At 36.4% G+C, this 62,815-nt stretch overlaps 2 protein-coding genes across 4 annotated transcripts; one reads left to right on the top strand and one right to left on the bottom strand.

Moving 5' to 3' along the window:
- Positions 1 to 19,302: 19,302 nt before the first annotated feature.
- On the bottom strand, positions 19,303 to 29,163 carry THNSL1 (threonine synthase like 1). Of its 2 annotated transcripts, XM_039233049.1 has the most exons (4): positions 29,026 to 29,163; positions 25,104 to 25,203; positions 22,899 to 23,071; positions 19,303 to 21,656 (listed from the first exon to the last, which is right to left on the bottom strand). In XM_039233049.1, exon 4 carries the CDS (start codon positions 21,606 to 21,608, stop codon positions 19,377 to 19,379), a length of 2,232 nt encoding a protein of 743 aa, XP_039088980.1. In that variant the 5' UTR covers positions 21,609 to 21,656; positions 22,899 to 23,071; positions 25,104 to 25,203; positions 29,026 to 29,163; the 3' UTR covers positions 19,303 to 19,376. The 2 variants fall into 2 exon arrangements, with proteins under 2 accessions (XP_039088980.1, XP_039088981.1); XM_039233050.1 differs by lacking the exon at positions 25,104 to 25,203.
- Positions 28,685 to 55,135, top strand: ENKUR (enkurin, TRPC channel interacting protein). Of its 2 annotated transcripts, none has more exons than XM_039233053.1 (5): positions 28,685 to 28,784; positions 38,846 to 38,991; positions 43,424 to 43,647; positions 46,745 to 46,891; positions 54,885 to 55,135. In XM_039233053.1, the coding sequence occupies exons 2-5, from the start codon at positions 38,883 to 38,885 to the stop codon at positions 55,056 to 55,058; spliced, it is 654 nt and encodes a 217-aa protein (XP_039088984.1). In that variant the 5' UTR covers positions 28,685 to 28,784; positions 38,846 to 38,882; the 3' UTR covers positions 55,059 to 55,135. The 2 variants fall into 2 exon arrangements, with proteins under 2 accessions (XP_039088984.1, XP_039088983.1); XM_039233052.1 differs by lacking the exon at positions 28,685 to 28,784 and adding an exon at positions 29,496 to 29,979.
- Positions 55,136 to 62,815: the final 7,680 nt, after the last annotated feature.

A 62,815-nucleotide genomic window follows, 5' to 3' on the forward strand; every position in this document is an offset into this window, starting at 1 on the left:
TAAGCAGCCTCCACGCTCAGCCAGATATGGCTGAGATCAGCCAGATATGCCTGAGATCAGCCAGATCTCAGACCCTGAGATCATGACCCAAGCCTGAATCAAGAGTTGGAGGCTTAACCAACTGAGCCACCCAAGGGTCCGAAGGGAAGCCAGGCTTCTTAATTTCCTTTCTCAATATATGACCTCTTAGAAAGCGTTGGAATTCTTCTCTGTGGTCCTCCCTTCCTATATTCATTTCTGTTTCCTCCCTTTCTTATATAACACTGGATATTTCCATGTCAGTATGTATTGAAGTTTTACCCTTACCGAAATCACAGGGGACACCAAGACCACAGGCAGTCCAGTGGCTGAGGATGGCTTTGTGAGAATCCCTTGCCGCTTCTAGGTCCCTAGCATGTCGCACAACCCCAGCCTGCTCGCACCCCCTGAGGAGTTATAAAAGCAAGGCTGAGAACAGCTGTCTCAGACCTTCACTCCTGGATCTCATTCGGTTATGCTGCTGACCCGGGCCAGGGCCTGTGCAGACTCTGCTTCTCATCAACATCTCCCGCTCGCTGTGAATTCCCTGACTGGGGCCGGGGCGTGGTTTTCCTTCTGCCTGATTGTTCTTCCCCATGCAGGCCTTAGCCTGGTGACCCGCTGCTTGTCCCTGCTTGCCTTGGAATGCTCAGATTCAGAACTTGGCCTTGCTTTCTATAATAAGACTATGTGCCCTATTTATGTTTGTGAACATCCTGGCCTTGAACCCATGTGTCACCTCCAGGCCATATGGACAAGTTAGGCTCTATACCTCTGGGGCTTCCCTACAACCTGAGGCTAACTTGTTTACTCTCAGTTTTTCTCTTTTTCCCACTTATCAACGAACAACCCTTAGTGTATTCCCTCAACTCTTTCCTTTCTTCCTCTTCTTGCTCACATTCCTCAGCTTACCTGCACCCAGTGATTGCTGGTTTCATGGAGAACTAGACGCATATGTGAGAAACCTTCATTTTTCCCCGAGAACCTCTGCAGAGGGGCTGTGGTGAAGCCATTTATACTAACTGTATGATGTGGTGCAGAGAGGATAATGGAGGCTTACAGGGTCTGACCTTGAAGAATACTCCAGAAAACTCCAGAAACTGTATGTAAGAGGCCACAGAGGTAAAAGGCAGAAACAAACAAACAAACAAACAAATTGTGACCAGAAATTATTCTGTGGGAAATAACATAAATTAAACTAAGATCTAATCGACTCCATTATGTATGCTTTTCTGTTGTACCGTGTGTGTGTGTGTGTGTGTGTGTGTGTGTGTGTGTGTCCGGGAAACTGCCGGGACCATCTGTTAAATGTTTATTTCCATTGTTACTTCTGAGGTGCCAGAAAAGCCTGTGAAGGAAAGAAAGAGGAAAATAGCTTTTTAAGATCACTGGAAGATGATCAAGAGAAGGAAAAGCCAGGAGCCAAATCCAGCCTCAAGTTCTGTCTTTTTATAACCAGAAAGTTCTAGAATAGGCAAATCAACCTTTTCAGGGAATTATTACCTAGATCTCTGCTTGCTTCCTCATTGTGGATACCACTTTTTCATGACAGAGGAAGTGGAGTACTTCGGAGGGAGACATTTTGTCATTTGTCAATACCTCTTTGCAAGGACAGAGGAAATGGAGCAAAGACAGGAAAGAAACCGTTTTACTTTACTTGTTAGCTCTTCTGGAAAATAGTTTGAGAATAAGGATAAAGTCTTCAGCCAAAATAAGGTACAAGAGCCTGTCTGTACAATTTAATTATTCATGCTTTCCCTTCCTACAATTAGTCTGGATAATCAAATACTGAGTGACCCAGAAAGACTGAAAGACAATGAAGCATTTTCGAGTGGCCTCCCATGCTCCTGAGGTTTAATCCTTCTTGCTGACATCCAAGAATAGCTTCATCATGGAAAAATTGAAGAAGAAAGTAATTAGCATCCCTGGACAAACCTTGAAAGTTTGTGTTTATGTTGGATTAAATTCATAATAGGAAAAATTCGGTTTTTCTGTTCTCTGAACCGTAAAACTTTGGACAGGCAATACTTAAAGTGCCAGCAGCTTCAGAGTCAATTACCTTAAATCTTGTTGCCAAAAACTAATTTTATTTGGTGAAAAGCAAAGTGAGGGTCTACTGGTTTGGCCCAAACCTCAAAATAGCTTGCAAATGACAAATTCTCATTTTTTTCCCCATAGAAATAAAATAGCGCCACTTAAACATTATGTATTTCTAGGAGATTGAAACCAACATACAGAACTTAATTTTAAGTACTGTAACCACCTAACAAAGGCCTGGGGTGGGGGTGGGGCACTTCAGTAAATAAATCTTTGGGCTAGAATGCAACAGAGCAGAGTTTGGTAAAAAGGGAATCTGTTTAAGGAAAGTTATAGCGGGATTTCAGTATTTTATGGGACAAATTACTTTAGGTTCATCCTATGGAAGATTGATGAAAGTAAAGGATTGTAGTGCTTTACACGAGCTCACATTTCATCCTCACAGCCCAGTAAGTCAGTGTTATTATTATAACAGTATATTATATATTAATATACGTTGTATATTATACAGTAACTGTATGTAATACAGTATATTATAATATGTTATAGAAGGTAGATATAGGAACTTTCCCAGAGTCTTTTTTTTATTTAAAAATTTTAAATGTTCACTTAGTTTTGAGCGAGAGAGAGACAAACAGAGCATGCACAGGGGAGGGGCAGAGAGGGAGGGAGACATAGAATCTGAAGCAGGCTCCAAGCTGTCAGCACAGAGCCCAATGGAGGGCTCGAACCCACGAACCATGAGATCAAGAGCTGAGCCAAAGTCAGATGCTTAACTGACCAAGTCACCCAGGAGCCCCTATTTTCCCAGAGTCTTAAAGCTGGTGATGGGGCCAGGACCTGCCTACGGGTGACTTAGTCCCAGAACTGTCTCTATTAAGCATAAGGGAAAAGTTTTTCACATCTAACATATAGAGATTGCAAGGTACAAGGAAACATTTAAATTACAAAACTAGAGCTTACCACCCACATAAGAAAATGAAGGTGATCGTTCTAATAATGATTGACATAATGCTCTCATCAAAAGCTCATAGGAACTACTGATCATGAATTCCTCTTTTTGATCAGAGAGATTGATTCTGGACTTGATACAATATACTTAAGCTTTCTGTGGATCATTTGCAAAGACATGGCTGATAGTGTCATTTTGATTGTTCCACCAGGAGATAATCCATTTCCCTGTGGAAGAGAAAATGGCCAGGTTGAATTATAATAATTAATAAACATCCCTTACCTAGCATTTGTTGAGCATTGCCTCCACATCCTCTTACAGTTTTTTCTTCTGATCCTTCAGATGCTCATGAAAAAAGTATTGAGAAAATGACCAAAGCTTTAATAAATGCTAAATCAAACCGAAGACCGATTTAAACAATTCCTGGAAATATGGATTGATTTATAAAATCATGTTCCTTGATAAGAATTCTACTCTTATCAAGTATAGTTTTATACTTTTTATGCTAACATACTATATTTTAGAAATATTTGAAGCTGTTTGATTACTGAATGAAACTCATACTATTTTCCTCACAACTACAACTTATATTTTCAACATCATTATGTTAATACCTTATTCTCATCTTATTTTCTCTCAAAATGAGAAGGAATAAAAATCCAGCTCTCAAAAGAAATGCTCCAGAGGCACCTGGCTGGCTCAGTCAGAGGAGCATGAGACTCTTGGTCTTAGGGTTATGGGTTCGAGCCCCATGCTGGGTGTGGAGATTACTAAAAAATAAATAAACTTAAAAAAGAAAAGAAAAGAAAGTAAAGCTCCAAGGCCAGAAATACACTGGAGGAAACCAATAGGTCCTAGTCTCATGCTTCTGATATGGCTAAGTGGCTAATATCAGAACAACTCACCTAAGAATATGAATTATAAATTTAGATAACGTACAAATACAACAGCCATTTTAAGACAGTGAAGAGTGAATAAATGTAGGCACAAACTCAAAGGGATTAAATTCTTGAAATAAGGGAATTGTATGGGATATAATCCATATTTATTCAACTTTTCCCTGAGAGCATTCTTCCGACTGTAGGCATGAAGGGACACAGCTCAATCAGGAAGTAGCCATTTTATTAGCCTAGGAAGTCGGAGATGGAATTAGAAGCTATAGCGTGGTTGGAAGTTGAGGAAGCAGATTCCAGGAAAAAGGGTAACCTATGATAGAGATAAGCCCTCAAATTGGAGCATACACTATCTTGAAATATTTGGTTGACCCCGGAATGGAGCATGCGCGAGACATGAGTCCAAGGATGCCTGAGGAAAAACAGTGACAGGCCACTGCAAAGAGCAGAGATTTTAACAGCTGTCTGCTACAAAGAAGACAAAGGGGATTAAAGACCAGAAACGTTAAAGGAACTTGATAAACACTTAGAACATTTCATTGAAAATCCAGAAGAGCCACCCTTTCAATGTGAAATTCAAATCCCAGTTCTAAAGGATTTGCCTTGGAACTCAGAGAAAAAAACTAAAATAGACCTACACTAAGAAAGCCTAAAACCAAACTTCTACGAGTTCAAAATGACTGGCAAGCAATTTACCTGCCTGCTACAATAAAACTTGACAGTCTTCAAAGGAAGATAATAGAATTCAGTATCTTTACAGTCATCTATCCAATATATCTGGTATGTAATAAAGACTTACTAGACAGGAGAAGAAACGGGAAAATGTGACCCATAATTAAGAGAAATATCAATCAATACAAACAGTCCCACAGATGACCCAAATGTTGAAATTAGCCAAGACTTTAAAATAACTCTGATAAACATGTCTTAAAATTTACTGAAAAATATAATTATAATGCAAAGAGAGATGGGGACTTTTAGGAGAAAACTGGGAAGTATGAAAAAGGATCAAATAATACCCCAAAATATAACATCTGAAATTAAAAATATATTAGATGTCATTAACAGCAGATTAGACACAATGGAAATGAAGGATTGATGACCCTAAAAACCAATGCAGCCAATATGAAAAGATACCATATGCAGGCAAAAAGATGTTACATACAGAGGAACAGGATGGGAAAATGTATGAATGGTAACTGATTTTAATTACAAATTGTACAAATGAAAAATTTATTTTAATTACAACATAAATAGGCTTTCACACAATTCTATTGATATGAAAATATAACTGATGACATTTTAGCCTAATTCCACTACATGTATGATTCTTTAATTTCAGTGGCTTTGAGAAATTCTGGAGCGAAAAGTTTTATAATTGACTAAAAGTGACTGGAAGTAGTGCTGCTTCTTTTTTTTAGTATCAAAGAGGAACATATAAAGTCAAAATGATACAAAATGGGGTAAAAAAATATTGTGACATGTAACATATACTTTAAGTTATTTTGAAATACACAGAAAAGTAAAGGTGGTAATGATCACTACATTAAAGTGGTGGGATTATAAGTGATTATTTTTCTTTTTTCAAATGTCCAAGTTTTATACTGATGGCCTATTATTCCTTAATATTTCAGTATGTATTTCTGGAAATCAGTGACACTCTCATGCATAGGAATAGCACAACCATCAAAATCAGGAACTTAATACTGATATGCTACCACCATATAATCCAAGCATTTCCCTCAAATTTTGCTGATTGTTCTAATAATGCCATTTATAGATCTACAATTAAGTCCAGATCCTGCACTGCATTTTTATCTCTCTTGCATTCTTCAATCTTGAACAGTTTTTAGTCATTCTTTAATTTTCATGACGTTGAAGTTTTTTAATACTTTGTGTGCTGGACTAATTTTAGACTGACAGAAAACTTTCAAAGAGTGCATGAATTTCTGTATGCTTTGCATCCATATTTTCCAAATCTTAACCATTTTAACATGTTTTTCTTATTTCTTTTTTCCAAAACATTGCAGAGAAAAATGCAACTATGATGCCTCTTTACTTCTAAAAACATCAGTATGAATTTCCTCTTAACAAGGACTTTTTCTTATATTAATATGGCACAATTATTAAACTCAGAAAATTAACATTGATATAATACTTTTATCTAACCCACGGACATTCAAATTTTGTTAACCAAGCCACAAATGTTCTTTTTATCAAAAGAAAAAATAATGCCTGGTCCAGGATCCAACCCAGGATCACAGGTTGCATTTAGCTCTCACATTTGTTTAGTGTCCTTTAATCTGGGACGGTTCTACAGTCTTTTTATCTTTCACAATCTTCAAATTTGTATTTATTTATTTACTTCTTAATTTATTTTGAGAGACAGAAAGAGAGAGCATGCATGAGCTGGGAAGGGGCAGAGAGAGAGGGAGAGAGAGGAACTCCAGCAGGAGCCAGACTCCGGGCTTAAACTCAGGAACCATGAGATCAAGACCTGAGCTAAAACCAAGAGTCAGATACTTAACCAACTGAGCCACCCAGGGGCCCCTGGGAATTTTTGAATAGTGCAGAAGTTATCTTGTAGACTTCCCTCAAAGCATGAGAAATAACAGCAGAGAAATGAAAACAATGCAAAGAACCAAATGGAAGGCTTGGGATACAAGAATTGATTTAAGAAAATACCTGGAGGAACTCATAAAAATAATGGAGGTGCAGTGGACAATGTCAGTGAACTTGATGGCAGATCAATCAAATGATCAAATGTGAAGAATAGAGAAAAAACACTGCAGAGAAGAACAGAGAAAATAGGGACAGAGCTTCAGGAACCTATCTGACATCATGAAAATGTCTAATATACATGACAATGGAATTCTAGACAGAGACGAGTGTGGTTGGGACATAAAAAAAATATTTGAAGAAATAATGGCCAAATGCTTCCCTTATCTGGTGAAATATATAGGTTTATCAATTCAAGAAGTTTAATGAACTCCAAACAGGATAAATTCAAAGAAATCTTTGGCTAGACCCACCATAAACTGCTAGAAATAAAAAATACAGAAAAACCCTAAAAACAGCTAGAGGAAATAGATTACATCAGGAGAAACAACGATCCAAATTACTGCAGTTTCTCATGAAAACCATGGAAATCATCGGACAGTGGAATAGCTTCTTTTCTGAAGGGCTGCATCAGAATTTTAAGTGTTTATAACCCTTATCTCAAAGTTACACCTCTAGGAATTTGGCATAAATAAATGATCAAAAACCACCTAAAATGCTCATTCCAGTATTGCTTAAAGCAGCAAAAACTATAAATAAACAAATAAATACATACATACATACTTCAGCAGAAGAGGGATTAAATATATAATTGTCCATCTGTATAAATTTCTATTCAGTCATTTAAAATTCTGTTCATATACTTATCGTATGGGCAGATATCCACTATCTTATCAAATTTGAAAATCAAACTATTTAAAAGGTATGCATGGCATATTTTCTGAACTTACACACGCAAGTTCTCACCCAAGTAAGGAAGACGGTATCACAACTTTGTCTAAGGAAGAAAGAACAAGTGATTAAACTGCCATTAGTTTCAAATATTATTATTTTTCACAACATTTTATCTTAGTGTTAAAATTCTCAAATCATGACCGAGTAGCTATGTCTTCTTGATTTAAGTGAATTCCTCTTAAAAAGAGGAATTTCCATTTAATTTTAGGAGGAACATTTAATATAATCATGGTAGATGGTTTAAATGGTTCCCAATGCCTTCCTGGGTCCACACCCCTTTGCCATGTCACGTCGCTACTTTTCGTGTTGAGAGGTGGGATATACTTCTGAATTTAACTGGCTGTGTGGCTTGCTTTGACCAACAGAATGTAGTGGAAGTGATGTTCTTAGATTTTTGAGCCTGTATCTTAGGTACCCTGCTAGCTTCTGCTTCTGCTTTTGGAACGCAGCAGCTAGGTAAAGGCTATCCTACTGGGAAGAGGAATCACATGAGGAGGGAGGCCCAGAGAGACAGAAGACAGAGGAGAATGGAGACACCACATCTAACAGCCAGCACCAACGCCAGAATAGGAAGTGAAGCTGTTTGGGATCCTGCAGGTCTAGTGAGGTTGTCCCAGCTAATACCACATGAATCAGGGATAAGTCATTTCCACTGAGTGCTGCCCGAGTTCCTAATCCACAGAGTAGGGAACAAATGGTGGTTGCTGCACTCCCTTGTCATGCATTGGTAATTGAAACAATACCACTCAGTTAAAAATCTCGATATCAATTTAGGAGTACCTGGGTGGCTCAGTTGGCTAAGGTACAGACTCTTGATTTAGGCTCAGGTCATGATCTCCCTGTTCCTGAGATGGAGCCCTGTGTTGGGTTCTGTGCTGACAGCGCAAAGCCTGCTTGGGATTCTCTCTCTCTCTGCCCCTTCCTCACTCATGCTCTATCTCTCTCAAAATAAATAAATAAAAACATTTTTAAAAATCTCGACACTGACTTAAATATTGCTTATAGCTAGAGAGTAAGAAAATGTCAGGAACACAAGATGGTGACCATTTTGAGTGAACGTGCCAGAGCAAAACAGTCCTTATTAGAAAGACCAAACTTGGGTATTCAAGCAAAGCTTGGTGACTTTCCTTTCTAAATAGGCATCAGTCACCAAGGTCCTATTATAAAAAACATTCTTTTAAGCGTTAGATTCTGCCACTTAGACTTGTTATGTAGCATGAAATTTGAATATACACAAAGGTATATTTGAAAATTCAGAGTAACAGGGTAAATAATTTAAAGCTATGTTCTGCTAAAAGACGATCAAACTTCCTGGCGGTGAAAATTTGGAATTCATTGTAGAGACACTTGCTATGCAAATTGCCAAAGTGATATCAGTGATTCTGTGTACACATTCTTACTTAAATAAGTCATTCTACCTTTGACAACTATTGAATCTTTCTCATTCCAAATACTAAGCAAGCAGCATAGGTCTAGATCATTCCACATAGTTGACATTTGAGAAATACATACGATTCAAAAGCTATTTTAGAAAACACAATTTGAAACAAAAGTGTGCATTTGCAATCATATTCATCCATTCTATTCCAGTATCAATAATTGGCAATCATTTCAAAAATCAACCTAATAACAGTATTAGTAAGATTTTTCTTGGATATGTTAAAATCATTCCCAAAAGGAAACTACTACTAAAGAAATTGCTGATTTTCTAAGATGACTTCTTTCAAAATATAAGGCAATAATAAGTAACAGCACCCATAAGAATAATGTCATGTATTCTTTTAAAAATCTCCTCATCCACATTATTTTATGAGATCCCCATAACAGATATGTATCAATTTTATAGATTAAGAAACAGGGGCCTGTACAGATGAGAAAGGTGATCACTGTAGCTGTAAGAAGAGTATCTTTAAAGTCATGCACCTAATTTCCCTAAGAGTTAACTGCCTAACTCATGTATTATAATCAGTGAATATCATAAAATCTATATGCAGGTGGCACCATAACTCAGATAGGGAAATGGGGACTCTACCCCGCTCCATGTCTATTGAAAGCATAAATTTCATGAGAATCTTTCAGACAGCTATCAAACTTCTGTCATTTTTCCAGATAACCAAAAAAAGTAAAAAACTGCTCTTTTTAAAGGAAAGCTATCATTTTTTATGATACCTTACCCTTGATTAAATAAATAAATAAACAAAGATAGATATTGAACAAAATGGCAGCCAGAGAGAATCTGAAATGTTTCATCATATTCTGTACCTTGGAAATGGCTGCAAGTTAAAATGTTCCATTACATAAAGAAAGTTGCCCAATAACTGAGTGTGGATTACATTTTATTGCCAGTTATCAGAATGAGGTCAATTATATATACAAGAAGTCAATTAACTAAGAATTTATCCTTTAGATATATACTGATACTGTGGCAGCTACCAAGGAATTTAGACTTCAAAAAAGAGTTCTAATTAAATTGTGAAAATGTAAATATTTATAAGGAAGATATCTGGGATATTAACAAGTTAACTCTAGAAATTATTATAAATAGCATATTCTAATAAAGCTAAATGTAGCAGGAATGGTGGATGCTCAGGGAACAATGAAATGAAGTAAATTGTGAAAATGTTGATAAATAGATGGGCAGGGTTTATGAAGTCATTTTTACTGAAACAAGATAAGGAGGAAAAGAAGAGCAAGAAAGGTTTGGAAGATAGGGGAAAAGTAGAAATTGCGTTTATTTGCAGGTAAAAATTTGAAAATCTCCGTATGCTTTTTCTCCATCCAGGATTCTCCATCCCTTATATGAAAGTAGGAAATAGGCAGTCAGTAGTTTACTTGGTAAAGATGAGATCAAACCAAAGAAAGTATAGTTTTAAGGGTACTTCCCTCACAATCTTCTGTGACTATCCCATGATAAAGAATGTTCCCTTAGTGAACATAGTATTCTTTTTTGTTTGTTTGTTTGTTTTTTACAAATAGTTTATTGTCAAGTTGGTTTCCATATAACAACCAGTGCTCATCCCCACAAGTGCCCTCCTCCATGCCCATCTCCCCCCTGCCCCCCACACCCATCAGTCCTCAGTTTGTTCTCAGCATTCAAGAGTCTCTCATGGTTTGCCTCTCTCCCTCTCTCCCACTATTTCCCCCCTTCTTCTCTCCCATGGTCTTCCGTTAAGTGAACATAGTATTCTTATCTGCTTGACTGAAGGTCATTCTTCTCTGGACAGTGCTGTTGTCTGGACCCATAGAAAACCAAATCTATGGTCCCTAGAAAAACCTATCTACCATTATAAATCAATAAATATGCATTCTAGTTTATACATTATTCTCCTAAAAGTGTGATTAGTAGAATATGATCTCTAAATCTGATCAACTGTGTGTATGTGGACAAATCATAATTTGTGTAGCTCTCATTCTGCTGACCATATCAACCTATCTGAGGTTTTGGGTAAATCAAATCAAATAAAATATGTGTAACCATTTTGAAAATGTATTTTTTTCCTCTTTGACAAGAATGGCCTACATATTTCAAAGGACATCTTGACTTTGGCTATTTTTCCCCTAAAATTTTATTTCATTTTGGTACTACTTTAGACCAGTAGAAATTTTATGCTCTTGACCTGATTTAAGCTAATATTTTCCTTCTTTCCACTGCCAGCAAAATATTGTTATATTCAAGTTTTCTCAGGAGAAAGATGATCCGTATTTCTTCATAGTAGACTACCACATTGAAAAGAAAAAGGGGTACCTCTTGACCTGATGACTCTTCATCTGGAAAATATATAAGATACTATGAAGAAATAAGCTATTAGGATCTTTTAGGATTAAGTTACATTCCTTTAATAGAGAAGATATCTCACAGATGTGGAATTTACAAGAAATGATATATTTTCTGGTAATGACCCCTATTGATTTGGCAGTTGTTTAAATATTATGTCAACTGATTATATTTAAAATCTTAAGCAGATTGGAGACATAATCTGCTTGGAGATTGGAGAGGAAAAAAGTACTATCGAGAGCAAGTAAAACTATTTTTTGAAAACTGCTACTTGACTTGAGCCTTGCGAAATTCAAAACAAATATGAATAATTTTAAAATTTTGTCAAATCGAATATTAAATCATTTTTTTAAGCCACCCGGCCCAGCAGGAATGCTATTTTCTTACACATATTTTCTGCTTTATTAATAGGAAAACTGTGTTGTAATAAAGTGAGCAAGTTTATAACCCCTTATCCAAAACCCTTAGGGTAAATGTGTTTTGGAATTAAAACTTCTTCAGATTTTAAAAAGTAATATTATATGTTTGTCATATATTCAGTGCAGTAGCAGTAAAAGGCTCTCTGGGAAAAAAAAGTGGATATTTGTATGTGTTTCTTATGCCTTTTACTGAGTAAATGATGCATAGCCAAATTATAAATAATAATAAGATATATAATACTCTTTTCTGTAATTCTATATAACCATTTTCACTGAACGCTTCAGTTAATTTTTGTCTCATATCCATAACCAATCTACTACGGCTATGATTAATGAAGGCATGTAATTCAGTCATGAGTGTTGGTTGATATTATCCTTAATTCTTAAATCTTTTTGGGGGTTATAAGTTCCTTTTCTAGCATATATATACATATCCACACATATATGCATACATGTACATACATATTAAATGCATGGCAAGCCTTACACGTCTGACTTCCACTGTAACTGCATCCCTATAAATTTCATGTTGTACTCATTATTGTCTAGTTTTCATTTCATTTTCAAATAGGTTGGATTAAATTGGTTCCTTACCAAAAAAAAAGGTATAGAGGCACTACGTTAAGGTCCATGAAATGTCTTCAAAGTCCTTAGCCTATATTTACCTATTGTAACACTTTTTGAAGTTATGTCCTGCAAAATATTTATAATTTTTCTTTCAATTCACAAATAAATTTGAGAAGAAAGGGTTAAACATAGTTGAAACAAGTTTCCTTAGAACAGGATTAATGTGCCAATATGTGTACCAGGGAGGCATATAACATGTCTGACTCCATGTTGCTTCTATTTCCCTTGCTGCTGCGATTTATACCTCGGAAACTTTTGCTTAGCCCTGCAAGTAGGCATGTTATAGCTAGGATTTGCAAAAAGTGCTTTTTACCCAAAATCTACTTCACCTGAGCAGAGAAATACATACAGAAATGACTATGCTATGTTTAAGATTTACAATAATAATATGACCAGATTCCTGCATGCAAAGATCGATTGACCAAGGACAAAGAAGTTACTCAAACTTCTTCAAAGTCTACAGACATCAGTTTTGACTTCAGCTCCCTCCTCCTTCCTTTTCTTCCTAACATAAAAGAAGCTTGGGGCATCTGGGTGGCTCAGTAGGTTGGGTGTCTGATTTGATTCCATTCAGGTCATGATCTCTTAGTTCCGGTTCCGTAGGATTCAGCCCTGTGAGAGTGCAGACTGCTTGGATTCTCTCTCTCTTTCTACCCCTCCCCTGATCATTCTCCCTCTCTCTCAAAATAAATTAATAGACATTTTTTAAAAAGCTCAAATCTCAGGACACTGGAGATGTTTTTTGGGGAGAATATTCTGCCATTTCCTCAGCTTTTTAAAACTGTTTGGCCTTTAAAACTAAGTATATGTATAACTCTGTTTTTAAAAGCACAGTTTAATACAAGCTCCCACTGGTGGGAATAGGAAATGATGTAGCTGCTATGAAAAACAGTATGGCAGCTCCTCAAAAAAATGATATAAATAGAATTATACCATTAAGCAACTCCATTTCGGGAAATACATTCAAGAAAATTCAGAGTGGTGTTTTGGAGAGATATTTGTACCCGTGTTAATAGCAGCCATACCTACAATAGCCAAAATGTACGGGCAATGTACGTGGCCATCAGTAGATGGATAGATAGATAAAACATGGTACAACATGGATGGAAACTAGAGGACATTGTCCTAAGTGAAGTAAATGGAAACTAGAGGACATTGTCCTAAGTGAAGTAAGCCAGTCACAAAAGGGCAAGTACTATATGATTCCATTTATATGAGATAACTAGAGTGGTCAAACTCATAGGAAGAGAAAGTAGAATGGTGGTTGCCAGGGCCTGGAAGGAGAGGGAAATGGGGAGCTGTTTTACAAGTATAGAGTTTTGGTTTTGCAAGATGACAAGAGTTCTGGAGATTGGTTGCCCAAGTGAATATACCTTCCAGTACTGAGCTGTACACTAAAAAATGGCTAACATGGTAAGTTTGTTATGTGCATTTTGCCATAATTGTAAATAATTTTTTAAAATACGAGTTTCTAGGTCCTACTCCTGACTTAATGGGCCAGAACCTAAGGCTGAATCTAAGGAATCAGTATTCCTAACAAGGACCCAAGTTCATTCTTTTTTTAAAATTACATATTTATTATTTCCTTATTTATTTTTAATTTACATCCAAGTTAGTTAGCATATAGTGCAATAATCATTTCAGGAGTAGATTCCAGTGATTCAGTCCCTATGTATAACACCCAGTGCTCATCTTAACAAGTGTATTTCAGACCCAAGTTCATTCTGATGTGCATTATAGTTTGAAATCTACTGCCCTGGGAATAAACCACCTACCTTCCGAATATATTAGATCATCGTTTTCATTAATTCATTTTAGCATTCCTGATCAAGGGCATATACTCCCAGTTGAGAAATTAATTCCCCAGTCACTAAAGAACAGTTCGATTTATATAGAAATTATTTATAGAGCTATTTAATTCCAGAGAGGGTGTGCTTAGTTATTTACTAATCCCAGTGACATTGTTCTTCAAAGAGTAGGACAAATTATAAGTATTATCCATCTATAACACGTAGAGAAACTGAGGCAAAAGGAGATCAATTGTCCAAAAAAGACCAAATGTAAGGAAGACACAGTATCTTTCAGTAAACATTTAGAAATCACTACATTGTGTTTACTACCGTAGCAATTTAAAGATGAATTCCCCTCCCCCCAAAGAGTTCATCTATTGCTATGGACACTCCCCTAACCTATGGAGATCAGACACTTCCTCTTGGCAGCTAATCTCACCCAGCAACACACCTCCACTTCTGAGTCCAAGGCCAGCTTATATAGCCCTCTCTTTCCACAATTCCTAATTTATAAACCCAATTTTAAAATATTTTGCAATTTATCAATGTTTATAATCAATATTATTTTAACAGAGACTGGCAGTAATTAAAAATAGGTTAAAGAAATGTCAATCCAATTTTGAGACCCAAGAAGGAAAAACAGATATCCTTGACAAATTAGTTTTTTGGAACCCAAATCAAAATAAAACCTTATATTAACTTCAGGTCCTACCAGATGAATCTCCATTTTATTTGGCCAAAGAGCAGGGGAGAATATTCAAGTTCTTTCTTCAAAGAACTAAAATAAAACTTTAAATCTTACCCAAGAATTTTTTTCCAAAATACTATTTATTCAATAACAACATGAGACGATGAGTGCTATACACAAAACATTTTGAAACACAGATGTCCTCTAATTGTAAAGAGAAAGATGGATCCCAATCCAGGGCACATTCTGCCAAGTGTGCCCAAAACAATATTTTTTACATGGCTTTGAAAGAAAACCTATTGTTGAGCACATAATGAAATTAAAATTTGATATTACTATGAATACAAAGAAGCCTAGTTTAATCTGAAATAAAATTAAGTAATTAAAAACTAACATGTGTTAATATTTGTGTTGTAGAATGCCAAGAAGATACCTTTTGTCAAAAACATTAACTTCTAACTGTTCAAATGGCTCCTGAAGGTTTCTCTCTTATTTTAGCATTTCTCATGAACTCTGGAGAATGGATCTCAAAGCCCATTTTGAAAAAACAATAACAAAGCATTTGTTCAGAAAGCCTTGTAAGGATACCATTAAACTTACTAGGAGATGATATTAAATTGACTAATTTTAGGACTCATTCAGCAAATATGAAAATTTATTTAAAACAGTACATTGTGGATTTAAGTAATTCAAATTATAAACTCTCCTAATATTTATAAATGAAATTTAATCTTCCATTAGCAACTCTGTATTTTATAGGCCACTAAACTCTCAATATATTAAATGTTATGATAACCTAATTAATGTCACATTGGCACATGTAACTTCAGTGCTGTGACTCAAGACAATTGTTATCACCACTTGGAAGAAGAAAGTCATAACTCAGAAATAAAAGATTTTAAAAAAATAGCTAGTGATTGACTAATGCAGCCTTCTATAGGTAGCAAATTCAACTTTTTGACATAGAGCTCCGGTGAAAATATTGCCAATGGATCAGAGTATAGTTAGACATTAATTACACTGAGGTGGTTTCCTGTCTTTGACATGCCACTTCTGTATGACACTGGCAACTTTCTTGGCTCTGCTTTCTTGAATCAGAGGAGCTTATGCTAACTTTGATTTTAAAAGAGACTATTTGTTTTAAAGTTTGAAGAGATAAAACTACTGATTTTAATGGCTGGAGCACACACTCAGTGCCCACACAAAGAATCATATGTAAATTTTATTCATGTTCCTGGACAGGGTCAAAAACTGTAGTATTCATGTTTTCATGGGTTTGAGGTTCACATGAAAACAGCCTTTAAAAAAAAAAACTAACATTAAGTAGTTTGAATTACATAAGGTTTATCAATTATTTAATGGAGTGAAACAGTATTTGCATAAGTGATTCTCTTTAAAAGTGATTTGCTCTTCTAATCTGACAGAAACCTCATACAAAACAAGTTATTGCCTTCTAAACTCTATTTTGATGGAAACATATCTTATGATTTTCTACTAATATGTAATTTTAAAATCTAATTTTTCCTCATGAATCTTATTTTCACTATATATGTGACATGATAAAATAATTTCAAAGATAAAGCGAGAAATTATAATCATAGCCAGAAGTTTGATAACACATTTCCATTTCATAAAGCATAATTATTTTAACAATACCAAGATGTGAAATCAATTTTTACATGTTATTAGAAAGCACAAATGTTTGAAAGTCCATATTCACTGGCCTTCAACATAAATTTTACAAAAGTGCACCTATTGCATCTAAGAACAGAAAAAACTTATACAATCTAGATGTCCACTAACTGGTAAATGTGTAGACTGTGGTACTCATACAATGGGTTATTATATCATAATAAAAATTAATGAACTGTGGATTCACTCATTTGTAGGATGAATTTTAAAGTTTTCGAGCAAAGGAAAGTCATGGAAAAATACACACAGTGTGACTTATATTTACCTAAAATTCAAAAAGAGGCAAAACTACGTGGTTACAAACTATAAAATCAAACAAGGGAATGATGAATAGAAAATTTAGGATAGTTACCTCTGAGGGAGAGAAGTGCATTATAATCAAAGAGGAGACAGTGTGACTATCAGAGATGTAATGTTCTATTTTTAAAGCAAGGTGGTGAGTACATGGGTATTTGTTTTATTACTCATCCTTAAACTGCATATACTTTACAAACTGGAGAAAATGAGAGACAAGAAAATGATGACTATACATGTAGACACTCTTTCTGAAGAGCACTGCTCTTGAGTATTAAGAACTTAAAGAGTAGATAGGAAGAAATGTGAATGTTTACAGAGATTTTGTTTTGCTTTTGTGTTTTTTAAGATGTGGAGAGTATCTCAACGAGACAGAACGTTTCCATCAGAGGGGAGAGGTTGGAGAAACAGCAAGAATGACCAATTAGACAAGGCACATTTGAAGAGGTTTGCCTCTGAACTGAGGGGGACTATGGCCAATTCAAAGGGCAGTAGAAAAGGATAGAAACAGGCACAGATTCATACAGCTGATGTAAATGGAGGTCCATCAGGTATGGTGGCTTGCTCCTCTTGAATGAGGCAAGGTTATCAGCTAAGAGGGAAAGGATAGAGCTGGCTTTGAGAAGTGCAGGCATGGGTAACAGTTTGGGGCAGTGAGAGAACACATTGACTGTAAGAGATAAATAAATGAAAGTGTTCTCTTGGGCATTTCACCTTAACTCGTTTCTCTTTCCTCTGCCTAGAATGTATTTCCTCTTTCTTTCCACCTAGAAAATCTTCCCACCCTTTGAGGCTCACCTCAGATTCTGTGTCCTGTGTGAAACCTTGTAGGACTATTCCGTGGCAATCCTTTCCTCTTCTTTTTAATCCTTACAACACTTAACAGTATTATTCATTTTTTCCTTATTATTAAACTATCTTGTAGTAACTCCTCTGTGTCCCACATAATTTTTTGTGTTGTTTCCCTAACTATGGTGCTCAAGGATGGAAATCATGTCTTTTTTTTTTTTAACTGTTGCTCCTCCTTTCAGAAATAGTGCTTTTCTATTTCTGCATTTAGCTGCATTTTCTAAATATGTCATCTACTTAAACAGATATTCTTAAAAAATAAGACACACAAAAACATAAATGAGTAAACAAAATAAGAATACATGAATAAGTGAACTTTGAATCCTCCATTATTTTGTCACACTGCTTCTGATTTTGTGTTTGGTTTTAGAACTTTGTAGAAACCAAGCCAAAGATCTAATGTTAACACAAAAGTCCTTTGAATTTTTATATTTTTAAACAAATTGTTTCCGCTCATTGAACTATTTTTTTTTTAACAATTTTTAATGTTTCTTCATGGAGGTAGTTCTCTTAGAAAATGCAGCAGAACGTTATCAGCAAAGACAAATTATGTTAGGAATGCCATCTTGTGGCTGAGACTAGTTCATTACACTATAGATCCTTCCAGTGACAATCTTTAATTCAGAAATAAAATATCCAGGAAACTCACAAATGTAAATCATGGTTAAAATTATAGTTACTACACAGAAAGGAAAGCTAAATATGTGTGTATAATTGTGTGTGATTTCAGTTGCCAAAAATGACAATGTTCATTGAAAAGAGAGAAAATAGACAAATTAGACAGGAATGGATTCCAATATGGAAAAAGCACCAACTATAACTATCAATATACTTCTATTAAGACTATTCAAATATTCTGAATTTGGGGAAATTTTTTTTCATGAAAGAGAGAAGTAATTTTACCTCTATATCCACTACTACGTAGTTCCATTGATAATGACATACTGGATTTTAATCATGTGTCTTGATTTTCAAACTGCATCACCCTAACTGTAACTATCCAAAGGGGTGTGAAGGACAGAGCACTTATCTAATTTGGACCATGTACAATACATATCATTAACTGTAGTCCAAAATGGAGCTTGAGGAGAATTAAAAACACTGGCCCTTTCTTTCTTTTTTTTTTTTTTTAATGTTTTATTTATTTCTGAGAGAGAGAGAGACAGTGTGAGCAGGGGAGGGTCAGAGAGAGAGGGAGACACAGAATCCGAAACAGACTCCAGGCTCTGAGCTGTCAGCACAGAGCCTGACACGGGGCTCAAACCCACAAACCGTGAGATCATGACCTGAGCTGAAGTTGGATGCTTAACTGAGTGAACCACCCAGGCGCCCCAACACTGGCCCTTTCTTAAGAGATAGGCTTTACTACTTCTTCCATACAAGTTTGCCATTTGAATGATAATTTATCTTTCTAGTCAACAGAAAACTAGTAATGGTTACAGATGTATTACAAAACAACTATGTCTAAATATTTTAATTGCCAAAGTGAATAGGAGACATTTTGATCAACTTAAAAGTGGGGATGATGCAGTGGAAATTGATATATCCCTCATGAGTGCAAAGCACAGCACAACGGCACAAAGGTCCATGCACTAGGCTACCCTTTTGTCACTTCTAGATTATAAGGTTCCAAGCAGCATGTTCAGGTACAATGTTAAGTCATCGAGATTAGGTTATTGAAATTCCAAAAGATAACAGGCCTACATACAGATGTATTTACCAAAAAAAAATAAGTAAAAAGAAAGAAAATACTACTGTACTCCAAATCAATATTTGTGATTTATTATTGCATGCTTACCACCAGAAAAAAAATTTTACTCAAAACATTTTTATATGAATTGATTTTGTATTAGTTTTTCCACTTGATTCTTTAGGACATTCACATCAGCTGCACAGACCTGGTACTCCATCTTCTCTTGCTGTTTCATTCTTTCTAATAAAGCTTCATGTGGTGGAGGTAATGCGTTGTATGAACTCAGTAAATAAAGCTGACTTGATGAAGTATGGTTGATTTCTTTAATCTTTAGAGCCTGCATGATAGCAGGTGCAAATTTTGAGTAATGAGCTGTGGATGAGACAATCACTGGGCAAGTTTTGTCTTGCATTCTGTCTGCAACCACTTTTGCGACGGCAGTGTGTGGATCCAGAATATACCCTGAAGTATTGTAGGTGGAATGAATAGCTGCGAGGCACTCTCTCTCAGAGCACCAGTCAGCTACAAAGTCCTGCTGAAGTTTCTCAACTAGCATCTTCTCTATCTGGAAGTGATGCTGCTTTTCCAGTTGATTAAATAATTTTGTCATTAATCCTCCATCTTTATTAGCCATCATGTGCAAATGTCGTTCCAGGTTTGAAGCTTTAAGAATATCTATTGCTGGTGAAAAGGTCTGAGTTATTTTTCTTTCCCTTAGATCATAATGTCCTGTTTTTATAAAATCAGTCAGAACATGGTTCTGATTAGAGGCACAAATAAATTTTCGAATAGGGATTCCCATCATTTTGGCATACACTGCTGCTAAAATGTTACCAAAGTTTCCTGTGGGAATACAGACATCCACTGGGCTTCCAAAAGAAATAAATCCTTGGCTAACAAGATCAAGATATGCAGAGGCATGATAAACTACTTGGGGAAGCAGTCGGCCCCAGTTGATAGAATTAGCTGAACTTAAGATTGTTCCGTATTCCATAATAAGAAAGCCAGTAAAATCAGAATCTTTAAAAAGTCTTTTTATAGCTGTCTGGCAAAAATCAAAATCTGACTTGACACCCACTGCCCACCCATTTTCTTTCTGACTGCCAATTATTTGTGCTTTTTGAAAATCACTTACTCCATTTTCAGGGAAAAACGTGGCCACAGCTATTCTTTGCTTGTCATTCTTATTAATCCGACTAAAACCATTTAAGACTGCGCTGCCCGTGTCTCCTGAGGTAGCTACAAGTATCATATAATTGCAGCCTGGTGGAATACAGTGTGCGAAAAGATGAGGCAGAAGCTGTAAAGACAAATCTTTAAATGATCCTGTTGGTCCATGAAACAGCTCCAGGATGAACTGGTTGCCTGTGAGGTGCCTGACGGGGGCGATTTTTGAGCAGGCAAAGTTCTCCCCGTAAGCAGTTTCAATCATTGCTCCCAATCTGGCAGCAGGCACGTCAGCAGGATGTATACACTTCTCCAATAGTATTTGCGCTCTTTCTACGTAGGTTGCTCCTACTAGGCTTTTCCACTCCCTACAGCTTAATTTTGGAAACTCCTTCTGAGGAACGAAGAGTCCACCGTCAGAAGCTAACCCCTCAATCACCGCTTCACTAAAGAATTTTGCTGAAACCTTCTGTTCGCAGTCTTTAGGCCAAATGTGTCTGGTTGAAATGAACGTTTCTGAGTCCACATCTTGGTATCTTTTAACTGCATTAAGCACTTTGTCAGCTACCTCCTCTGGGGAAGCTCCGCTTTCACAAAAAACACGGGTATCGTACCATTTCTTATAATACTGTCTTCTAAATTTAAGCATGTCTTTCATAGTTGTTGCAGCATTCTGACCTACGATCCTGTCTATTTTCATGAATTTTAAACGACTGATTATATCTACTAGAGGTACGTCCAGGTATACAATTATTCCATTTTTCTTCAGATGCCACATGCTAGCATCATGCATTGGATTGGACCCAGTAAGGGAAATCACACTTCCAGATGCAGAGAAGTTTAACACAGCTTTTCCTTCCTCTTCTAAAAATTGCTCATTACCAACATCCTGTAATTTTTCAGACACACTCATATTCCAGGTTTTTTCAAGGATATCATCATCCACATCTATGACACAACAACCTAGTTTCTGACCTATTATTCTGCCTACTGTTGTTTTCCCAGCACCGGGAGGTCCCATCAGGATAATATTTTTGTCTCCAACAAGAGAGTGGGTTGAGTGCCATGACTTCCTGAATTCTGCAAGTGCAAAGGTTCTTGCAAGAAACAGCTGCACACGTTTATCCGTTCTAACATGTACACTAGCAAAACATTTCTGGGCTATTTGTTTCAGATGCGGACATCGGTTAAAGTGGAGCATTCTCTTGTCACTTTTCTGCCCAAGTCAACCTAAACACTGGCTTTAGCCCTTTTCAAAACATAAAAACAAGAAAGACATTTGGTTACTAATTTCAACAAACTTAAAGTCCCAACAGGACTAAAAATAACCGTGTCCACCATACATAAACTGTTTAGAAATCTTTCAAATGTATGGGACATTTAAAAAGTATTTAAACCCAAATTCTTATATTACAGATTATCCTTTTAATACTCTTTTCAATCTCAAGACTGAATCATCAAAACTTTAGAAATTTGTAACTACAAGCAACACTTTATTCAGAAAATGTCTTTTATCATAGAGGCTTTATAACACACACACACACACACACACACACACACACACACACACACTAAATCAGAGTAGTAGTTCTTTTCCTGTGATGAAAATTGTTTCTTGGTTTATAACTCATGTAAACAAGGATTATTTGGAATGCTATTTGCTTGCAAGTCACAAAAGCTGAGTAATATTCTTTATTGCTTCATATATAGTTATATGAACATGTGGATAGACTTGCAAATTTCTTATAAAATTCACAACAGGAAAGCAGGATAAAATATTTGCTTACAAAATGCTTAAATAACTTTTCAAATGATATGGCAAAGCTATGAAATTTTTTCTCTTATGTGTTTCTTATGCATATTGTAAAGGATGATTCTTATATATTTTTCATATTGAAGGCCTTTTTAAAAAACGCTAAAATGAAAGGTGTAATATTATGCAACTAGTTAAGAGAAATTGATAATTAAAAGGAAAGTCAAAGGCTACGTATCTATAACCTTATCCACACGAAACCATCACTTTTGTTTCTGTCCTCTAAACATGATCAGTGGAGAGACTTAACTCAAATTCCAGACTCTACAGTGATAGCAAAAGAAAAAAAAAAGCCTCAGGAATGCTTCCCGTGATGAGAGGAAAGAATTATTCTGGCATGCAGAGCAGCTCTGCAATTCCCCACGCTAGTCAGATCCCTGTCTTTGGAATTATACTCACCATTAAAACACGAATGTAGGCCATACAAGTCACATTCTTAGTTATGTGCAAATGCAATTTAGGAACTGCTGCAGTGCTCATTTACATGGACTACAGGAGCTCCGCAGACATGCAGTGGGGCTTTGCGCATGTTCCGCAACTAAGCCGTAGTAAATATTGGGTGGTATGTTCAAAAACGTTCTGAAAAGTTCCGAACATTTACTGCTCTGATTGTGGGTGCTACTGTGTTCTGTAATTAAACATTTAAACCACTTTAAACTAACACTGAATTTAACTTACGAGTTAAATTAGAACTGTCAAGAGAAGGATTACATTTCCTTATTTGGCTTTTCAGCTTGTATGTGCTGACTTGTAATTTCCACTGACTTGTAAACATATGACACACAGGAACCAATCTTAGATGAAGAGTTTGTTGACGCTGAGGCAAAGTCAATCTTAGAAAAAAATGGAGTCTATAACAGAAAAATTTTCAAGTTAATCATCACTGCATACAATATTATAATATCCCACACATGGACCAGTCTATTATTAAAATATCCACCTGAAAATTTTAAAGTATAGAAAAATAATGAATTGACAGTTTTCATGTTTTTTCCCAAATCTATTATTAAAAGATTAAGATATCGATTTTTTCAATATCTGTATCTTACAAAAGAAATTTTATTAAACAATACTGAAAGAATTTCTTCCACCAAGCAATATGAAAGAGTATTATCAAATAAAAACTAATGTACAATCTTCCAAATGACACATAAAATTTTAATTTAACTGGATGTTTAGTGATGACAGAAAAATTTAAATCTGTGGACTAAAGCTATAAAATGAGTGTCTGAATTTCTCTTGTAGGTTGTTTTATCCATCTGAATCACTACATGATTTGTATGTAACAATAACTAACTATAAAAAGCACAAATAAAGTGTCCGCTATGTACAGGTACCTCTTGGCTACTTAACTGAGCTTATAATAAATTCAAAGCATGTATCATAGTGGCTGGCACATAAGAATATTCTCATGTATGGTAATATTAATTACTGTCACTCAGAAACAATGGACTAAAATCATATAAATTGAATCAGAATATTGAGACTCAAGGCCAGATATGTGTGTGTGTGTGTGTGTGTGTGTATGTATATATATTATGATTTGGTTGGTTTATAAACCTTCAGAGAAAATAATGGTACTTATCCATGAATCAAGAACTGTTTTGCTATGCAGTCTAATTCTCTTCCTGTAGTAAACCAAGGATCAGACAACTGTACACTTAAGCCATATCAGCAATTTCTTTTATTAAACTGTATTCTAGTATAGTACTTTAACACTAGTTATTTTTCTTGGAGGAGGGAACACTGGGTATTTTGAAGGTACTTTATAAAATAACCTGATTAACCTCCTATTCAGGAGGCTTTGGCTTATAACATCACAGTGTGTGCTCTTTTTCGGTTCCCAGTGTGTAACCTTCTGAAGTCTGTATTAGCAACAATTGTAATATTACCTGAGTAGCTGGTTTGCTTTTATGGATGTTAAATCTTTTAACTGATCTTTTCCACTTGGTGTTGGTTACTACGGTGCTTACCATCAACTCTACTAAAAGTAGAAGATCATAACACAAACATTATGCATCATTCACCTTATCCCTTGTAACCTGAGTTTTCCTTTAGTTTATATGAATTAAAAATAAAAAATTATGACAGTTCAATTTAATTCTGTATCAGTACTATTTAACAATAAAAAGTCTCCTGAAAAATAGCAGAAGGCAGTTGTTAAGGGCTATAATACGTAAACAAATAGTATTACTGTCAAAGAAAAATAAAGAAGATGAATTCTATTTTAAGTAACAATACTAAATTTTGTTTTGTAACATTTTAGCCACAGCTTAATTTAAGGGTTCAACATCCATTGTGAGCAAACCAAAAGACAAGATGGAATAACACCCACACTATGTAACTTCCATCTGGAAGTCAAGTTTACTCAAGAGGTAACATAGTCAATTCTTGTTACTCATGGTAGTTATGTTCTATAAAGTCATCATGAGTACTAAATTAGAGAATATTGAATATTCTCATTGCTTCTAGGGGAAATATAGGGTTAGGTTCCTGTGAGCCTCTAGTCACATTTTTGCCAATTGACCGATATATAACCTTATTTAAAGACAACTTATATATTTTTAATATTTTAATATGCAATTTGTACATATATACACATATACATATACATACATGCATATATATAGTTGATTCAATCCCATTGAACAGCCAATAGTACTCTAACTTATGTCTGCATGAAGCTTATCTAACATACATTTTATCTGCTAGGTACATCACAGCCTCATTGCCTTAGGAACGCCAGGCAGCACGTTAGCCCTCTGGGGGCCATTGTAAACATCAAAATCACTAACTAGAGGCACAAAAATGTGAAAAATGTGGCACTGAACAGAATGGGAAAAGGACACTTGTTTGCTGAAACCAGAAGGCAGAGAGCCTCACCTTGCTTGACCTCAGCTTGGAGCACGCGCATCAGGAGACTCACATTTTTTGCCACTGAACGTGTGTCCATGAACGAACGACAGGTTCTGCAAGTATTAACCTGGCGTTATAAATAAATTTTAGTGAGCAGAATTCACAAATATCGAGCCTGTGAAAAGTGGGGATCAACTTCCTTTATGATTCAAAGCCATGTTATTACACTGTTCCATTTATTTATATTTTAATATGTATTTCGGTCTAGTGGTCATGAATAGGCAATTTTCCTTCAGCAAACAGACAAAACTATTTCAAATTAAATGGAAGTCAACCACAAGAGTCAGTAAACAAAAGCAGAATTTAAAGGCCAAATCACTTGGCTATAAGTGATTTTACTATATATATATATATATATATATATATATATAACTGATATATATATATATAACTGATATATATATATAACTATATATATATATAACTGATATATATATAACTATATATATATAACTGATATATATATATATATATCAGTTTTACTGTACCAATATTTCAAAGTATTTAGAGCCACGTTCTTCATGAAAATCTTTTAGTCCTACTAACTCCTCAGAGGATGGAAGTTCAGCTCAACTCCATTATACATTAATACTTTTTAAATAGGTTTTCCTATTGATCACTTAGGGTGGGACTTTCTGATCTACTAATTCCACTGGGTACTTTTTAGACATAATAGACACTTGTCATTCAAACAGACAAATGAAAAGGCAGTCATGTGTCAGTGTCACAGCAAGAACTTTAAAAAACAAAACCATAATGTCCACATGGACATAATGATTCAAGTACTCTTTGATCTCAAGGCACAAAATTTAACAATTTTACTGTGTCAAGCCGATCAAAACTGAATAAAGAATTTTTTAAAAAAAGGTACAGAAATCACTTTTAAATTACCTCCTATGAATGCTAACAAGCTGACATTTTTAAACCATATTAATTTTCAGCAACCTTTGTAGAGTGATGTTTTCCTAAGGTCACCACTAGATGACTGCTAATCAATTAAAATCATACCCATTATCAATTTTTACTTCCAAAATAATACAGAAGGATTTTTCAATTCCATTATAAAATCACCTAGTTTCCAATTCCTCTGGGAAATCACCAAAATCCTATTGAAGATGATTTAGCATTTCTCACTCATATAAAATACGTTACATACTATTCCAAAATAAAACAGAAGACATAGCACTTTAAAACTTATATCATGATGAGAACTGGCTTTGATTCAATAAACTTCTGAAAATATTTATGCCTTGAGTATGCTTGTCACCCTATATCAATGCAACCTAAATTTCTCAGAAGAATGACTCATCTAGTCCATTATCTTAAGAAAAGATCCTGATTATTTTTTTAATTCTTAAAAATGACTGCTTTTTTACAGCAAAAAATCGCTTTCCAATACACAATTTTAAAAAATGCAAATCTACTAAGACATAAACTAATGGGGGCCATGGGTAAAATTCTGCTCTGGAACACTGAGCAAAAGTCTTTTCAGCAAGCCTTGGTTTTCAGTCAGCTCTTAACTTACCTACAAATAATGAGGTGGAAAGGGTAGAGGGAACACACTCTGGGGCTGTGTTGTAATCACAGGGCTGTTACAGTCAAAAGCAGAATTCACAAGTTCAACCCTCATCATTGCCCCTATTAGTCTCAAAGCTGATTAAGCCTGTCACTACTCTTTTGCTGTTAGATAGCTTCTTAATGGTCTTGGATATTTAATTCAAGACTTCCCAAGTATCCTTGTAAATTCTAATTTTTTTAAAATGTTTTTAAAAATTTATTTCTGAGAGAGAGACACACCGCGTGAGCAGGGGAGGGTCAGAGAGAGAGGGAGATACAGAATCGGAAACAGGCTCCAGGCTCTGAGCTAGCTGTTAGCACAGAGCCCGACGTGGGGCTTGAACCCATGAACCAGGAGATCATGACCTGAGCTGAAGTCGGATGCTTAACAGACTGAGCCACCCAGGCGCCCCTAAATTCTAAAATTTAGAAATATTATGAAGAGTATCTCTTACACAGGGTTTATTTTCTTCCTCATTGTTTTATGTATGTTTCCACCTATGCCCTAATCTAAGTAAATTAGTCTTTAGCAAAACACCCAAATTTGTATGTACAAGCATTTATAGCAGGGATCTGTACAAACCATAACCCACAGGCCAAATGTGTGCAAACCTTGGATAATCACCCTTTTTGTAAATTAAGTTTTATGGAAACACAACTTTGCTCATTGATTTGTTCATCTGTTTAGTATTGTCTTTGGCTGCTTTTGAGCTACAACAGTGGAGTTGAGCAGTTTTGACCAAAACCATCGGGCCTGCAAAGGCCTAAAATATTATGTAGTCCTTTCTGGAAAAAGTTCGTGATGTCTTACAATACATGAACATTAATTCCTTGTGGGTATATTGGACACAGATATTTTCTTTAACATTATTGCTATTTTGAGGGAATAATAAAAATTAGAAATATATTCTTTGTAAATATGCTTTCAAAAGGCAAGCAAAATGATAGGCCAACGATCTAAGGGGTAAAAAGTTCCTTTCTAAATGATTTAACAATTTCATCATGCCTGTAAACTAAATACACTATAGTTAGATCATAAATTGTTTGGTATTTTTAAAGCCACAATACATTGTCATCAGTGAAAATTACTATATTGGGTAACACCAGAAAGTCAAGCAAGACTATCTATAGCTAAGGTCTGTTGGTACTTAGTAACTGGAGATAACCGGGTGTGCCCTTACTGGCTCTTTAAAAAACTGATTAATATAAAACATCCTAAAATGTTTCTTCATTAGAAAATTTATAAGCTTTAGGCCAATGACCATCCATTTGGCTAATGGTGTTATCACTGAGTCCTTCGTTCAAAGCTTAGTATGTATAAAGAGAATTTTTCTCTATACATGGTAAGCAAAAAACATAAAATACTCAAAGGGGAAAGGAAAAGGACAAAGTGGTATGTACATTAAAAATAATGTTTTAAAAAGTAGAAAATCTGATGTGAAGAACAGGACCTCATTTCCAACGTGTCACTCACTCATCTGAAATAAAATGCTGAACACCCGCGATAAGGATAAAAATCTGATCAACTGGATAAGAAAAAACTGCATATGTTCTTATCTAATGAAATTCACGAAAAGCCCCAAATGATAAGGACTTACACATTCTGCATAGCCCTTTAAGTAGAAACTAAAAGGTTAATGAAGCAATCAGGCTGTTTTTATCTCTCCACCGAGCACCCTGGCAGTGAGCCGACCAAAATTGATGTGGTCTTTTATCTCTGACCATCTTTACTCCCTCCGGGCAGTGGCCTCTGTAAGTTTGGCTCAAACCAAATAGCTAATTTCCCCAATATTACCAAAATGTCTTTTAGAGGCTCGGATGACAAAGGCTTCTATATGAATTTCTTTCAGCAGTCTCACGTGAATAAACAGGCTTATGGAAGCCCAGGCCGTTCAAAACGGAATAAAACCGCTTCTGAGAAGACAATTTCAAATAAGGGGGACACACACACACACACACACACACACACAGAGGCAGAAATTCAAGGGCCCATTTGAAAAGCTTCTCCTTCTAGTTTAGGCTGCTCTTTTTAAAAGCATCCAGTCCACACGTCGCTGGAGAAATACCTAAGAGGAGGAGCCCGACCAAGAGGTAAACGGCGAGGCGCAGGGGAAAGAGGGAGGCCCGGGGAAGACCGCAGCGCGACAGGTGGATGGGGCGGGACCGCCGAGCGAGCTCCGGGCAACCGGGGCAGAAACAGCGGGGAAAACGAGCGCACACACAGTTGAGATTACACCGTAGCGGAAACGGGAAGAAACGAAAAGGGGAAAGGCATGCGATGGGAAAGGTCCGGTTTCTACAGTTTCCCTTTCTTTCTCCTCAAATCACTCACCAAGAAAATCACACTGAGAAGACGGGGGTGGGGAAAGGAAAGAAAATGGGGAGGAGCGTCCAGAGCCGACAGTGCCTCCTCGGGACGGGCTCCCACACCTCTTGAGACCTCGCCCCGGATCGCCCACAGGCCGAAGGCCCTCGCTAGGCCAGACCCGCCCCCAGCCCCGCGCTGCGGTCTCTGCGCCTGCGTCAGTGAGGGTGGGCCAGCGCGCCGGCGCGCCACACCGACGCCCGGAGCAACCTCACACCGAACACGTGACTAGCTGTCCGCGCTCCACCTATCGGAATCCTCCCTGCTTCTCAGGCTCCTCCCCACCCAGTCCAGCTTTCGGCAGAAGCCGTGCGTCAGTGTGGCCTCAGCGGCTCGCCCCGCCCCCGCCGGGATTCGCGCCTGCGCACAAGAGCCTTATTGTGTGACGCCCGCACCCGAGCTAAGCCTCCGTACGGTCTGCAATAGTCTTTCCCAAATATGCGGACAGAAACGAGCAATGTCTTTAAGAGGAAGCCATTCAACTCATTATTCCCAAAGGCACATGTAGACAGTGGTTTCCATATTCTTTTCAAGCAGAACTGCAGAGAGAAGAAAACCTAGTTTGCAGGGCTGCCTTCTGCTTCCCCGTAGCCAAGCAACTGTTTCCAAGGCAACCACGCCGTCAACAACGCTAAGCAACCCCAAGAGAATTAGAAGGGCTATTTTATTTTCCTCCTAAGAGAGGACTTTTAAGAGGTCAAAGGGGAATTAGGTGAAAGAGAGAAATCTCAGTTCCGTGAGAAGTCGAGAGTAGGAAAGGAAAGGGGAAACAGTGAAGAAAGGGACGGAAATTCTGGTATAGTGAAAAAAAGTTGACTATTTTTAAGGAGTCATTTTGGTGACGATGGATACAGCTTGCTTTTCTGAGAGCATTTATAACCTCATACCCAGTGACTGGAAGGAGCCTCCTCAGCCTCCTAGGTATGTGGGTAAACAAAAGATTATCACTTGAAACAAGAATAGGGAATAATTATGCCGTTTCAGGATTAACTAAACATCGTATGACTTTAAAAAAATAACATATATTTTTGTCTTAATGAAGTAGACTTGGATGTCAGCTCTTTAAGGAAATGACTGCAAAATCTAGGTATTTAGCATCTATCTCACAATTCACAAGAGAGGGTGGTCCAGGGCTGTGAGAGGGCCATTTTATTATGTTAGCCGCTTGTTAATACAATATATAATTGTTTTGTAATTTAATTGTTCGTATATGATGTGGCATACAAAATAGCGTGAAATTTCTTGTTGTTGAAAAAAAATCACAGTTTTATTGTCCTGTGTTAGGATACTTGCTACTTGGTTTCAGGGGTTCATTGTTTTATTTCTGACTGCACTACTGCTCCCTCTCTAAAGGGATAATAGTTACTTATTTATGAGATTTTGTCAAATACAAATTCCCATTTGTTTCTGAGGTTCAGTATTTTGACTGGTAAAACAAAATAGATTAGTTTCTAAAGTCTTTTTCAGATCTGATAGTTGGATAGAAAGAAGAGTAGATGGGTAGAGACCCAAAAATATGTAATTGAGTTAAAAATATTACATAGCTGTTAGGACCCCTTACGGTTCCCACTTTTCAAAAAAGGTAACCCCAAAGCAAATATCTCAGTTAGTCTCCTGTGTAGGAACTTAGAACTTATTTAAATCTATGGAAAGAAAAGAAGGTAACTAGTGCGGAAAATCTTATTCCTCCTAGAATTCGAAATATTTCCTGCTCTTTACCTTTTTTGTTTTCCTGGTGCAACTCAAACCACATTTAGAGTGCATTGGGCCAAAAAATCTCTGCAGCTAACTGGTTTGGGAATCATGAATATATTTTCATTTATTTTCTTATCTTTTTTTTTTAATGTTTTATTTATTTCTGAGCGAGAGACAGCATGAGAAGAGGAGGGTCAGAGAGAGAGGGAGACACAGAATCTGAAACAGGCTCTGAGCTAGTTGTCAGCACAGAGCCCGAAGTGGGGCCCGAACCCACAAACCGTGAGATCATGACCTGAGCCGAAGTCGGACACTCAACCAACTGAGCCACTCAGGCGCCCCTATTTTCTTATCTTTAAAAGAAACTAAACTAAATGATCCAGATAATCTTTAAGGTTCCTTTCAGATCTAAAGGGCAATTATTTATACTAGTAATTACTTGGGATGTATAACATCAACAAGTGGGCAAATCCTTCCATTTTAAGCCTGAGAATCTTGTTTTAATAAGAGAAGGACCTATATTATTTTCCATTAGCTTCTCAAAATTTAGTAGAGAATGGAAAGAAGAATGTAAAGTAAGATGTGACAGTTGTAGAATTTATGAGGAATGTTCAAATTAACTATTGCTGAATGAACTTTTGGTAAAAAAACTCCTGTGTGTTGTTCAAGATAAATTCCTACTCTCTAACCCACTGGTAGACTGTATTTTGTATAGAGTACTGAATGAGAAAGTTAAGATATTTTATTAGATAGGTGTTCTATTCACTGATAAATTAAAAAGATGCAACTTTACTGCATCTAAGTATTTTTTTTTCAAGAAATTTTATAGGAAAAGTCTAGTCTGTTCATTTGACAAGTAATAACTGAGCCCTTATTATGTGTATAACATTGCCTTTGTGGAATGTTCTTGGGAAATGTTGGAAGTGATAGCACAAACTCCTTGGTTAACTCTGAAGGAATAAGTTAGAAAAAGGAACTTATGGTGAAGGGAATAGAAGGCATTCAGTTGGTGTGCCAGAGAACTCTCTATTAGGGTGAGACCGTCCACAACAACCTATACTGTCTGCAACAACCTGAGGAGGTTTTAATTTGATAAGATATGCAGGCAAACCACTAATATGTAAAAACAGAGCATAATACCACACTTAACAAATTCCTCCTCACCACACTAGCACTGACTTGCCCTGACCCAATCCCCCTGTTAATAGTAAGAATTAATCATAAGAAAGAAATGTAGGGGCACCTGGGTGGTTCAGTAGGTTAAGCATCTGACTCTTGATTTTGGCTCAGGTCATGACCTCACCGTTTTGTGTGTTCCAGCCCCGTGTTGGGCTCTGCACACTGACCATGAGGAGCCTGCTTCGGATTTTCCCTCTCTCCCTTTCTCTCTGCCCCTCCCCCTCTTGTGCTCTCTCTGTCTGTCTCTAAAGAAGGAAGGAAGGAAGGAAGGAAGGAAGGAAGGAAGGAAGGAAGGAAGGAAGGAAAAAGAAAGACAGAAAGATAGACAGACAGACAGACAGACATGTATTAATCTCCAAGGCTTATTTGCATTACTGAGTTTAAACCCAGCTTCAAGAAAGCTCACTGCGGCTCTTTGCAAGACTAGCAAGATTATTGTCCAGCTTTCATAAAGGGGTGGATTTCTCAACAACTGACTGCATTGTCATCTCCCATGCCTCAGAAGTTACAGTCTCCTTGGGAAACTAAAATACAAACTTTAAAATGTTGATTAACAATAAAACCATATGTTATGGGAAATCCCAATGAGAGATGCTGATAACTAAATGAGAACTTAGAAAATGCATGTATGTAATGAAAGTAGGCTGAAGGGCATCTTCTTGCAGTTGAACTTAATGAACTGGGATTTAAGATATAACAATGTACAATTCAAGGGGAAGCCGTGAATCAGTTTTCAAAATTTCAGTCATTCATGACGCATGAGATGGTTTCCAAGATGTTCACCAAATTTGTTATCCTTCTATTGATGGCTCCAGTTTCTTAATATCTCCAATCATTCTGTCTTTCTCTTTTGTTTAAGGTAATATTCCAGGTATGTACCAAACAGTTTATGGAACCATTATCTCTTTCCTTGCAGCCCATTACTTCCATTAATGCGTTCATTAGCATTTTGACACTCATGTTCCACCATTGCCTCACACTGAAATGCCCATATGACTTATAGCTAAGTAACTGATTTTTTAAAATATGAACTCATCATTGATCTATGGAGATAGTTTTGCACTTTGAATCTTTCATACACTGTCTCTACTGCCCCTCCTAGCTTTGTGCCATTTGCAAATTTAATAAGTATGTCTTTTATATCTCCATCTGTCATAGAATAAGGCGAGTACTTTGCTTTAGAAGGCTACTAGACACCTCTTTCTAGGCTGACAGCCATTCAATTTTTGAGGATTCAGTCAGTCATCCATGTGCCTCCATTAATCAATTCATATTTCTCTCCCTTATTAATAAGGATAAGAGGCTTTGCTAACATAAAGGTGTACATTATGTCTAAGGTATTTGCCTGATTTATGACTCAAATAATCTTTTTTAAAAAATGATGTTCATTTCAGCGGCTCAAAACCCCAAATGCCTCATTTAATCATTGCTTCTCTACAGGTTTTTAGATGCTTTCTAAAATTTACATCAGACTCACCAGTGTGGAGTTTCTGGACACATGCTTTTTTAATGTGGGAACATTTAATGTCTAAGCACCCACTTGTTGGCTGTTTTTATTTTTAAATCTTTCTGGTTTTCATTGGCGTTAATTGTGACATGGAGTCTGAATTTCATTTTCAGAGTTTTTCATTTTTCTTTGACTATCTTTCATTTTATTTAATTTCTATACTATTATATCTATATTATCTGAGGTTTTATAACATCTCTTTGTTTAAAGTCTAGTTATGTACCTTACTTTGCTAAGTGACTATTATGAAATCTTAGATACCATACTTATTTTCTCCTGAGATTCTTATCTACTTTGCTGACAATTTGTATCCAATAATTCAACTGGGGAAAGCAGAAGTCCTTTTAAATGAACTTATATTCAAAGAAAGCCAAGAATATTCCAAAGTCCTTGTTTTTAGAATAATGAAATTTTATGTTAAAATTCCCATTGCTGCAATATATGGTCTCAGAGTTTTATGATTAGTGTTAGAAATTGTTATTCAGATTTTAATATAGCTGTCCAGTCTCTGCAGACTTCTGCAATAATAACATTTTTCTTCATCACTTGTAAAGAAAGGAAACTTTATATGTACTAATATGGAAAGAGATCACATTATATTAAGTTTTAAAAATCAAGGTATATGTCATACATAAATAGGAATATAGAAAACTGAATTTATTTGGAAAATGGATTGAGGAGGTACAGGAAACCTAGATTTTTATTCATTTTTTTAAATTGAGATATAATTGGCAATAGCATCATGTTAGTTTCATCACTTTTTTATTTTTGTAATTTGGAAAAATGAACTATCAATAAAGTATAAAATATATTGTTTTGTAAAAAAAAAAATGGGTAAGCTTTCAGCTGACAAAATAATGTATTGAATCACAAGATAGCAAACTAAAGAGAGGCGAGAGTATACACACTCTTTTCTTACCAATGGGAAAGTTATTTTATTAATCAGGAGATATCTGCCAGTTCCAACTGCTATAGGAAACTTAATGCACAAATTTAGATTGAACAGTATTTTCTGAAGATATCTAATAAACACATTCTTTTTAGACCATAACTAATCCCCAACCATTGAATTCAAGATTGAGGAAAGGCCTCGAAAAGCAAGAAACAACTTAATAATGGTTTTCCAAAAAAAAAAACTTATCAACATACATAAGGAGAGAATACAAATGGGTACTGGGTGGCTCAGTTGGTTGAGCATTGGACTTCAGCTCAGGTCATGTCTCGTAGTTCATAAGTTCAATCTCCACATCAGTCTCACTGCTGTTAGCACAGAGTCTACTTCAGATCCTCTGTCCCCCTCTCTCCATCCCTCCCCTGCTTGTACTCTCTATCTCTCAAAAATAAATAGACATTAAAAGAGAGAGAGAGAGAGAATACAAGTTTTTAAAAGTGGCATAGTTAAACTTCTGCTTTCAATCATGGATGGAATTTACCCTCTCACCTTAAACAACTAAAACATCTGGAAAAAAAGTGTAAAACAGTAGTTTTCATACACTGGCCAATAGACAGCACAGAGTAGTCACCCCTAAGAAAAGAGAAACAAGCCCTACAATTGCCCCAACATTCTCCCTAGAGCGTTTCCAGGCCAAAACCCAAGTAAGAGGAGTTTAAACAAAACAGTTAATCCCACCGAATTTAAGCAGTTCCTTGAGTTAAAGGAGACAGAGTCTAGGGAGGTCAAAGCATACGAGAGAGGAGAGAGAGAGAGAGAGAGAGAGAGAGAGAGAATGAGAATGCTGTGGTAATACACAAGAGAATTTTTCTCAAGTCTCTGGTTGACAAGACATGTGTGTGATGAAACTATTGAGGCCAGAGAAATAACAAACAAAAGGCAGTAGAGCCAGATAAAGTTCAAATTCCCACCAGCCAGAGTGGAAACACCTCCTAAGACACAGGGCATTGAGTAGTGCATTCAAAACTATATTGTCTTAGTAGGGGGGCCAAGTTAAAACTAGACTCAAAGCTCTTCTGGACCCAGAAAAACAATGCATAACCAAGAGAAAAATCAGTCAATACAAACAGACAAAGTTACATCAGTAAGATAATTAGTAGACAAGAGCATTAAAACTATATGAAATATGTTCCATGTATTCAAAAAGGTAGAGGAAAACATGAACAGGATACAGAGAGAAAGGAAAGGATAAAAAAGACCAAAATAAAACTTCTAGACATAAAGGATACCATGTCTAAGATGAAAATGGTCTTCTCGGTGGGATTAACAGTAGCTAAAACACTGAAGAAAATATTGTTGATTTTGAAGACATAGTAATAAAACAATACAAAATGAAACAGGAAAAAAACTGAAAAGGAAAACAGTGAATCAGTGAATTGTAGACAGCCTCAAGCAACCTAACATAATTAGAATTATAGAAGGAGAGAAGAGATGGGTAAAGAGGAAATATATTTGAATAATGGCCAAAAATTTTGACAAGTTAAGTGAAATTTCTAAATACACAAATTCAAGAGCCACAATGAACCCCAATCAAGAAGAAGAAAAAGGAGAAGGAGAAGACTATACTAAAGAACATTAAATCAAATTTCTTAAAACCAGTAATGAAGAGAAAAGCATTAAAAACAGCCAAAAATAAAAGAAACATTAAATACAAAGAAGATAGCAAATATCTGATCAGAAAAAATGGAATACAGATGCTAAAAATCCCTTAATGCACAAGAAAGGGTACAAGTTGAAAATTTGGATCTATGTAATGAAATAAAGAATAGTGGAAATGTCAAATATATGGGTAAATGTTAGAAATTATTTTTTCTCTTTAAATTTCTTTAAAACATAGTTGACTTTTAAGGGAAAATAATCACAATGAATTATGGGTTTTATAGCACATGGAAGTAAAATATACTACAACACTAGGACAAAGGTGGGGTGATGGGTAAATGCAAATATTCTTTTAAGGTTCTTATACTATATGTGAAATGGTATAATGTAACTTGAAGGTAGACTATAATATGTTAAACATACGTATTATATACTTTAGAACTTACACAAAATAAAACAAAATAAAAATTAGGCAAAATAATAAGAAGAATGAACAAAGGAGTATGTAGAAAACAAAGTAGATGAATATTTAAACAGAGATGGATTTTTATTCATTTTTTATTTTTACTTTTTAAATTTTTTATTTATTATTTTTCTTTTTTCCTTTTCTTTTCTTTTTTTCTCTTTTTTTTGAGAGAGGAAGGGGCAGAGGAAAAGGGAAAGAGAAAATCTTTAAAAAATTTTTTTTAATTTTTATTTTTGATAGAGAGAAAGACAGAATGTGAGCAGGGGAGGAGCAGAGAGAGAGGGAGACACAGAATCCAAAGCAGACTCCCAGTTCTGAGCTGTCAGCACAGAGCCCAACATGGGTCTCAAACTCATGGACCACGAGATTATGACCTGAGCTGAAGTCAGACGCTTAACCAACTGAGTCACCCATGCCCCCCCAGGAGAGAGAAAATCTTAAGCAGGCTCCATGCCCATCACAGAACCTGACTCTGGGCTCAGTCTCACGACTGTGAGATCATACATGACCTAAGCCAAAATCAAGACTCGGAGGCTTAATTGACTGAGCCACCCAGTCACCCCCAAATGTATTTTAAAAATTACATCAGATATGAATGGTATAAACACCAAATAAAAGGGATTTTTAGAAAGGTTAAAATTTCTATGGTTTCCATAAGAAAACTTCTTTAAAAATACAGTCACAAAATAGGTAAAAAAATCAAAGAACAGAAAAACACTGTGCTGCCACAAATCAAAGGAGTGCTGAAATAGTTTAATTAATATGACATAGAGTAGATTTTAGAGTAAGGAGTTTTAAAAGGGATAAAGAGCATTACTTTATAATGAAGTGGTCAGTTCAAGAAGATAAGATAATTTTATTTATTTTTAAAATTATTTATTTATTTATTTATTTATTTATTTATTTATGAGAAAAAGAGAGAGCGAGCACAAGCAGGGCAAGGGCAGAGAGAGAGAGAGGGAGAGAGAGAGAATCCCAACCAGTCTCTGCACTATCAGCACAGAGCCTGATGCTGGGCTCAAATTCAAGAAATGGGAGATTATGACCTGAGCTGGAATCAAGAGTCAAACATTTAACAGATTGAGCCACCCAGGTGCCCTGATATGATCATTTTAAATGTTATGCACATATAAACTTCAAAATATATGAAGCAAAAATTGACTGAACTCAAAAGAAGAAATGAACAAATCCACAACTGTAGTCAGAGCTTTCAACACCTTTCAATAACTAATACTATCAGAAAATACTACCAGTTTGACCTAATCAATAGTCATAGAACATTCCAGCCAGCATCGGCCAAGTACATTTCTTTTTGAGTGTGTATAGAACATGTACCATGGGGGCGCCTGGGTGGCTTAGTCGGTTAAGCGTCCGACTTTCGCTTAGGTCATGATCTCGCGGTTCGTGGGTTCGAGCCCCGCATCGGACTCTGTGCTGACTGCCAGCTCAGAGCCTGGAGCCTATTTCAGAGTCTGTATCTCCCTCTCTCTCTGACCCTCCCCTGCTCACGCTGTCTCTCTCTCTCTCTCCTAGAAATAAATAAAAATATTAAAAGAAAAGAACATGTACCATGATAGACCATACTTTGTGCCATCATGCAAATGTCAGAAAGTTTAAGAGGATTGAAATTGTACAAAATATATTCTCTAACCACAGTAGAAATTAATTAAAATTTGAAAGTTATCTGGAAATCCCCAAATATTTGGAAACCAAACACATCTAAAGAAACTCTTAAGTCAAAGATATCAGAAAGGACTTAAAAAGGTGTTTTGAGCTGAATGAAAAAGAAAGTATAAGCTGAATGAAAAAGAAAGTATAAGCACATCAAGATTTGTGGGATGCAGCTCTAAAGCAGTGTTTATAGGGAATTCTACAGTTTTAAATACATCTATTAGAAAACTATTAATAAAATCAAATACCTAAACATGCACCTCATGAAACTAAAAAAAGAAAAGCAAATTAAACCCAGAGAATAAGGAGAAATAACAAAGTGTGGAAATTATTGAAATGGGAAATATATGAACGTTAGAGAAACTCAATGACAAGATCAATGAAATAAATAAACACCTCACCAAACTGATCAACAGAGTGAGAGAGAGAGAGAGAGAGAGAGAACACAATTCACCGATATCAGGAATGAGAGAGGAGATATCATCATTGATGCTACACACGTTCACGTGATATTAAGGAAATACTATAATCTTTACACTGGCACCTCTCTCTCAGGGCAAAGTTTCCATCTAGGGTAGCTGATAGGGCTCAGATAATTACGTTTTATGTCTATCTCTGAATGAATATAGACTTATATATATTTAAAATGCATATCATTTCTTAAACTGTAAATAACTTTTACTAGAAATACAAATGCTACAATTTTCTTTAATTTTAGGTACATATCCATTTTTAAGCCATCTATTAAAGATAACATGCAAAAAAATAAAACTGCAATGAAGACTATGGGGCCACCAAAAGTTGAAGTACCTTCTCCAAAGAATTTCCTGAAGAAACATTCAAAGGAAAAAACTCTACCACCAAGTAGGTTTTATCACTCTTTTTAATATTAAAAGTGTTAATGGCAGGGTGCCTGGGTGGCTCAGTCAGTTAAGCAGCTGACTTTGCCTTAGGTTATGATTTCATGGTTTGTGAATTTGAGCCCCACATCCAGCTCCATGCTGACAATGTGGAGCCTGCTTGAGACTCTCTCTCTCTGCCTTTCCCCACTCATGCTTTCTCTCTCTCAAAATAAATAAACTTAAAAAAAATTGCTAACAGATCATTTAACTAGATTTATTTTACTGCCTATGAATATTAAATCTTCACAGCTTATTAGTTTACCTCATATTTAACAGAAACTGAGAGGCTAGGAGAAAGTAGAAGTAGAAAATGCAGTGGAAAAAGAAGGTGGAGAATGCTGAATTATCCCCCAAATAGCTTTTCTCTGTCATGGTGCGGGCATCTGAACAACACCTTGGACTATCTGATAAAGCCCCACTGCTAGCACCACATGCCTCACCATCCTAGTCCCTAGCCATGTGTCTTCAGGAACAAATAACGATTATAAGAAGAGTCCTAAGCCCAAATGAGAAGATTGCCTTGCATCTAAACCCTGTCTGGTCTTTTCTGTAAGAGATGAGAATCACAACTGGTACCCTAGTTGAAGCAACTATCAGGCATGGGCTTTAACTCTCCCAGATCTCTAAGACCATTAGGACAGCAAACAAGTCAGGTGTAAAGGAGGCCCCTTCATGAATGAGTGATAGACAGAGCCAGCTTCACAGGCATTCACATAGGGAGGGCCACATGCTTAGAAGGTTGGTTTAATGCTCTGCTTTTGCCATCTTGAAATTCTTAATTTTTGATCAAGGTGCCCCCACATTGTCATTTTGTACTAGGCCTTGCAAATTATGTAATTAATCATGATCATAGAGTATATAGATATTAGGAAGAAGGCTATCTGGAAAATGGGTGCATGCATGGAAGCAGCTTCTTTCCATCCTTGGTCTGTCTTTCCTGACATTTTAGGACAAAATAAGAAGAGAGAGAAATTAGTCTCTCTCTTTTAAAAACTTAGCCTTTTTATGTCACCTGTGGCATCAAGGAAATAATTCAACATCTGAAGTCCAGCTAGGGTGGACCTTTTGACAAAAGTGGAACTGTTTCTCCCTCTGGCAATATTTTTTATCCCACAATCCTCTCTCATAACCCATGTGCCATGACAAAGAATGAGGACATTATCAGGAAAGAGGGGAAAACCACATCTAAAAATACAACACCCATGCATAAATTCATGTCTTCAAGAGTTTGTTCTGTGTCTTTTTCAAAGAGAGTCTTGATATTTTGTGACCCACATCTACTTGTGAACATTGGAAAATCATAAGTGAAATTAGTTTATGTTAATGACATTACTTGGGTCCTCATGTATTCTCTGTAGGGTTAAGCACATTATATAATACACTACCAAACTATATAAATCCTAAATATCAAATCAGGGAAAAAGGGAAGAACTCTACCTCTCCCATTTTAACAGGATAAAACACTGGGCGCCTGGGTGGCTGAGTCGGTTAAGTGTCCAACTTCGGCTCAGGTCATGATCTCACGGTTCATGGGTTCAAACCCCATGTCGGGCTCTGTGCTGACAGCTAGCTCAGAGCCTGGAGCTTGTTTCCGATTCTGTGTCTCCCTCTCTCTCTGACCCTCCCCTGCTCACAATGTCTCTCTCTCTCAGAAATAAATAAAACATTAAAAAAAATTATAAGAGGACAAAACAAAAACAAAATTATATTTGCCTTATGAAAAATCAAGAAAGGTGGGGTGTTGCAAGAGTTGAATTCATTGAGTTAAAGGTAATATATATGCTAAGGCTATCGCTAGTCTCTTTTTAATATTCTGCCATTTCAAACACAATAGTTTTGAAGACAGCAATTTGCTAGACACATGAAAACAGACACATGAACATTCCTCTCAAATTAGCTGATAGAACATCAGCTGTGTTGACATCGTCATTTTGACATAACCTTAAAAAACCAAACCATTTGGTTTTCGGGTTTATTATCATAGCTACCGAACATTTGTGAAAAGATATCCTCGTCCCATTTTCCAAGCCTCACCCCATTGCCAACCCTTCCTACTCCTGGGGTGAGAGAAAAGATGATGTTTAGGAAGGTATAACATAAGGGAAAGACGGGGCTGGCATTAGGCTCCATCCACTGGACAATCACAACCAACCAAAGGTGGTCATTTGCTCTATTTACTCACCTAAGAATGAATTATCAGTCTTTCTGAACTGTTCTTCATGTTCTAAGAATTCAGTTTTACCTCTTATATACATTTCTAAGACTATAGATTCCTTTATAGTTATAAGAGTCATTTGCATGCACTTTCAATTCATAATTAAATTTGGCCCCTGAATATTTTCAATGTGAACATCTAGAGGAGAGATACCTCCAGGTTTTAGGCAAACATTAGGCAAATGTGATTTGGTTGGGTGTATCTGGCAGAAGGAAGCTATTTGGGTTGTAACAACAAGGCCTTATGCTCTGCTCTAGGCTTTCTAGGAACTCCAAATTCAATCTCTAAGAATGCTCACAACATCTCAGGAATATGTTACCTAGGAAGATACTATTTTGGTAGATCAGAAACAGTAAAATATTTTCACATACAGTTCGAGCAAATATATACATTACATTCTACATACTAAATTTAATTTTTCAGGGTGCTTGGGTGGCTCAGTCGGTTAAGCGTCCAGCTTCAGCTCAGGTCATGATCTCACAGTTTGTGGGTTTGAGCCCTGCATTGGGCTCTGTGCTGACAGCTAGCTCAGAGCCTGGGGCCTGTCTTTGGATTCTGTGTCTACCTTTATTTCTGTCCCTCATGCTGTCTCTCTCTCTCTCTCAAAAATAAATAAAATATTTAAAAAAAATTTTTAAGAAAATAAAAAAATAAATTTAATTATTCTTTCCCCTCTATAATGTAGAGGGGAAATTGTCTCTTTTGTTTCCTATTGTATCTGCATTTCCTAGAGCATTAGCTGGGAACATGGTATTTGCTCAACAAAAATATATTGCATGAATTCATGAATACATAGATTTTTCAAAAACTCCTTTATAATATCTCTTGGTGTATAGAACTAATATCAGAGGTATTAGTTTGCTGGTGCCGCCATAAGAAAGAATCACAGTCTGAGGCTTAAACAGAAATTTATTTGGTCACAATTCTGATGGCGAGAGTCCAAGATCAGGGTGGTGTCAGAGTTGGTTTCTTCTGAGGCTTCTGTTCTTGGCTTGCAGATGCCTGTCGTTTCCTTTTCTTTTTATATGGTCTTCCCTCTGTGTGTGTCTGGTCCAAATTTCTCTCACTTCTAAGGATGTCCGATCCACTCTAGAGTGACCTCATTTTAACTTAGGTAACTCTTTAAAACCCTCTGTCCAAATACAATCTGGGGTACTGGCATTAGGGCTTCAACATACGGATATTGGGAGGGACACAATTCAGCCCATCACAAGAGGTTAATCCAGTCCTTGGGCTTTTAGTAATATCTCTTTTTCCTGCTAATACAAGTTACATAAACCCATAAAAAGTTCAAACAGTGCAGAAATGAATAAAGTCAAAGTACCTAGTAATTGTGTGGGGTTAATATTTTGGTAAAGTTTTGTCAGGATGGCTGTTGCCTTCAGTTTTTGGAAATAAATTGTAATTATTTTACATTCTAGCATTCTGACAAGCCATTTTGATGTGGCTGTATCAAAATAGATGAGTTGGAATGATCAAGTTGAAGAGGCCATGTAAAAATGGCCAGTTTCATCTGCTGCTAAGTGAAGAGAATGTGGTAGAGAGAAATAAATAAGATAAATTCTGGATAGTAATAATTTTAGGAAGTGAGATGCAATCAGGGAGGAGCAAATAGGAAAGTTCAGCCTGTAGGTAATTTTTGTGAACCTACGTGTTGAGTACATAGCTATTACATGATCTTTATACCTTATAATAACAAGAGTTCTGGGGGGGGGAGACAAACCCATACATTCTAGGACCACCATCAAGTTTGACTTATTGGTGATTTTTGCGATAACTTTCCCTTGAATAAGCAATTATTAGTAATATTGCTAGTACTTATAAAACAGTTTTAATGTTTCTTTGAATTTTTTTTCAGTGGAAAAGCTGAACATTTGTTGTTGACATATTTATAAGAAAATATTTTCACAATAGCTAGTAAAAATGTATTGGTTACCTAGCATATGATTTAGGGAGCTTATCTTCTTCCCTTAGATTTGTATACTGTTCTTCAGCATATTAATTGATTATGTTGCACTTAATATTTTGCATTTATGATTACTGATTTTTACCTGAAATATTTGAATATATTATTAATAAGGCTTTAATATCCTAGTGGTAAAATATCTAGATATTATAAATAGTATTGAATAGCAATGTTTATAATTTAATATTAACAAGGAAACGTTATATTTAACAGAAAAAAAATTTTATTGGAATGAGCCCAAAAAGCCTCCTGTGCCGCTGCGGACTGATATTCCAGTCATGGGAATACAGAGCGAAAAAAATTTTATAAACATAAATGCAGCCGACATCATTATGGGAGTGGCTAAGAAGCCTAAACCACTTTATGTTGACAAAAGAACTGGAGACAAGCATGATCTTGAGACTTCAGGACTCTTTCCAAAATACATCAATAAAAAGGTAGCCTTGTAATGTATTAATAAGACCTAAAATTCAAATAATTTAAGAATGGTGTTCATGGGGCGCCTGGGTGGCTCAGTCAGTTAAGCGTCCGACTTCAGCTCAGGTCATGATCTCACAGTTCCTGGGTTCGAGCCCTGCGGCGGGCTCTGTGCTGACAGCTAGCTCAGAGCCTGGAGCCTGTTTCAGATTCTCTCCCTCTCTCTCTGACCCTCCCCTGCTCATGCTCTCTCTCACTCTCCCTCTCTCTCAGAAATAAATAAAACATTAAAAAAAATTAAAAAACAAAAAAAAAGAAGGGTGTTCATAAAGATCATCCATATTATCACAGTGTTCTCACTGGACAGATTACCTAGATTGCCAGTTCTCATTCCTCTGAAGTCTGTGCTTGATACAAATAATATGTGATGAAATTATGGAGAATTTTTGGAAAGAATAATACCATGTTGTCTAGTAGAGGAAAACTCTGGTTTGTTTCCCTTAATTTCAATTATTAATATATTTACCAATTAAAACAAACATTCTCTGAAAGATGTTCATTTTTAGTGAGGTAGAAATTTCATGAAAGCATAGTCATTACTATCAGTCATTACTAAGAAATAGCCTTTCAGAAAATCCTAAGGGGCACCGGAGTGGCTCAGTTGGCTAAGGATCTGACTCGATTTCAGCTCAGGTCATGATCTTACGGTTCATGAGCTCATGAACTCTCTTAGGATTCTTTTTTTCTCTTTCAGCCCCTCCCCTGCTTGCACTCTTTCTCTCACTCTCTTAAGGTAAGTAAATAAACTTAAAAAAAAAAAAAAAGTGCTAAGATTTAGTCATTAGGCTGCAGGAGCTTGGTAGCAGAATGAGGAAAAATGAAGAGGAAAATAATTTTAGAGCCATCTCCCCTATCCATGTACAATTTCAACTTGAATGTGTCTGGAGTAAAGCAGACCTTGAAAGTACTGTACAATAATCTAGTCCTTTGGGGACCTTCCTCTCTGTCTAAAAAGGTGCTCATCATAGAGGCATCCAATTTCATTTGTGAAAATTATAGGAGCTTGATTTCATTTAAATATAGAATGTCTTTAAAATTTGAAAAGATTACAAAAATACTTTATACAAAACCTATTTTACTTTGTATACTTACAGAGTACAAAATTGTTAACAACACACATAGGAAAATATGAGTGCAAAATCCTAAAGACTAGTAATACGTACTGAGTGGTGGCAAAAAAAGAAAGGAAGAACAGAAAGAAGAAAGGAAGGAAGAGGAAAAGTAGAAAAAAAATTGCAATAGTGATGTATGAGGGGCTTGCATTGAGGTAGTCCAATGATCTACCCTGATAAACCCAATGCCTGTTCAAAACTGAAACAGAAACTTCCAGGCTGTTGTCAGAGCACATCACTTATTCTCTGAGAAACTCTGGTCACTCCATAAGCTACAACACTTTTGGAAGCCCTCAGCAGGCATCAAGGGGTTGGCAGCACACACCCATAAAGTTATCTCAGGCTTCTTTGAATACTTCCTCCTTCTGTGTCCTGGATGCTGCTAGAGCCCTTGCCCATAGGATGTGGAAATGCAGAAATTTCACTCCCCTGGCTGACTCTTTAAAGCAACTCCCAACCCATTATTTCTCCACAATGACTTAAAAGCCCTTCTTTGCCAGTTATGCTACAATGCCCCCTCTGTGGCCCTCTTTCTGACTGCCTTCTGCCTCAGCTGTCCACTTCAATACATTTTCTGCCCTGAATGGAAAATTGAGAGTATTCCACATGGAGATAGAAAAATGTTAAGTTAATCTACCTGTGTTTGTTTACCAAGCCATGCAAACACTCTGCACTGATGGTGTTGCTGACCAAGCATTCAGGGCTCATGAAGGACTTCTCAACTTACTGTCCACTGATCAAAGCTAAGTTCTTAAAATCAATGAATGGTAAGTGAGATAGTAAGTCTTTTGAAGGGCAATGCTGTTTTTTTTTTTTAAGTTTTGAGAGAGAGAGAAAGAGAGAGAGAGAGAGAGAGAGAATTCCAAACTGGCTCCACACTGCAGTGCAGAGCCCAACACAGGGCCCGAACTCACGAACCAGGAGAACCAGGAACCAGGTTGGAACCAGGTTTGGAACCAAGATGCTTAACCAAATGAGCCACCCAGGCGCTCTGGGCAATGCCATTTTTAAAAAAGTGGGTGAACATCATGTTCTAAGTTCAGATGCAGTATTATATGCCCATTGGTGCCATGAGAAACCATTTGTGAAAACAAACTGAGATATATACAGCAATAGTAGTAAGACATTGTTTCAAATTCTCCCTCTGCTACTTAGCTCTGTGACCTTTAAGAAGTCATTAGATTTATCCCAGGATTGTAGTGAAGGTTAAATGATATAAAATCTATCGAGCACTTGACGCAATATCTGGCACCTAATAAAAGTTCAATAGAGAGTGGATACTATTATTTATATTAATAGTATGCATGAGCTGTCAGCGGCCCAGCACACGGGAGCATTTCAGATCACTGAAGCTATTACCCGTTTGTGAGATAGCTCTTTTTCCTGAAACATCTTACATTACTCCCTTTATTAAACAGAATATATCCCAAATCATTTTGTGATGACTCAGAATCATCATTATGAACATCAGAAACTGTACTGAGCTTTAACAAGGTGCTACCCTCAGTGTTTCTGTAAATGAATTGGACTGTTTACCACTGCACTAATTTACCAGAATGTAATGATCTTGAAATTTATTTGTGTAATGTTTTGGCACTTTCCAGAACACATTTATAGCTAGGATTTCTACCCCCTTTTTTTAGGCAGGATGGCTTAAGTTATGCTTTGGTGACGGATAACACCCAGTTTCAGTAGCTACAAACCAGCTAAGTGCTATTGTTTGCTTGTGCTCCATGTCCATTGCGCTTCTTGGTTTTAAAAGATGAGAATCAACAAGTTCCCAATGAGAAAAGAGGGAAAAAAATGAATTTTGTCAATTTGCCATGTTCTGAGCAAAGGCTTTAAATCAGTAACATTTCTTTTTCTCCCAATCATTACTTGATATGTATACATATGTAAGATTGCATGCAGGATATTGATTTTTTTTCTGGAAAACCCTTTTAAGGATTATGGCGTCATACCTGAGTATATATGTAAGCGAAATGAGGAAGTAAAGAAAGCCCAAGAAGAATATAATAATTATATCCAGGAAAACCTTAAGAAAGCAGCTATGAAGAGGCTATCTGATGAAGAAAGGGAAGCGGTTCTTCAGGTGAGTGTTCTGTAATTTGTATTCATGTGTAACACTTTAGGACATCTCTGTTGCATGATTATTAAAGCCTGCACCTTGACTCTGAAATCAGAACACTCTCATTTGGTTATGGTGACACCTGTGTAACACAGTGACCCTTTGGCCAGAGCAAAAGTTCTAATGTAGGAATTACTGAATAATCTTTTGTTTCCGATTTTGTGAGCTGTTGTTTTTTCCTGCATTAGTTAGTGTTGTAAGGAAGCCCACCTTCTCCTTCAATGAACATGCATAAGTAAGGCAAAAACCATTTTTATTTTCATTCTCATGTCCCGGAATTTTTCAAAAATAATATCCATAAAATAGATATTTTTCACTAGATGGAGCTCTAGAATAATTGAAACTGCTCCCAGACCAACTTTTTTTTTTCTTTCCTACAGGCCAAATGTCCAAACTTTAAAAGAACCAGGTCTGAGGTCTTAATATATTTTCCTTATTTTTGAATAAAATAGACATAAAGACATATGACCTCATGTGTTTAATGCAAGACTTTTAACCGAAGCATTTAAAATATTGGGCGATGTGACAGGACTGCTCCATCATCATCTTAGGACAGTATTTATTAAGCACCTAATTGTTCTCTTCTAAAGTCATGCTATCTCTTCTAAAGGTAAAAATAGTATTTTAGTCTTTGTTTTGTTATTTTTGAAAGATTCCTCCAAAGCCTTTTCTAATGACCTTTTAAAAACAGGAAAAAAACCATTTTGCCACATTAACTTCTGTTGAAACTGGATTTGTATGCTGTTATAAATTCTTAACATTTTATCAATGTCACAATCATTATTAAACATTTACTAAATTCCCACTTTGCATATAGTATCATGCTAAATCTCACAGATGATAAAAAGAGCATGAGATAAAATTCTACGATCGATAATGTTGTAATATAAAGAATAAGAGGTGATATGTATATACGTACATATGGAGATATGAGTGTGTGTGTGTGTGTGTGTGTGTGTAGAAATCATAAGTTTTATTAGGTTCCAAGTATATAGGTTCAGAGTATCCACTGAAGTATGTAGGTACTTGTCTATCTGGGCCTTCAGTGGCACAGGAAGAGGGTATTCCAGACAGCAGAAGTGGCCTAAGGGCAAGGACAGTGTCTCTTTGTTGACAGCAGTCCCCTGAGAGCCTAACCCTGTGCCCAGTATAAACACAGCTGTTTAACACAGGTGTGCTGGAAAGAAGAAAGGAAGAAGGTAGGTGCAAGAAGGCTGGCAGACAGGGAGGTGGGACTTTGCATGTCATCTTCAGAAAGACCTCTGGTTTTTGGTCCATTCTCTCTCTCTCTGCCTGTCTTCTTTTCTGTCTTTCTCTTTCTCTGTCTCCAACTCCATCTCTCTCTAGTTTGGGTTCTACTATTTTTAGAAAGTACATGCTGTTGTGAAAGCCAGGTTTTTATCTCTAACTGATGATGAAAAATAGGAAAAGACACCAATGGATAGATCATCCAGACAGAAAATCAATAAGAAAACCTCAGCTTCAAACAACACTTATTAGACCAGATGGACTTAACAGATATATACAGAATGTTCCTTCCAAAAGAACCTGAATATACATTCTTCTCAAGTGCACAAGGAACATTTTCCAAAGTAGACCATATTGTAAGCCATAAAACAAGTTTAAATTTAAGAAGATTGAAATCATATCAAGCATCTTTTCCAACCACAGTGGTATAAAAGTAGAATCAATTACAAGAGGAAAACTAGAAAAATAACACACATATGGAGACTGAACAATATGCTAATGAACAACTAATGGATCAATGAAGAAATCAAAGAAATTTAAAAAATACTTTCAGACAAATGAAAATAGAAATACAACTAAAATACATGGGAGGGCAGTCGAAGAGGGAATTTTATAACAATACAAATCTCAAATAAGCCATCGAACTTTATACCTAAGCTAGAAAAAGAAGAACAAACTAAGCTCAGAGTTTTAGAAGGAAGGAAATAATAAAGATCAGAGTAGAAATAAATGAAATAGAAACTTAAAAGACAGAAAAGATCAATGAAACTAAGAACTGGCTCTCCAACAAGATAAACTCTATTAAACTTTAGCTAGACTCACTAAGAAAAAAAGAGAGGCCTTAAATAAATAAAATCAGAAATGAAAAAGTTACAACTAATGCCACAGAAATACAAATGATCATAAAAGACTACTATGAACAGTTCTATGCCAACATTTTGACCAACCTAGAAGAAATGGATAAATTCCTAGAAGTATACAATCTTTAAAGACTGAAGTATGAAGAAGTAGACAATCTGCATAGACCAAGTACTAGTAAGTAGATTTAATCAGTAATCAGAAAACCCTCAACAAATAAAAGTCCAAGGCTAGATGGCTTCAGTGATGAATTCTACCAAACTTTCAGAGATTTAACATCTATCCTCCTCAAATTCTTCCAAAACACCAAAGATGAAGGAATGCTTCTACACTCCTTTTAAAAGGCCAGCATTACCCTGATACCAAAATGAGACAAGAATGCCACACATAGTCACCAATCATAGACCAATATCCCTGTTGAACATAGATGCAAGAAACCTCAACAAAATATTAGCAAACCAATTTCAATAATACATAAAAAGTATCATTTACCATGATCAAGTGAGATTTATTCCAGGGATGAAAAGATGGTTCAATACCTGCAAATCAATCAATATGATATAACATATTAATAAAATGAAGAATAAAAACCATATGATTATCTCAGTAGATGCAGAAAAAGTATTTGACAAAATTCAACATCAATTTAATGATAAAAATTCTCTATGAAGTAGATATAGATGGATTGTATTTCAGTATAACAAAGGCCATGTATGACGAGACCACATGCTGAACAGTGAAAAACTGAGAACTTTTCCTTTAGGGTCAAGAACAAGACAAGGATGCTCACTCTCACCACTTTCATTCAACAGAGTACTGGAAGTCCTTGACAGAGCAATTAGGCAAGGAAAAGAAAAAAAACTATCCAAACTGGAAAAGAAATAAAACTCACCAATTGTGGATGATATGATTTTATGTATAAAGACTCCACCAAAAAAATCTGTTGGAACTAATAAATGAATTTAGTAAATTTGCATGGCACAAAATCAATACACAAAAATCTGTTGTGTTTTTATACACAACAAATTTTCAGAAACAGAAATTAAGAAAATAATTTCATTTACAATCACAACAAAAAGACTAAAATACCTAGGTATAAATTTAACCAAGAAAATGAAAGATCTCCGCACTGAGAACTTGTAAGACATGAAAGAAATTGAAGAAGACAAAATTAATTGAAAGATACTTCATGCTCATGGATTGAAAGAATTAATGTTGCTAAAATGTCTATATTACTCAAAGCAATCTAGAGATGCAATTCAGTCCCTATCAAAATTTCAATGGCATTTTTCACAGAAATGGAACAAACAAGCCTAAAACTTGTGTAGGGCTACAAAAGATCCCAAATGGCCAAAGCGAACTGGAGAAATAGGAACAAAGTGGGAAGCATCACCCTCCCTGATTTCAAATCATATTACTAAGATAAAGTAATTAAAATCACTAAGAGATAGTAATTAAAATTACTAAGATATAGTAATTAACAAATAGTATGGTCCTGGCATAAAAGTAGATACATAGATCAATGGAACAGAATAGAGAACCCAGAAATAAACCATGCACATATGGTCAGTTTATGACAAAGGAGGCAAGGATATAAAATGAAAAAAAGGACAATCTCTTTGAAAAGAGTGTTGGGAAAACTGGACAGCCACATGCAAAGGAATGAAACTGGACCATTATCTTTCCCCATATACAGAAATTAGCTCAACATCAATTAAAGATTTGAACATAAGACCTGAAGCCATAAAACTAGAAGAAAACGTAGGTGGTAAGCTCCTTGATATGTCTTGACAATGATTTTTTTGGATCTGACTCTAAAGGCAAGGTCAACTGAATCAAAAATGAGCCACTGGGACTACATCAAACTAGAAAGCTTCTGCACAGGGAAGGAAATCATTAACAAAATGAAAAGGCAACCTCCTGAATGGGAGAAGATATTTGCAAATTATGTGTCTGATAAGAAGTTAATATCCAGAATATATAAAGAACTCATACAACTCAACAACAGCAACAGCTACAAAAACAACGAAAATCCAAACAATTCAATTAAAAAATGGGCAGAGGATCTGAATAGATATTTTCCCCAAAGACATGCAAATGGCCAACTGGTACATGAAAAGATGCCCAATATCACTAATCATCAGCGAAATGCAAATTAAAAAACACAACTTAATATTGCCTCACATCTGTCAGAATAGCTATTATCAAAAAGACATTAAAAAGTAATGATGATGTAGGAAAAGGGGAACCTCATGCCCTCTTGGTGGGAATGTAAACTGGTGCCATTAATATAGAAAACATTATGGAGGTTATTCAAAATTTAAAAACGGACCACCAAAGAATCTAGTGATTCCACTTCTGGGTATTTATCCAAAGGAACTGGAAACAGTAATTTGAAAAGATATATTCCCCCCTCCATGTTCACTGCAGTATTATTTACAATAGCCAAGATACAGAAGCAATCTAATTGCCTGTGTGTGTGTGTGTGTGTGTGTGTTATGCTAAGTGAAATGAATCACACACAAAAAAGACATACTATACAATTTCACTTACATGTGGAATCTAAAAAACAAAACAAAACAAAACGAAACCCATAAGAGTGGTGGTTGCCAGAGGGGAATGAGGTTGGGAGTGGGTGAGCTGAGTGAAGGGAATTAAGAGATACAAACGTCTATTTATAAAATAAATAAGTCTGGGGGTGTAATGTACAGCGTGGTGACTATAGTCAGTAATACTGTATAACACATTTGAAAGACTATAGTCAGTAATACTGTATAAGACATTTGTAAGTAATGCTGTATAACACATCTTAAAAGTCTTCAGCACAAGAAAAACATATTTCATAACTTTGTACAGTGACAGGGTAGCTCGACTCATATAGTTGCATGTTCTTGAGTAGGCCACATTCTGCTCATGCTTCATAAAATAATAGCCTCATTATACCTGGAAGGAGTCATCTAGTCTAATGAGTCCACACTTCTCATTTTACAGATGAGGATATTAAATGCAAATATATTGAGTTTTGTTTTCTATTCATGCGTTTGAACACCTACCATGTTCCAGGCCCTGTACCCAGCCCAGGGGATACTATTGTGAGCAAGACAAATGCAGTCTTCACTGACAGTGAACTTAGAGTTTGGTTTACATTTGCCCTTGGGCACAAAATTATCAAGTAGCTAAAAAGGGACTAAAACCTATGTCGCCCAGTTCACGGGCCAGTGTTTTCCCACTGCGTCATACACACGTGCATAGGAAGTAACAAAAGGAAGCTCTGTCAGTCGGAGATCCAACAGGAAATACAAGGCATCATCAGCCAGGATTCTGAAGGGAATTTATGAAGGAACTATTTACAGAAGTAAAGCAGGGCTAAGGGAGCCAACAAAAACCACTGCAGCATCCCAGGACTGAGGACGGTGGGATCCATCACCACCCTAGGCTCGCATGGCAGAGGCAAGAACGTGTTACCAGAGCCTGATAAGGTCTGGAGCCTGGAAGAGGGCCCAGCTAGCAGGATTGCAATTACAGACAGATGAGCCAGAACTAGCGTCCAGGTAAGGTCAAGGGAAAGGAAGAAGAAATGCCCCAGCCTCTCTCTCCTTCCTCCAGTGCTGAACCCAGAGGCTGGAGGGCAAAAGAGCTGGCAATGTTGTGGGGAGCCAGCCCACAGGCATCAACCCTGACTGCCACCCCCCAACACCACGGCCCCAGTCACAGAACAGGACCAGAAGGTGAAGAATGAGCGGGGGTGTCATGGGTACAAAGAAGCATGGAACTGAAGGCACTCCTCATTTATTTTATGACTGCTTCTTCCTACTTGAAGTTTTCCCCAAAGTAACAATAAAAGAATAAATGGAAGAAAGAAAAATTAATTTTAAAAATCACCGTTGCTGCAGTGAATAAAAGATGTTTGAGATGAAGTAACAAAAGTAAGTCTTAACAGCTAAGGGGTTATTTCAGTGTAATATGAACTATTAGTTACATCTAGTTCCCATCTCTGCCTGTTGACTTTGATCCAAACATTTTTGTACACACTGGAAGATAAAGCAAACTATCCTTTAAAAGATAAAGGCTACAGAGAAAAAGTGTAGCTGCTGTGACCACAAGTAATGTGGAAATATCACTCAAGTAGCTATGAAAAACCTTTGATATTTGAAAGTGCATAAATGCATGGACTTCCTCTCTGCAGTAGGCACCCCTACTGTGGAGCACTGTGGAAACATATTTTTCATTTCATAATAAAAGACTATGAAAAAAGAATCCTGAGGACATCTTTTTGGAATACATCTCATCTGCTATTAAGGACTATGTTAACCCATCCCCCTCTTTTTAAAATTTAACCTGGATATCTTCCCTCTGTCTTTTCTTTAAACTCTTTTATCTAGACTCACTCAATAAGGGTTCAAAATCGGTTGCCCTTTCCCCCAGCCAACTTATTCTATACAGTGTGCCCTTTCCCATCATCATTTTAACCTAAGCAGAGAAATAAGCCATTGGAATTTTATTATCCCCCAGAAGTTTCTACATGATTAAATTTGTACTATGAGGACTTATTATGAAGGTGTTATTATATAAGACAGTTCTAATCTTTTCCTAAGTCTAAATATATAACTGTGGATTTCAAGGACCTTATTTTCAAGACAATATTTAAAAAATTTTTTTCAGTTTGACTGTTTTTGTGTAAATAAAGTGATTTCTATATCAATAGTGAATAATAGTGTTAGTTTTTCAAATTTCAGAGCATGAATTCGATGAGAGATTTCGGCCCATTTTGGTTTTTTTAAAAATTTTTAATGTTTTATTTATTTCTGAGGAGAGAGAGAGAGAGAAGGGGAGGGTAAGAGAGAGAGGGAGATACAGAATCTGAAACAGGCTCCAGGCTCTGAAGTGGCAGTCGGCACAGAGCCGAATGCGGGGCTCAAACCCACAAACCGTGAGATCATGACCCGAGCCAAGGTCGGATGCTTGACCGACCAAGCCACCCAGGCGCCCCTCGGCCCATTTTGTCAATGAGATCTCTAGTGCACTGTGATAAGGGACTATGCAGAGATGAAATAACCTTTATTGTTCCTAAAAGGTCCCTAATTTTGAATTCATAGAGTACTGAGAATATAAAACATTAACTACATTATTGAATTAGCATGCGTGTTACATTTAATGGCATCTCAGCCATTTCTAGTATACATTATGGAAAGTATAGAGCCTCTGACTATATGGAGAATTCTTTATAATATATTGAAAAAATACATAAAAGATCATCTCTTGTTAAACTGGGTTTGGCATTTGTGCAATTCCATTTAGTCAAATATAAGCGAACAGGCCATGCAAATTCAAATCCAGTCTTTTCATCAATGGGGGTAATGGTTTAAAAATAAAATCTAAAGAAAAAAACCTACAATTTTTACGATAAACAATTTCCTATTCAAAAATATGTTTTGCCTGGTGGGGAGGCAGGGGTGATATCACTTCTAAACTGTTTTTACCAAAACATTTGCTATGAGCTTAGTTTCATACTACTTGTAACTCTGCACATTCATATTTGATGATAAAAACAAGTACAGTAACATTAAAAGCAGAGCAAATAAATACTCCCTCTGGGAACTGAACACACAGTCGAGGACAGGACTTGGACACTGTACAATATTTTTTGTGAATGTAGCCAAGTACTTGATAAATACATATCATTCTGTAAAGTTATCTTCCTCTGTTTTCTTTACCAGTTTGCATTTCTCTTCATATATATATGTGTGTGTGTATATACATATATATATACACACACACATATATATATACATAACCATTTACATTATTTTTGCAGCTACTTTAATATTTATGGTTTTCTTTACATTTGCAGGGGCTGAAGAAGAACTGGGAAGAGGTACATAAGGAGTTCCAGTCCCTCTCCGTGTTCATTGACTCCATACCAAAGAAGATCCACAAGCAGAAGCTAGAAGAAGAAATGAAACAGCTGGAGCATGACATCGATGTCATTGAAAAGCACAAAATTATTTACATTGCCAATAAGTAATAACAGATTTCTAAAATAGAGTCATTTTAACAGAGGAAAAAAGAAACTTGGAAAACATAAACATGAAATTTTGCTTTTCAAAGAGGAAAATATTGTGAAAGAGAATAAAAATAGTTTTTACCAAAATGCTTAGGCAATGTTTAAAGATTAATTGAATTATTCTACTTACATGAGGGAAAATTCTGTTTCACCCGAGTTAGGTTTCCTACACATGAAATTTGATGTTGCGTGTTCCAACCTGTAGTATAATCCATTATTATTATGTACTTGTTTCACATAAATATTAATTTCTGGGTCCCGAAGAATAAAACCAGCACTAGGAGCTTCAGATTTTTTCTACACTGCATGATACAAAGAACACAAGATTAAAAACTTAAGTATTTTGAATTGGAAATAGTGGCATAGCTTTCTTGCTACCCCAGTGTTCTCTGCATATTTCAGAACCGCCCACATTTAACAGCATATATTCTCTGATAACCTACGTCATTTGCCAACCATTCCCAACTGCAAATATTTTCAATGTCCATAATGCTATATATGCCGAAGGGCTTATATTTCAAGGAAGAAAATGAAGAAGGTAGCATAAAATCAAGAAGACAATTTACAAAATGCATCACTGAGGATAATCAAAGAGAATAGCTTTCTTCCAAGCATACCAACTTTTAAAAACCTTGCTATTCACTATACGTGCTTTATTCCATAATTCACTGTATGTGTTTCACTGAGACAGGATGTTGCTTTTTCATTTTGGTCCTACGTATCTATTTTGTGAATTCTAAAGTTTCTATTTGTAAGATTAATTTATTAAGCAATAAGTTTATGTGATTAGAGCTGTCTTCAGCCCAAAGTAAGGCTATAAGAAAAGTATAAAAGGAAAAGATTTTTTTTATGAAACTTTAAATTAGAGAAAATCAGTATTACATATGAAATAGAAAACATTAGAGAATAACAACATCTGCTTCTTACACTGATTTTAATCTTATGGAAAATAGGAAAAAAAAAAAAAAACTTTTTAAGCCTTTTCCCAAACAGAATTTGAGAGCATTGCACAAAAGTTTACTTTAAATAAAAATGGTTATACACAAATGTTTTTGGAAACTCACTTTAGACTTTTTTTCATATCTTTTTATGAACATCGTTTCTTTATATCTTTATTACCTTCGAGCAGATATAAAATTAAGGATAGCAATTAGCCAGAATGGGTGATTGCTACTTAGGGTAAGCTAACAGCTAGAACAGTAAACCCCAAAGTAACAAAATAGAAACTAATTTCTTGCTCACATAACTGTACTGTGCTGTGAAGAAATGAGCAGAAACTCTTTTGCACGCAGTTGTTCAAGGACACAGACTTAAGGAGTGAGTGGGCTCTGTTCTAGCCAGAGTTGTGGGTTTCATGTACAAGCCAAGCCTAGAAAAGCTACACACCATTTCTGTTGCATTTCCTGAGTCAGTTACACTAATTGCACCAACTACCTACAAATCTTATTTGTCTGATAAAAATTTCTCATTTACGTTATTGTCCTATGTGAACAAGACAGAAATGTCCTCTGTTTTCACACAGTCACTCAGGGACTCAAGTCTCCTATTGTCTAGTGGCTCTCCTGGGTACAGCCACCCTTCTCTGCAACATGTAGGGATAAGATGTTTAGGTTAGTATTTTACTTGTGAGATGATTCCTACACACACTATGTTTTAAATAATTCAAATTCAGTAGCATCGCAAAAAAAATTCTAATTATTTCAACCTTATGGTGGTTATGTTCTGGGGCCATGATTGAGAGTTGCTTTAAATGATATCTTTGTGGCTTTAATGGACGGTTTTTCTCTTGATTTCTGTAAATTTCTACTAAAGAATACAGACTTTTCTCCATGGCCCCCCATGTTGTGCTAGATTGACTTTGTTGCCTTTCTCACTCACAGGCTTCCTAGGGAAAGCTTCCTGTCCATTGTTCCTGAGACAGTATCCTAAACCATCCTACCATGGGATCGCAACCTTGAAAAGCTCCAGTGCAAGCTTCCCATGTCCACATACATCCATATCCAAACTCACACACACACACACACACACACACACACACGCACACACACACACCTGGATCATCCTACCAGGCAAGGAAGACAGACACCTGACTCAGGCGATTGGTCAGTTACTGATCAGATTCTCTTTCTTGAGAACATGAATTCCTGTGAGATCACAGGCATTTGGGAGAAGGCACTTGAGCCTAAAAGGTCAAACCTCATGCCTGCAGCTAGTTTGACTTGGTTTCTATTCCTATGCAAAAGAGCTCTGAGTTGCATAAAGATCTGGTCTGGCTCCTTGACTGTGATCTCTTCAGCTTGGTGCCCTAAAATGCTACCCCCGCCCCACTGGGACAGACGTTCCTATAGTACTGAAGTATAGTAACCTCCCAAATTTTTCACAGTGTTTTCCTCTGCCCTTTTCTGCCTCCTCCTGCATGTCTGCCTGGAAAATCTCTGCTCTTCAAGAGTTGGATCACATTACATCTCCGTGACATCCCTTTTTGATCCCTCAGATTCTGTCCTCCCATTCTAGCATCGCTCATCTCGTATTGTACCATGTGGTTATCTGCTGTTTCCCCCAGAAGTCTGCCGTTCTGGGGGAGAAGGGCCTGTATCTCATCATCTGCATTCCTTAGAATCTACATAATAACTGGTAGATAGAAAGTGCTCAGGGGCGCCTGGGTGGCTTAGTCGGTTAAGCGTCCGACTTTCGCTTAGGTCATGATCTCACGGTTCGTGGGTTCGAGCCCCGCGTCGGGCTCTGTGCTGACTGCCAGCTCAGAGCCTGGAGCCTGTTTCAGTCTGTGACTCCCTCTCTCTCTGACCCTCCCCTGCTCATGCTGTCTCTCTCTCTCCTAGAAATAAATAAAACATTAAAAAAAAAAAAAAAAAGAAAGTGCTCAGAAAAAATCTTTGCTGAATAAATTAATGATACCCAAGCATATATTGTAATGACCCTTTGGTATTGTTCATTATCATGACATAAATCAGACTTAGAAGATAGGGAATTTGGCTGCTAAACAGAGCAATTAATACCACAGCAACTAGCTGCACGGTCAAGTCATGAGAAGGCAGTTTCATGTAGTGCTTATGAACTCAAGCGTTGGAGTTGGGTGGACTCAGGTTCACATCCCAGCTCAGCACTTACTAACTGTGCTACAAAATCTTTTTAAGATATGTTTTCCTGAGGCGCCTGGGTGGCTCAGAGAGTTGAGCGCCCAACTCTTGATCTCAGCTCAGGTCATGATCTCATGGTTTATGAGATGGAGCCCTCCATTAGGCTTTGCACTGACAACGCAGAGCCTGCTTGGGATTCTCTCTCTCTCCTTCTCTCTCTTACCCTCCCCCCTTCTCTCTCAAAATAAAGAAATGGACTTAAACAAAAAGATATGTGTTCCTAATGTATAAGATGGGGTCGATAACCCATAGCCATGCTTTGTGGAGTTGTGATGAGAACAGAATGAAACAATGTGTATAATAGCATAGTCCCTGGCATGTAGAAGGTCAATACATTTATTGCAAAGATATATTATTAAAGTTCCCTCAATTTTGTAGTACTTTTGTCCAATTGGTTCTAGGTCCGTTAGCATTTCCCAAGCTTATAAAATCCAGTTGCAGGGAAGCACCTGACTGAATAGTTCAGAAGTCCTAGCCTGGAATTAGCCTAGTCTGGCTAATGTCTTTAGTGGCACATGCAGATGATAACTATTTGGAAACTGCTATCTTTAATAACTGGCAAAAATTTGGCAATACTTCCTGAATTACTCAGCACAGATATTCCCCCTCAAAAAGATAAGCTTAAATCAGTAATGCTGCCAAGCATCACTAAGGAAAAAGGTTTGCAAGGCTATCTCTAACAAAGCCTCATGGGTGATATTTATTAGTGAATTAGTGTGGCTCAGGGCCTAACCCCAACTATGAGGGCCCATAGGTTCACTGTTCTCAGGACCTCAGAGACTGATGCACATGAAAGGTACACAAATCTGAGTTTTCATCTGAACATCAGTATTTTTATTGTGATCAAACACATAACAAAATTCATAATTTTAACCATTTTATGTGTACAGTTCAGTTGTATTAAGTACATTCAATATGTTGTACAACCATCAACAGCTTCCTTCTCCATAAATATTTTCATCTTACGAAGCAAACTCTATACCCATTAAACAAGAACTCCCCATTCGGCCTTCCCCCTCGCCCCCACCCCAACAACTGACAATCTACTTTATGTCTCTATGACACTTAAAAATAGACTAAAGAATTACTAGAAGTTGGGAGAGGTGGAGAAGAGAAAGGTTGTAGGAGGAAAAGAATTCCAAGCAGAGAGAATAAAATGTATAAAGAATCTGGGGCAGGAAACCCTCAACCCTTAGGAGGAAAGAAGCCACTGGGGCTGAAGCATACAGAGAAAAGAGAAAGGTTCAAGCTGAAGATGAAGAGGAAAGTGATGGGCATTAATGTGTTATAAGCAGGGAGGTGGCATGATCCAATCTATTTTTAAATGATCACTTGCTACATGGATTAAAGTAGAATGAATGAATGCATGAATGAATGGATGAATGAATGAATGAATGAAAGTGGAGAGATTAGGAGATTATCCTAATCCTACAGGTAAAAAATATAGTGGTATAAAACCAGTACTGTGGTAGTAAAGACAAAACGTAGCTGCTGGCTTCAAAGAAATAGATAAAAAAATAAAAATATAACTTGGTGATGGATTAAAAGGAGAGAAAGAGGGAGATTTCAAGGATGACCACCAAATTTATGGTTTTAGCAGCCATTTCCCTTGAGCTGGGGAAATGTATAGGTGGACCAGATTGGGGAGGATAGGTAAAGAGATCAAGAATACAATTTTAGATGACCTGTATTTATGACAATCTTGTGACTTCTGATTAGAGATGGATAAATGATGACAGTGATGATGATGATAGAATTTTACACATGTGTTTATGACAATCCTGTGACATCTCGCTGGAGATAGATGATACAGAAAGATAGGTATGTAGATAGATGATAGATAGATAGATAGATAGATAGATAGATAGATAGATAGATAATTTGAGTCCGAAAAGAGATCTGGAACAGAACTATAAATCTGGGAATTCATCAGCATGAATGAAATCACCATGGGACAAAGTATTGAGTGAGCAGACAATGACATGTCAGTGACTCTACCATGTAGAAGATAGATGGCAGAGCAGGAAGGAGCAAGTAGATGAGAGAATGAGTGGCCTGAGAGATAAGGAGAAACCCAAGAAGCCAAGAAAATACAAAAAGGGAGCACCCTATTCCTAAGGGAGAGAGAGCCTTGACAATGGGAATGAAATTCTCAACACCCCAGCCGAGAGATTTCCCTCTCCCCTTCTCTGAGCAGGATACTGGTCAACTCCTACACTGGCTCACTCCCCTGCTCCTGTTTTATATTTGCAGCTCAAGCTCTTATGCTGAAATTCTTTTATCTCTCTAGATATGTTAATGTCATTGGCCAATGTCAAAACATTAGCAGTTGACCTAACATGTCTATTAATACAGCCCACGTTAACAGTTTGACCATCAAAGCAAAGGATACTTTCCAATAGCTCAAGGAAATTTTTCGGTAGGTAAGAAGGCCAAGGCTGGTTAACATCATAATTAACTCTTAAGAGGGCCATCTAACTTCTCTCATTTCCATGTTCTTAGTAACCCATAGAACATGATTTGTTCATAAACACTGGTGATTCCAAGCAGAAGACAAGCACAGATAAGGGACAAAAAGGACACGATAAAGTTTCTGGAGCGTTTGTTTCTTCCTGACTAAGATGGCTATGGTGGAAACAAAATCAGCAAGTTTGGCTCTGACAGTAAGTTCCGTGATCTTTGGGAAATCACTTAGTCTTCTCCTCTGTAAAGCAAAGCAACTGAAGTAGATTTTGTTCAACCCTCCCTCTAGTTCTAATGGTCTGTCATTCTAAAAGTATAGGACTATTAAAAAAAAAAGATGTAAATGAATGTTTTCGATTTAGCTTAAGCAGAAGCTTGGTCTCTAAACCCACCAGGACACAACAAAGCACTAGAAGACCAGAGCCAATGATTTGCACCAACACTCATCGGCCTGACCTGCCATTTGCCATATTGGAAAAAATGTTAAGTGAACCAAAGCTCTCACTAGTCTTTAGGTCTTTTTAGATGTAAGCTTTCTTAATAATAGTCATTTGAGGTTTCTAACCATAGGGAGTTCTTTCCTCTATGGATTTTAAATAGAAGTGCTCTCTAAGAAACTAGTGCTCAAAGAAAGAAAGAAAGATGGAGAGAACAAAGAGAAGGAAGGAGGGGAGCAGGGACAGAAAGAAAATTTTAAAAAGAAATGGAGTATTCCCTATTAACCAGAAAGAGTGGTCCCATCAGAGAAGAACATTCTCTCTGATCGTACCACAGACTCTATGCTCTTAGAACAATGCGGCAAAAAAAAGAGAGGAATTTTATCTTCATAATAAAAAATTGATTGATTCATTCATTGGTGAATGACACCAAAGGTGACAGCAGCATTTTTTCTTCATAATGTACTTGGTGAGAAATAACTGAAGTTAGCAACAGACTAAGTTGAGCTAATTATCCCTGGAAACAGCATACTGTTTAACAAGTTTGGTGTAAAAAAGCCACACATATATTAATTTTTTAAATTGCATATGCAGATATGGCCTTTAGAATCAGACTTTTTATTCCAGGATGCTGCGTATAGAAAGAAATGAGGATGGATGGGTGATATATATACACACATACATATATACATATACACACACATATATACACACACATACATATATATGATGAGTATATCATATATATGTGAAATATATACACACATATGCATATATGCACACACATGCATACAAACACACACACACACATATACACAGACTTTTTAAATGACTTAACTTAGGCACTCAAATGTTGTTTATGAAGCCAGGGTATACATGGAAATGTTACTATCTATGGAATTCTTCTGGAGTAAAAACTATCTATTCCACCCATGAACCTCTGCCACCAAATTCTCCTTTCCTGAAACAGCTATGCTATCAATTTATATGTACCTTTCAGAAATACTGTATAAAAACAAAGGAATACATATATGCATATATATACACAGCATACATAACTGTATATACATATAGACATATATATTAAATATATATGTATATACATATATACACACACACACACATATTCCTCTCATTTTGTTACCTCAAAGGATGGGATGAAATACTTGCCTCCTTCAGTTAATAATATTGTAGAGCTCATTTTTTATCAATACACAATGTTCTTTTTTGTGGATATGTGGTATTAAATTGTATGGGTGTATAGAATTTGTTTCATCAGTGCCCTATTGATAGATACTTAATATTTCACTTGTTTTCAATATTTGCTATTAAAAGCAATACTGCAGTGAACGACTTTGAACATGCATCATTTCACACATTTGGTTATATTTGCAGGGAATCATTCCCAGGAGAGAAATAACGAGGTCAAAAGGTATGTGCACTTGTAATTTTATTAGGAGCTATTTTCTACCTTGCTGTATGTGTGTGAATAATGGATGTATATACATGGACCAATGATTTACCCAAATGAAAGTTGGGGGAAGTAAGTCTCCCACATACCTGTTTCCTGAACCCCCACTGAATCCCACAGTTTCTTGTGTAAGTTTCCAAATAATATACTATGCATGTATGTATCTATAATATAAAAACAATCATTTAT

This window comes from Hyaena hyaena, unplaced genomic scaffold, assembly GCF_003009895.1.
Source record: "Hyaena hyaena isolate Hyena2069 unplaced genomic scaffold, ASM300989v1 scaffold_72, whole genome shotgun sequence".
NCBI lineage: Eukaryota > Metazoa > Chordata > Mammalia > Carnivora > Hyaenidae > Hyaena > Hyaena hyaena.

Bases quoted from the DNA above. Each gene is read 5' to 3' on its own strand.
- THNSL1 (XM_039233050.1), bottom strand. From the start codon at position 21,608: ATGCTCCACTTTAACCGATGTCCGCATCTGAAACAAATAGCCCAGAAA.
- ENKUR (XM_039233052.1), top strand. From the start codon at position 29,903: ATGGATACAGCTTGCTTTTCTGAGAGCATTTATAACCTCATACCCAGT. The intron at 38,992-43,423 runs GTAGGTTTTATC...TATATTTAACAG, and splicing joins GGAAAAAACTCTACCACCAA to AAAAAAAATTTTATTGGAAT. The intron at 43,648-46,744 runs GTAGCCTTGTAA...AACCCTTTTAAG, and splicing joins CAAAATACATCAATAAAAAG to GATTATGGCGTCATACCTGA.